The sequence below is a fragment of the Eucalyptus grandis genome, chromosome 4, assembly GCF_016545825.1.
Source record: "Eucalyptus grandis isolate ANBG69807.140 chromosome 4, ASM1654582v1, whole genome shotgun sequence".
NCBI classification, from domain to species: domain Eukaryota; kingdom Viridiplantae; phylum Streptophyta; class Magnoliopsida; order Myrtales; family Myrtaceae; genus Eucalyptus; species Eucalyptus grandis.
Genome location: NC_052615.1, coordinates 4,622,412 through 4,694,264, shown reverse-complemented (window position 1 = coordinate 4,694,264; position 71,853 = coordinate 4,622,412). Strand labels below are relative to the sequence as shown.

At 38.7% G+C, this 71,853-nt stretch overlaps 3 protein-coding genes across 6 annotated transcripts; 2 read left to right on the top strand and 1 right to left on the bottom strand.

Annotated features, from left to right (window-relative positions):
- Window positions 1-12,102: 12,102 nt before the first annotated feature.
- On the bottom strand, window positions 12,103-18,968 carry LOC104440733 (pentatricopeptide repeat-containing protein At5g62370). 4 transcript variants are annotated; one of them, XM_010053685.3, is made up of 5 exons: window positions 15,487-18,968; window positions 14,680-14,746; window positions 14,352-14,561; window positions 13,486-13,747; window positions 12,103-12,448 (listed from the first exon to the last, which is right to left on the bottom strand). In XM_010053685.3, the coding sequence occupies exon 1, from the start codon at window positions 18,908-18,910 to the stop codon at window positions 15,752-15,754; it is 3,159 nt and encodes a 1,052-aa protein (XP_010051987.2). In that variant the 5' UTR covers window positions 18,911-18,968; the 3' UTR covers window positions 12,103-12,448; window positions 13,486-13,747; window positions 14,352-14,561; window positions 14,680-14,746; window positions 15,487-15,751. The 4 variants fall into 4 exon arrangements, with proteins under 4 accessions (XP_010051987.2, XP_039167446.1, XP_010051988.2 ...); XM_039311512.1 differs by having other exon boundaries at window positions 14,416-14,561; XM_010053686.3 differs by having other exon boundaries at window positions 14,352-14,486.
- An 8,627-nt stretch (window positions 18,969-27,595) lies between these two features.
- Window positions 27,596-43,315, top strand: LOC104440734 (ABC transporter C family member 12). Its single transcript, XM_010053691.3, has 26 exons — window positions 27,596-28,047; window positions 28,653-28,837; window positions 29,374-29,413; window positions 29,611-29,767; window positions 30,175-30,289; window positions 30,384-30,464; window positions 30,610-30,634; window positions 30,992-31,048; window positions 31,674-31,739; window positions 32,025-32,099; window positions 32,214-32,321; window positions 32,500-32,634; window positions 33,270-33,376; window positions 33,468-33,561; window positions 34,298-34,465; window positions 35,151-35,291; window positions 35,863-36,063; window positions 36,150-36,248; window positions 36,332-36,484; window positions 36,976-37,367; window positions 37,935-38,115; window positions 39,227-39,550; window positions 40,069-40,825; window positions 41,433-41,554; window positions 42,380-42,625; window positions 42,848-43,315. The coding sequence occupies exons 1-26, from the start codon at window positions 27,715-27,717 to the stop codon at window positions 43,016-43,018; spliced, it is 4,533 nt and encodes a 1,510-aa protein (XP_010051993.2). The 5' UTR covers window positions 27,596-27,714; the 3' UTR covers window positions 43,019-43,315.
- Window positions 43,316-55,198: 11,883 nt separating this feature from the next.
- LOC104440736 (ABC transporter C family member 12) lies at window positions 55,199-70,200 on the top strand. Its single transcript, XM_039311126.1, has 26 exons — window positions 55,199-55,627; window positions 56,238-56,422; window positions 56,937-56,976; window positions 57,186-57,342; window positions 57,715-57,829; window positions 57,923-58,003; window positions 58,148-58,172; window positions 58,530-58,586; window positions 59,223-59,288; window positions 59,588-59,662; window positions 59,778-59,885; window positions 60,064-60,228; window positions 60,802-60,908; window positions 60,998-61,091; window positions 61,831-61,998; window positions 62,686-62,826; window positions 63,408-63,650; window positions 63,695-63,793; window positions 63,877-64,029; window positions 64,514-64,908; window positions 65,471-65,651; window positions 66,005-66,328; window positions 66,904-67,660; window positions 68,243-68,364; window positions 69,189-69,434; window positions 69,658-70,200. Exons 1-26 carry the CDS (start codon window positions 55,295-55,297, stop codon window positions 69,826-69,828), a joined length of 4,608 nt encoding a protein of 1,535 aa, XP_039167060.1. The 5' UTR covers window positions 55,199-55,294; the 3' UTR covers window positions 69,829-70,200.
- Window positions 70,201-71,853: the final 1,653 nt, after the last annotated feature.

Here is a 71,853-nt window from a genome sequence, read left to right as displayed (position 1 = left end):
TGTAGATTTCTATGTAACAGAAACCCTACACCCATTGAGTTTATATTAAATATAAATTTTATATGACCATAATACCCTTATGTAAGTAAAAAAAGAAATAAAACTCTGAAAATAAAAAAATAACTCAATTAAAGTAACTTAACAGTCGTGACAAAGAAGCTGCTCCAGTATATGCAGGACAAGGGTTTAATGACTGTAGGGACTATGATTAATTTAATAAGAATCTCACGGTTCTTTATTATGGCGCCTTGAGCTTGAATTCTCAATTGCCTTGCCTTCCATGAAGAAAAATTGTTGCACAGAGACTGGCATTTTGTTATTTTAATTCATTCAACTACATGGTGGATTATGTTGGATGCTTCAGGACTGGATATTTTTCTGATGCCTCTTTCTTTGCAACATGCAGTCAATGCAAAGAGGGGACCCTGCTTGGATTGGTTACATGTATGCCTTTTCGATTCTTGTCAGTGTGGTATGATCCTTTCTTTGGTTTTGATTTATGTTAGTAGACAGAAGTCTTTCCTTCTAAGTTTGCACACCCATTAAATTTTATAGTGCAGTATGAAAAGTAAATAAAATTATCACCTCTATAGACGGTAAATGTCTTGCTTCTTGCATTTATCTCCTAAGTAAATTTGTAACCATATGCCAATATCGTCTACTTTGCTTATATCTATCGGTGCCTCTATCTGTTGGTTCTGATTCCATGATCGTGTCCTTTCATCAATAAGCTATAAGCTATGTGAAAATTGCTATTCTTGAATATGTTATTGACTTGTGATTGGACTCTGTTCAGTCATTCTGTGTGCTTTGTGAAGCCCAGTATTTTCAGAATGCATTTCGGATGGGATTTCGGATGAGGTCAACTTGGTAAAACCTCTACCATAAGTGTACAAATCCCCAGTATTAGATGTCATGCTCCGATCCTCGGGCACGCACCCATCCCTCACTTTGATCGATTAATAGTAACGTCTCAGGATGCATCGCCGACCCTTTCATTTTAATACGCATGTGAAAGCACATAAAATAATCTCTAGACAATAAAATAATGGGATAGAAAAGTAGGGCTATATTTTTCACAACTGAAAAACCACAATCACATTTTAATACAAGCAAACCTCATAATATATATTACAATACTATTAACAAGAGTCTGATCTATCTCACATCAGATCACAACTTAGAGTTTGCAAAATAGGGTGAGGTCTCAGTCCTCATCTAGGTCGCACTCCGGATCATCCTCGGAATCCTCCTCGAACTCCTCCTCCGGTTCATCATCAAGGTCTTTCTCTTCGGGTTCTTCCTCCTCAGGTTCCTCCTCCTCGGGTTCCTCCTTCCAGTTCTCTTCTAGGTAGTTCAACCTCTCCTTCTGGCATGCTCCAGCTAGAGTCTACTGCTGATTGCTTGGAAGAGTCGGGGTCACTCTCGAGTTTAGGGTCTTTGGCATCGGTCACCGCTCCGTCCTTGGGATTCGCAGTCCCTTCTCCGAATGCTTCCTCTAAAACGAACGTAGGTACATCACCCTATGGCATGGGATGCTCCCTTCGCCCATCATTTTACTCATGATACTACAACTAATACTCGTGGGACCTCAAGATATCTTTACCCACATCAACTCAGACGATTAACTTAACTAAAACGTACTCTAGTTCTTCTGGGTGAGGATGAATTGAGAAGTGAGTTTCTATTTCGGTGACTTTTTCGGGTATACCAAAATACATAGCAGGACGAGAAGGTGGAGGTGCTGCCATCTAGGAACTTAAAATGTTGTCCCACAACCAAGATAAAACTATGTCTCAGCGAGTGCTACCCCCTAAAACCCGATTAGGAAGCCAATACACTCTGGAGGCTGCCTAAGCACAACATGAGTCAGGAGACTTACCTTAGCCTCAGTTCTTTCCAGCAAATTAGTATATATCAAATATACATGAACTACATCAACTCATAACATCATATCAAATCATTAATCAATCAACCTAATCGATTACATGTTATGCAGACCATTCTCTAGTCATTTTAATCCATACTATTCATTTTCTCAGGCAGTATATATCTAGTCATCGAGCCACGTGCATTCTCTAAGGCGACATACTTAGTCACCGAGTCACGTGCATTTTCTAAGGCGACATATCTAATCACTAAGCCTCATGCATTCTCTAAGGCAGCGTATTTAATCATCGAGCCATGTGCATTCTCAAAGGCGGTATATCAAATCACCGAGCCACGTGCATTCTTTAAGGTGACGTACTAATTATCGAGCCACGTGCTATTCACAGGTGATGTATAATTCACAAATCACGTGCATTCTCCAGGACGACACTGTAGGTCTCCGAGCCACGTATTATAACTTTATTTATCACTACTTTATATTTAATCAATAAGTCACATGCATTCTCCAAGACGACCTTCTTGGTCTTCGAGTCACGTAATACAATATTTATTTCTATCACTTTATATATAGTCCATCAAAACATTATTAGCGCTATAGACCCACGCTCATTCATTTACCAATCAATTTCTGAAATTGAATAATTTATGAATAAAATCCTAAAATCATAATTAATTCAATTCAGCACGAATTAACGCTCATATAAATAACAAACTGCACCACAATAATCAGCATAAAATTCCAGTCGTCGGCTATCCCAGCCTAATTTGCAAACAATAAATAAATAATTAATTACAAAAATTATTAAATAAATGCAATAAATCCAATTTAGTCCCGTAATGCCTAATTGGAAGCCGAGACGAGCCCGGAAAATTACCGAGACTCGTTCAATAAATACTATGACCTATTTCCTTACTAACTACATTAACAATTTGCCTAACATGCATCAATAAGTCTCTAATTAACTATTATAATCTAATCTATCCACCTAATTGCACTTAATTAAATCTAATCCCCCAAGCATCATTAGCATACTAATAAGGGATTAATGAGCAAAACTCACCGGATTAACAAACGGGTCAGATCAAACCGACGGGAACGGCGCGAGGAACGACTTTCCTCAAGGCAAGCCAAGCAACCGAGGCTCAGAACCACCTAAAAACGGCCCTCAAAGGTGCTGGAATACCCACAAAGTTTCTGCTCTGTTCTTGCTGAAACAGAATGGAAACAAGCTCGGTTAGCACAATGATTGATTAGAAAAGGGTGAAAAGGCCAAATCGGGCCTTAACGGACACTCACGAGGGTCAAACGAGATCGGGACAACTCCGGATGAGCTCCAACAGACCTAAAACAGCTGCTAGAATTGCATGAAGGGGCAAGAGGGGCGGGTGGTGTGGGCGGTGGCGTGCGCGTGGATGGTGAGCGGTTTGGCGGTCCGCATGGCGGCGTGAGGTAGCGACAGCAGCTCCGGCTTCTCCTGCTGTCCTTGGTGACGCTGCTGGCTTCTTGGTTGCTGGTGGTGGCCAAAAATGGAGGAAAGAGGAGGGAAATGTTGGCTGGTTGCTTGGTAGAGAAAAGAGGGGGAACAAAGGGGGCCTACCAAACTTAATTTCCACCAAATGGTCCCCTTGACCTCATCCTCAGCCAAGCCATCTTCCTTGGCCCTCAATGAGCCACCAATGCTCACATTTACAACCTTGAGATGGTCCAATGGCTAGGGGAAGGGGGCACATGAAATTCAAACATTTCCTCTTCAATTGGTCACTTACCGGTTCTCAATCTACTCAATTCGACCTCGATAAATTCCATTATCGAGTCCTTGGTTCATTCGATATTTTTCTTTGCCAATAGATCCATCTTGCATCCCAATTTCATGACCAAAAACGATCCCGACATTTTTCTAAACAAAAACGGTCCTATGCCGACTTTTTCCTAAAAAGTCTCGGATTCTAGAAAAATCTTCTGAGACTGAGGCGACGTTCCTAGAAATTATTGTGACATGACAAAATCTTCAATTTTTGAAGTCGAACTTAAATTCGCGGTTAATTTCACTCGGACGCATTTTTAGCATGACTTAGGCTATCGGATAGTTTTCGGAGATTTTTAGTGTAAATGACCCGTTGATTTTCTTCAAGCCACAATGAACCCACTCGACACATTGGCGACTCTCGGTTGTTGTGAAAATCTCGAAAATTCAAATACGAGCACAAGATACCAAAACGATAGAAGAATCAGTCTAGGACCGGCCGACGAGAATTTTTCAATTTAGTGGTGTCACCCACGATTAGCCACACATCTCAATCAAACAGACCTATCTCTAATCTCAAATCGATTGTTAACTATGACATAATGACCTCTAAAGATGAGCATGGTCAAGAAGCCAATTCCTGATCGAATTCTCAAGTCTATTACATTAAAATTCCTTAATAACTTTTCTGAATAGTCTAGTTATCTCGAGAGTGATCAGCTCTGAAAATAGCTCTATAGGCACATCGATGATATGCTCGATTTATTCAGTAGAAAACAAGACTGAAAATCTGGGATGTCACATCAAAAGTTTAGTCTAGATCATTCTTCGTCATTTACTACAAGAGAGCAATTAACATAGCTTATTCTACATAAATGGTAGGTGGCGGCCATTTTCTGCAAATCCTTAAGACTCACTTATGAGGGTCACAAGAAGTTCCAATCTGGAAAGATAACAAACATGATAACATTAGATGCTAATGCACTACTAGTGAGATTCTCACCTCAGACATGACCATGACATTACTATTCTCTTATTGCTGAAACTTGATTTAGTTAAGTCAATAGTGACATCTTCCTTAGTTCAGCAATCATATGCCTTACCCTTCTTATTTTGCAAAAGCGAATTTTCTAAAACACAATCTTATGTGATACCTGACATTGTTCAACAAATGTGCCAACAACTTCACAACTTATGGTCGGCTCTGTTTCATATTGTCATTGCCATAGTTCTTCTATGCCAGCAATTAGGCATCGCTTCCCTGCTTGGATCTCTCATGGTTGTCCTCATGATCCCATTGCAAGTAAGCTTGTGTTCTCTCATTCCCTAAAAAGTTTTTTTTTTCTTTTGGTAAGAAGTAAGAGATTATATTAAGCTTCAACCAACTATACAAGAGGAGGTCATGGCACCAAAAAACTTACACTCAAAACAAACAGAAATCATAGCAAGTGGAAGGATGCCGAGACAAGAAAAACAGCCAATAGCGGCAAACAAACAGGCCACAAGAGGCAGCAAGACAAGAAGGAAAGCCTAAACAGCGGCGAACCAACAAACCACAAAAAACAAAAGAAGGCGGGCCTCGGACAACAGTCAAAGCCCCTCGTGCCAGGCATCAATGGCTACACAGCTTCGGAAAACCAGAATCGAGGGCCACCGAGGGACATGGCAAGGAGACGAAGGAGGTACGGAGTCTCCGAGCATCCAGCCTATTCCAGGGAGGTCGAGGCACAACCATCACGAACTACCCACCAGCTGCCAAAGCAATGCAGCAAGCACAACATCACGGGACAAGTGGATTAGCTTCCGTAGAAGAAAAGATAATCGGGTCAATACCCCAAGCAAGCTGGAATCTCCTGTTCCTAGCATTGTCCTCAATATTCTTGAAAGTCATAACCTTGTCTCTTACAACCTTGAATAGGTGGTTCTTCAAGGCCAAGATCTCAAGAGTTTGCTCTCTAAACAGAATGTCATTCATGTTCTTCCAAAAGATGCGACAAAGAGCCCTAAGGGACAATTGGGCAATGCATTTATAGATCTCTTTACCCGAAAGTAGAGTCATAGCCCACCTAAGATTATTTGCCCAAAATCTATTGTGCCAAGGCAGATTGCACCTAGCAGCCCAAAGGAAAGCAATGCTAGCAGTGATACGACAACCAAAGAACAGGTGATCAATGGAGTCCGATGGGTCGTTGCAAAAGGCGTAAGAGCCGCTATCAATTTTGCCATACAATAGTAAAAGGCCTTGGGTAGGAAGTCTATGCTTAGTGATAAGCCAAAGAAAGAATTGGTATCTTGGAGAAATGGAAGAATTCCAAATGAACGCATGCCAAAGAAACTCAACGCTTATTCCGCCTAATGGCCTCTCAAGCCGATGCAGCCGTAAACCACCCAGAGGAGCCATCGTCCCAACGGAAGAGGTCTAGGTCCTGAGAAAGACTGGGAAGGGGGATCTGCCAAGAATCCAAAATATCCTTTAAAGCTTGGCCCCAAGGGGGAAAAGAGATCAGCAATGGTTGCTTGTTTGGCCAACTCAGATCTGTAGATGAAGGAAAGTAAAAAAAAAAAGAGTTTAAAGGCCCCCTTGGGTAACACTAGTCGAACTAGAGGGAAGTAGAGAAGCCATTCCCTATACTCCACCGAAAAGAGTTCCAGAAATCCCTCCTAAGATGGAGGATCTTCTTCCAAGCCCAAGAGTAGTAGGTTAGCTTACTAGCAACCCATAAGTTTTTTCTCTTTAAAAATGTCAAATGGATCCACCTACACCATAAGGCCTCCTTGTCAGAAAACAAGATCCATATGTACTTGAGCGTGGCCGCTTTATTACAATCTTGCAACCTCCGAATGTCAAGCGCTCCTTCTACTTTTGGAAGGCAAACCTCCTCCCAGGAAACTTTAGCGCCTCCTCTTCCTAATTGCGGGCCTTTCCAAAGAAACTGTCGCAATATTCATTCAACCTGATCCAAGACAGCAATGGGTATAATAAAGACACTGGCCCAAGAAGCTTGAATCACATGGAGGACCCATCTAATCAATTGCAAGCGACCGGCATAAGATAAGAAGCGATGAGCCCAGGATTGTACTCTTGCCATAATACGGTTGAGGAGGTTACGACAGTCAACCTTACTTAGCCTCTTGGTAATGATTGGAACCCCAAGTAGCAAACCGAGAGATTCCCTTCATTAAACCCAAGAGCTTGCAAGATCTCATTCATTGAAGACGTCGATACTCCAGCCAAGAAAACCTCACTTTTGCGAGGGTTAGGGAGGAGACCACTCCATGAGGAAAAAATATCAAGGCCTTCCTTAAGATGCAAATCGAGGGTAGGTCAACTTGACAGAATAGGAAAACATCATCTGCAAAAAATAAATGTGATAAACATGTTGCTTTGCACCTCCAATAGAAATTGAACTCCAGCCTTAAAGTGCGGTTATAAAGAATACCTAAGAAGACCTCCATGACCAAGGTTAGCAGGTAAGGGGAGATAGGGTCCCCTTGCCTAAGCCCTCGGCCACAAGGAAAGAAGCCATGTAATTCTCCATTTAAAGCAATTGAGAATTTAGGGGTGCGAACACATACTATGATAAGCCGGATCAAGTGCTCAGGAAATCCAAAGCCAAGGAGAACCTGCTCGAGAAAATCTCAATTTACTGTGTCATAAGCTTTTTGGAAGTCCACTTTGATTGCACACTTAGTAGAGTAAGGCTCAAGGTGAAACCCAATAAAAAGTTCCCGTGCCAAGAGGATGTGATCCCTGATCCACCGGCCCTTCACAAAGGCACTTTGAAACGGCAAATGATGGCGAATAATGGGATACTTTCTCGTGGTGGACGGTAACCCACTTTATTATTTGTATTACACAATTTTAGAAGTGATCATTATGGAGGATAGATTTGATGGTTATATAGAAGATAGAGTTGATGTTTCGCACTTGAACGTGATGTCGCATTGAATCAATGGAGATATTGAAATAAGTATATTGGTGCTTTGGTGATACATATGGCGATTCGATTGAGGCCTTTATGTTCGAAATTATTGTGTATTTGATTGAGTTATTGGAATTAAGTATTGGCAACTGTGAAGTTCATTTCTTGGGCTCAATCATTTTTTATTCACTAATGGCGACCAATGGATCAACTTCCGGATCGACTTGTGGATCTATTTTTGGTCATTTTCAATTAACATCTATCAAGTTAGATGGAACTAATTATCTATCCTGGTCTAAAGCGATCAAGGTCTATCTTACTACCACCAGAAATTTGGACCATCTCACATTTACAATACCATCTAACAAGAGTAAAGCTGCTAATTGGATTGCAGGAGATGCGATGATTCAAAACCCTATTGTGGAATAGCATGGACCCTAAGGTCAATCCTCACTTTATTGAATGTGACTCCACTAAAGCAATTTGGGATAAGTGCGCATTACTCTATTCGGGGCAAAATAATATGATTTGAGTACGTGACACATGGGAAAAGTTATTTGATATTCAGCATGGAGATCAATCTTTGTCTGATCATTATGCTCGATTCACCACTCTTTGCTAATGATTGGATACTTATCTTTCTGCCTCGAATGATCTAGATGTTTTGGCTAAACACCAAGAGGATTTGAGGGTAATATTATATCTCAAGTCATTGGGGCATGAGTATTAATCTCTTCGTCAGCATATTACATCTCAAAGTTCTCTTCCCATAGTAGATGAAGTCTTCTCCCAAGCTCTCCGTTCTACAATTCTTGAGAAGAGTTCTTCCACGCCAACAATGGAGATTAGTGCTATGCTTTCCCATGGTTCTAGTGGACGTGGAGGTCAAGGTCGTGGACACAGGGTTGTTCACAATGGAAATCATGGAGGCTATGAAGGGGGAGTTGGGACTTGTGGTACCATCAATTCTAGGAATAGTCGTGGTTCCCGCTATTGCCATCATTGTCAAAGAGCTGGACATATAGAAGCCTATTGCTATACACTTCACCCAGAGCTCAAACCACCTCTTGATATATATGCAAAGGTTGAGGATTCTCTTGGTCCTCCCTCAATGGCTCCACCAAGTTCAACTCAAGTTCTGAAGATAGGCGATTTGGTTACATTAACATGTGCTGAGTATGTTATATTGGTTCGCTCCCAACAAGTGACAGCTGCAACTCTGGCACAAACCTCTAAAGGTAGTTCATCGTGTTTGTTGTCTACATCGTCTGATTCTTGGGTTATAGACTCTAGAGCTACCAATCATATGACTAGTAACTCCAACCTACTGTCTTCTTTTCACTCTACATCTCCTTCATTATCAAATTCAATTACATTATCAAATGGTTCACAGTCGCAAGTTACTGGTATGGGAGCTGCTCATTTGAGTCCCTCTCTTTCTTTGTCATATGTCCTTCACCTACCAAAATCTCCTTATAATTTGATTTCTATTAGCTCCTTGACCAAAGAACTAAATTGTTCTATAACATTTTCCTCTTCTCGTTATGTTTTTTAGGATCTGAGAACTGGACAGATGATTGGTGGGAGACATGAATCAAATGGCCTATACTATCTTGATAAGAAGGTGAATGTCGCAATTGTGAAACGGACATCTATTGATGTATATCGGATGCATTGTCGTGCTGGTCATCCACCACCAAACCTACTTCGACATCTATTTCCTAAGTCTAAATCTGTGAGTTCCTTTCAATGTGAAGCTTGTCAATTTGGTAAACATCATAGAGTTCTTTTCCTTCCTGCATTCAGAGTCATGTGTCCAGTTTATTTGAGTTGGTTCACTCAGATGTATGGAGTCCATGTCGTGATGTCCCTAGATTCAGATATTTTGTTACATTCGTGGATGATTTTTTTCCCAAATGACTTGATTATTCTTAATAAAAGATTATACCAAAAAATTTTGTTGCTTTCAATTGTTCTATTTCAAAGTGTTGAATCAATATAACATCTCTATCAAACATTTACGATCAGATAATATTAGAGAATACCATGTTTCAACTTATGGTTTCCAGCCCTTTCTGGAATCTCATGGTATTATTCATTAAACGTCCTACTCGCGTACTCCACAACAAAATGACGTAGCTGAACATAAAAAACGTATCTTCTTGATTTCGCTCGTTGCCTCATATTTCATATGCATCTACCTAAACATTTTTGGGGCCATGTTGTTCTTACGGTGTGTTATTTAATTAATAGGCTTCCAACTTCTATTCTTCAAGGGAAGACACTATTCTCAATTTTACATCCAAATCGCCCTCTCTTTTCCTTACCTCTTTGAGTCTTTGGGTGTGTTCGTTTTGTTCATAGCCTTACTCTAGGTCTTGACAAACTGGATCCTCGTGCTAAAAAATGTGTCTTTGTGGGATACTCTCGAACTCAAAATGAATACAAATGTTACAGTCCTACTCATCGTCGTATATCCGTGTCTATAGATGTGACGTTCTTTAAAGATCAGTCATATTTTTCTTCTCAGAATGTTCCACAAACACATGGTAATAATGATGATTGTGTCCTACCAATACTTCCACTGCCTTCTATCTCTCTAGTTATCTCCAAAAAAATTCAGTTTGCTAACCGCACCTATCATTGATGAAGTACAGTTCCAACTATGACAGTACAGTCTTCATTAGCACCTAATTCATTTGTTCCCCCATTAGTTGCAGTGCCAGCCTCTGATCCTAATCCGCCCATTACTTCTCGGAAAGGTACACATTCTTGTGTTGGTCGTCCTATTGATCGTTATTCTCCATATTCTAGTCTTTTGGATTATGTTAGTACGCATCATCCTATTTCAAATTGTTTGTCTTATGATCGTTTTATCTCCTACCTTCTCTACCTTTGTCTCATCGTTGTCTTATGTTTCTGTGCCTAGCAATGTTGCTAAAGCTCTTGCTCATCCGGGTTGGCGTCGTGCCATGGAAGATGAAATGCATGCACTAATTCTGAACAAAACTTGGCAGCTTACTTCCTTACCTATTGATAAGTAACATGTTGATTGTCGTTGGGTTTTCATCATTAAAATTCACCCAAATGGTACTCTTGATCAATTGAAGGCACGGTTAGTTGTGAAGAGATATACTCAAACTTATGGTGTCGACTAAAAATGACACATTCTCTCCCGTGGCTAAAATTCCCTCTATCCGTATCTTTATTTCATTGACTGTACAATTTGGCTAGATCCTTCATTTATTGGATGTTGAAAATGCCTTTTTACATGGTGATCTGGCGAAGGAGGTCTACATGGAGCAACCACCTGGGTTTATTGCTCGAGGGGAGAATGTGGTACGTTGTTTACATAAAGTTTTGTATGGACTTAAACGATCTCCTCATGCTTGGTTTGATAGATTTAGTGATGCGGTTATCAAATTTGGATTAAAGCGGTGTCAAGTAAATCATTCAGTTTTCAGCTTTGTGTCTTCAACTCCGTGTCTTCAACCGGTTGTATCCTTCTAGTTGTATGTGTGGATAAAATCATCATTACTAGTAGTGATTCAGGTGGTATTAAAAAACTTAAGCAATTTCTGCATAAAGAATTCAATATTAAAGATTTGGGACATCTTCGATACTTTCTTGGTATTGAAGTATCATATTCACATGCCGGTATCAATTTATCGCAACAAAAGTATGTATAGGACATCTTTGGCAATGTTGGATTTCTTGGAGTAAAGCCAATCAATACCCCTATGAATCCCAACATGAAACTTGATGCAAAATATGGAGAATTACCACATGATCCAGCAAAGTATTGAAAATTAGTTGGTAAGTTAAACTATCTTACTATCACAAGATCTTATATATCCTTTGCGGTTAGTGTAGCAAGTCAGTTCATAAGTTCTCCTCATACCACTCATTGGGATGTTGTACTCCGAATTGTCAAATATTTGAAGAGAGCACCAAGTAAAGGACTACAGTTCAAGAATTATGGTCATCTAAACACTACAGGCTTCTCTTCTCTGATGCCGATTGGGTTGGATGTCTTGTGGATAGGAGATTTACTTTAGGCTATTGTACATTTCTTAGGGGTAATTTAATTGCATTGAAAAGCAAGAAACATGGAATTTCTCAATCAAGCACTGAAGGTGAATATCGTGCTATGGCACATGTGACAAGTGAAATACTATGGTTAAGAATGTTACTATTAGAGATTGGAATGTCACTGTCAAATCCATCAGTGATGTATTGTGATAATCAATCCGCTATTCATATTGCATCTAATATAGTTTTCCATGAGCGAACTAAGCATGTTCAGGTTGATGGTCATTTTGTGCAAGAAAAAGTTCAAAAAAAAAATAATTGAAATTTTGAATTAAAAAAAAAAAAAGTGACATAAGGGAGAGAGACCTATTTTAAAGGACTTTTCCTAGTGACGGAAAATGTTTTCCCTGATTAATTCATTTTTCACATTTTTCCGTGAAACGAACGCTAGAGATTTTGAAAAACATTTTCCTGAAAGATATTTTCCAAGGAACAAACAGGGCATTCACTCGGAACAAACCGGCAGTCACTTTAATTCTGGGCACTAAAGTCAGAAAACGATCTGGTCCAAATCAGTCACATACTCCTCTAGAAACATGAAATATCCATCTACCATGTTGAAAGATCTTAAACTCCACAGTTCGTCATTGTCTTGTCTTCTCTACTTCATCACAATGGAAGAAAGAAAAAAAATCTCACGCAAACAATAGCTAATAAAGAGGAAGACAAAATTCAGGAAAAAATGAACCTCTGCTCGGTTTACAAATGAAATGTGCCCACCAGGATCTTGTTCGACTTTGCATTCGGCCTTGCAAGTTCTTCAGGAGTCTTGACGCCGTAACAATACAATTGATTCACCTGAAATTTCAGCAAGTTGGGGAACAATTACAGAGCAGAAAACTTTAAGCTAATGCTAACTTGTACAGAAAGGACTACTAGCAAAGCCGCATACTTTGAAAATCATGTTCCATCCACAGCTAATCAGTCATTGGTCCTCCCACACTCATTTTATTAATGCACCACATTAGAGACCATGGCACTAGGAGGTAAACTAGAAATTGAAAAGCAAGCACATGCCCACCCATACCAGTGAAACATAAGATTATCCTCTTGAGTTATTTTCACATGAAAAATTACATGGCCACCAACAGCTTGATGGAGTCGAATAGATAATACTCGGATATATTTCATTGGACAGGGTCACAGAGGAGAATACTACTCAAAAGAATATCATTTTCGAGATCACCTCACTGATTAGAGGCACTAATAAGAGAAAAGGTCATGAGATCCATAGAACCACAAATTACCATTTATCAGTTCAACAAGATTGAACTGTGCTACATATGTTTGTGGGTCTCCATGGAATGAATAAGCAAAATCTTGAATGATGCATAGAGGAAGAATTTAGCTTGTCAGCTAAAAATCCTAATGAGAGTAACAAACCATTCTCATAACAATCATCAATGATAAAGCAGATCCATATGCCCTTTTGAAAATCATAAAGCAGACTTGCGTCAGAATTCTACTAAGCTAAGTATCAAAATTTACGGCGTTTCTGTGGTGCCCCGGTTTTCATAGGCTGTCATAAATTAGTTTGATTGTTGTAGTCCAATATAAAGTGCCTTAAAAAATTTTAAAATAATAATCACACTCTACATATATTTTCAATGAAAAGAGCACATTTCAATGGACTGGTGAAAACAAAAGAATTTAGCAGTACCAAGGACCAGGAGGCACAGTGCCACGGGGCAACATAGACATACCCAAACATTTATTAGGCGTTGAGAAACACTCTAACAATAACCCAGAAACACATAAAGCAAGATTAAAGCCAGTGCAATTAAATTTAGTAAATTTTCATGAAAACTTTGATTACCAGACCAAATCCAAACTACCTGATACTCTTGCAGATCCAGAAATGGAAAGTAACGGTAGCTGTGACCCAATCCTTCACTTGAAATCAATAGGTCCACCTCGATGTTAGGGATCAGACAAATTGCCCCACGAATACCATCTTGCCCCGAGTTATGCCACGTTCAATTCTGGCCAGTCCATCACTGACCCAAAGTGGTTCTTTTTCTCACCAAAGAAAGGGGTCCAAACTATAGGAACACAATTCCATGGAAACCCACCATGCCATGAGGAGGTCTCATCCAGCTGATTCAGTACATTTACAATGACATTTTAATTAGATGTACAATGGATTACTGGACCGGGAGGAAATTTCAAATTAACTGCTAGGACCTGCTATCAAGAGTGATAGATATCCATATGACTTGCTCAATTTTAGCTCTTAAAAGAAAAATAATGACATCAACACTGCAAGAAAATACAAATTGGCAAGTGGAGATATAAATATATCAATAAGATAGTCATTGGCAGATGAGAAGTTTTGTCCAACAAGAGAGAATATTTTAACGACCTTCATCAGGCAGCAGACCTCCATTTGACAGTGTGAGCATATGCAACAGTGCATGTGTGAGTGCATGCATGCGTACAATTAAAGTACATGTGTGTCTTAGGGAATGAGGCATGAGGTGAGCCAAAGCTCAAGTGTTCTCTTTTTGCTTATCTCTATTTGGACACAGCATGATCACCATGATCTTACGTACTAGCAAACTGCTCTAGAGTGTGGTAAACCAAGCAAAAAAAAATTCAACAGTAAAATTAAATTTTCAAACAGAACCTCAGTATATTGAAGGAATTAGTGACATTTGACATTTTCCCCCTCCAATAACAGATGATGAAAATGGAAGCTAACCTTTTCTTTAAATGACAATGCTGCAAAAAGCATTCTGGAATTGTATGATGGGCAGAAATCATACATGAGATGAATTACTGATTCTCAGATGCCACACTCGCATGCTTTTCTCTTCCGTTCACTTCCCATAATGCACTAAAAGGCAATGCATCAGTTAACTCAGCATGACTACCAACTCAAGCAGCCAAAGAAGCTCAAACAACTCCACAACTGCAGTAGCATTAAGTAAACAACGAGTGACTTGACATGAAAACTGAAGTAAATGTTCCATCCAATAATTCTTAAATCTCTGATTTTTTAAAAAGACTTGCAAATAGAATTTACTTACCATTTGCTGAGTTACTGTGTAAAGTGCTTATTGTCTAGAATCCAAATGCTTCCACAGCAACATCCACCTTAAAATACATTAAGCCAGATCACAAGGATCAGAAAAAGGGTAAAGAAATCAGTTTATCATTCTTTTGCCAACAAAATCATGTAGAAAAAGTACATGTGTGCCTAATGAAAAATTTCAATATGAGATGCAAATTGTCAACTGACATACAAGACCATCAATATGCAACATATGACTAAGTTAGCAGAAGGTCAAACTCTGTCCTTCAAGAACTAATCATTCTGGAGGCTGGGGTAGGACTTGATTTGAGATGCACTCTAGACCTTGCATTTCCACCAAGGATTATGAACACAGGGACACACGTATGATTTGCGTAAAAAAAATAATGCATGAACTTTTCTATTAGAGACAGTGATTAAATTAGGTAAATCCATCAATTATGCAAGTAAACCCCTCGGCTAAGTGAACCATCATGATTTATGTCCCCATATCATGAAATAGATACATGAAGGTACATTTGGGTGGTTGATGACGATGGTACAGTTGCTTCACACTGATAGTAGTCAGGTAAAAAATCAGATTCTTTGCAGTCTGCAACATGATGGTAGATCATGTACGTTTAACTTTTCCTTAGAGCCACATTGTGAAGCCTCAAGTGGCAACCATTGTTAATGATATCTATCAGTGGCATATCAGCAAAATTAGTTATAGCATGTCCCGGTTTGATGGTTAACTAAAAAAGCAACTCATGATACATATGGTAAAAATAACATGATAGAGGAAGTTCAAAGATCGACTTACCAAATAGTCAAAAGCAGCACAACCATGTCTTTCACATGTGCAGAGAAGTGCAAGAAGAGCTTCCTCCTCTCTGGTAAGAGGGTGAGATGGCCCTTAGCAATGAGTTTCTAACTTTTCCAATGATTAAGATTGCCAATTGAAATGACAACTGATAAAGAAGGACCAAGGATATAGTAATACCAACTTCCAGTAAAGTTCCCCCATAACAAAACCATTTGTTTTCTCATAGATAGCCAAATGGAGATCTCCTTATCTATAGCATGAGTCAACCAAAAACCTTCTCATTGAGTTGTCCAGAGACATTTTCCTCTTTATGCATCAAATGGTGGATTATTTGAGCTTCATGCCACCTCCCACTTACACATAAGTTGGAATGCAGCAAATTAGAGCAGCGAACGCTCGGAATGATGTTATGGGTAAGCATTTCTTCAAATATCTTGAAGGCATGAATATTCAATCCGCTTGAGCAAAGTTGGTTCAATAAACAATTATAAGACAACTTACTCGGAAATAAACCCCTCTTATGCATTGCATAAACAAGCGATAACCCATCCAACAGCCTTCCACAACTACAAAGGCCTCTCACTAACCTATTGTATGCAAGTCCATCCGGAAGACAACCATCAGCATTCATCTTGTTGAATAAGCCAACAGCACTATCAATTTCACCTCGATTTATGTGCTCCCCTATCAGAATTGTATAAGTCACCTGATTGGGTTGTAACCCCTCTCTTTGCATCAACTCAACATGGTGATAGGCATCCTCAATCATGTTCGCTCGGCAAAAACCAGATATTAAGCCATTATATAGGAATAGATTTGGCATAAATTCACTATCCTTAATTTTCTTGAACAGATTCAATGCAAAGTGCTTCATTGCTTCTGGCAAATTTACAGGAACTTTAAGGTTTCTATCAATTGTTGCCAAACTCCTACTCTGTAGCAAATCAAACAGCATTTTTCTTGCTTTATAAGATGCTCTACTTGTGATGCCCCATTTATGCTTTATGCCACTGATATGTCTGCATACACCCCGTAACACAACAATATAGGTGACGAGATCACATTTGATCTGGTTTTTGTACATCAAATCAACTAGCATAAAGGCAAATTTAAACTCTCCTCCTCTTAAATAATGGCCAATAAGGGAGGTATAGAGCACGTTATTTGGCTCATAACCATCTCCAATCATCTTATCAAGGTATATGCACCCCTTCTCAGTCATATCTCTCTTTACCAAGCCATTTATAAGTGCAGTATAGGAATATGAAGTTGGCTTGATAAAATTATCTATCATTTTATCAAACAATTCGCTAGCTTCAAGAAGTCTTCCACTTCTGGCATAAGCATTTATCATCGTCATGTATATAGTCTCATCAGGATCCACGCCATCCTCAAGCATTCTCTTGAAAAGGTCTTCTGCCTCAGAAATTCTCTTTATACTGCTTAGAGAACCTATAATGCAGTCATACATGGCGACATTGGGCTTCAGTCCTCTCTCACTAATTTGGTCCATGACGCGATAAGCTGACTGCAAATTCCCTTGCTTGCAATAACCATTTATCATTATTAGGTAAGTTTCCAAGTCTGGAACTATACCCCTGTCTTGTATTAGATCATGGAGGGATTCAGCTTCCTCAAATAGCCCTTTGTAGCATAGACACTTGATAAGTGAATTATATGTAAAAAGCATCAGTTGGCATCCAACACTATCTGCTTTATCCACAAGGAGAATAGCAGCATCAATATCTCCTCTCTCACATAAAGCACTAATGCAAATAGCAAAAGCAATACTGGCCAGATTCAAATCCTTTCTTGCGATTCCCTCAAGTAGATGCTCAATGTTTTGCCCAAAATCCATGCTGTCATCCCAAGTATTAGAAGCTAAGGACACAGAATTGCCAATAGCTTGCAACATCATATAAGCAAGCTGAAGTTCACACCCTCTCGGGTGCATCCTTATGACAACAAGGAAAAAAATAGGGTCAGGGAGAACCCCATTGTCCAACATCCTTTTGCACAATTCATCTGCTTCAGTCAACTTGTCTTTCTTGTAAAGTGAAGCAATCAAAGTTGTATAAGAGTGCACACTAGGAGTTATATCGCAGACAAGCATCTCATTTAACAGCTGCAATGCACAGTCCACTTCCCCTTCTCTGCAATAGTTGCTTATCATGATGTGGTAAGTGACCACAGTAGGCTGTATTCCAGAGTCCACCATTTGTTTGTACATTGCCCAGCCTTTATCAAATATACCCCACTTCATGAACCCATAAATTAATGTGTTAAAGGTATGATCATCTACCTCACAACCCAGTTTCAGCATCCTAAAGAAAATCCTCACTGCCATCTTCATTTTCCTATCCTTGCTATACCCAAAAATTAGACAGTTATACATAACTTTATCAACAAAAAAGCCCTGTGCTTCCATCTCTATCGATAGTTGCTCCGCCTCCACAATCCGCCCTCTCTTACAAAGACCATAAAACAGTGATTTATACTGATGGAGTGTCGGGGGAAGCTCCGTGATCTCCTGCTGCAAGCAGAATACTTTAACTGCTTCATCCATGTATCCCTTCAAACACAATGCGTCTATCAACTGATTATAACAACCAATCCTCATACTGACCCCTGCACCAATCAATCCCACAAAGAAATCAAACGCTTCCAAAGCCATTCCTCGCGCACAAAGTTCTCGAAAAATTGCATCACAAGCTTGCACATTTGGTAATGCACCCAACTCAACACACCTATCAAACTCCCTCTTTGCCTCACCGAGTTTCCCCAACTTACACAAGCAAACAATCATAGGATCCATCATACAAGAATCAGGAACGATGCCTCTATCGACAACGTTCTCATTATACCACGCCTCAGCCAACCGGTACTCACCACACTGCACGAGCTTCCGCAGGAGCGCGCCGCAGCTATTCAAGTCGAGGTCCAATCCTCGCGAAGCCAGATAATTGACTGCCGAGACCGCATCAGGAGCCGACGGAGCACGAATTATCATCCGCCGAACCACGCTCCGCGCGGACGAGAACTGCCCCCGCCGAATGAGCTGCTCCAGCAAAGACAGAGTCAAGGACCCATGATCGGCCGAATTGCCGGGAGCCACAGAAGCCGGAGGCTCCGCTCGGAGGGCACACGTCGAAACCGCTCTCCTCGAGCTGAAGAATCGATGGCGAGCGCTGACGCACTTCTTTAGCATGATGGGTTGTCGCAGATATGGGTGTTCCGAGGGAAAGGTCTCACCTTTCGGTGCATAGATGGCGAGACGATGGAGAATCCGCCGATGAATTGCGAAGGGTCGATTGAAATGAACGGACTTCAGGGACTGTACTGTGCAGAGCGGCAACCTGAGAGAGAGAGAGAGAGAAGGAGGAGAGAGGGATGATCCCTCCTCAGCAGCCAGCATAGGCATAAACCCCTCCTGGCTAGGGTTTTAGCAAATTCAATTTGGGGGCAAAAGGGTGACAGAAATTGAAAAGAAAGAAGACAACTTTGGCCCCCTTGTACATTTTTCTTCTAAAAAAAAAAGGATACCCTCCAATTATATCATATTTCACCGAAAGTAAGCCTTTTCAGGGACTTGCTGAGGTCCAACGATTAATACAGGCATCAGCCCCTTCTCGCTAGGATTTTAGCAATTCAACTGGGGCAAAAGGGTCAGAGAAATTGATAAAGAAAAGAAGAGAAGTTTGGATAAAATGTGACTATATTTCTCAACGATGTGTTTGTACATGTATATTCATGTGTTTATAGTACTAAAAAAATTCGAAAAGAATATATACGATATCATCTTCCTATTTTATTCTTGAATTAGAATATTTTCATGAATTGACTGAATCAATTAATCTGCAATCTATGTGATTAGAATTGGAGTCAAAGATCAAATCAAATGCTTTCTCCAACAAAGGGGACTCGATTTTCTAGTCGTTTAGTTGACTAAAAATCGAATTTTTAGGTTTTCAGCAAATTCAATCTGGGCAAGTCTTGAGGATGGAGGATGGACAGAATTCGGGACCTTTTTTGTCTGCGTCTACCTCGTACCAATAAGTTTTTTCCTTCTGAAATTTGAAAATGGGGAAAAAATATAGTTTAGCTTCCGAAAAGATATGAAACCCTATTTTGTACGATTCTATATCTTAGTACTTCCATATTTTAATTGGTTTTTAAGTGTTTATGAATTTAACAAATTTTACATAAAGTCGATGGAAAATTTCTACAACCAAAAAAAACTTTTCTTCCACAACTTCTCTAATTTTTCTGTTTTGAATTGATATCTTAAAAATCCAAATTATGCTCATTGTAATATAAATATCTCAGATTTCATTTTTATTACCTAAAATCGTATACTTGTTTACAGTGACACAAATACCCGAAACTTGTTCCATATAAAAAAAAATCTTGAATATATACTAATATGACAAATATACCATTAATGGAATTGAAATAGAGGGTATGTATATCGCACATATATAAGTTTGGAATTTTTTTGTGATACAAAAAAAATTAAGGTATTTGTGTCACAATAAGTAAGTTTATAGGTTGTTAAAGGTATTTGTGTCATAATAATTAATAGGCATAATTTGGAGTTTTTGCGGTGTTTGTCATTCTATATTTATTGGGCTAATTTGCCCTTGACAATTCATCCACATTCTCCATGAGGATATTCGAAAGTTATAATGCCTTCTAAAAAAATTTATCAAATAATAAAATAAATCGAAACTTACATTTCTGTTTCTTCGACAGCAAAACACCTTGCTTCACTTTTCTTTTTAATCCAAGTGTTTGTTTTTCTCTTGACGGACCGTTTCTTTTTTTCATGGTTTTTCGCACTCGTTTCAACCAAAAAAAAAAAAAAAAACAAAGCCACATTCAGCTTATTTGTCATCTCTACAGTTGTACATCTTATTGAGTCTAAAGTTATTAAAAAAAAAACATATATAAAGAAGATATCATCACAAAATTTCTATTTTATGTTCATTTAATGTGGAAATTTTTAAAAACCTATGCATTAGTAGGAGATCATCGGCCGTGATTGATAAGTAATTGCTTGTTAAAATGGTTGTGATCTATGAAGCATGGATACGTTGTCGGAGCATCCATGTCGTGTGTGACATGCTTGGACATGTTCGGACACGCAATCAACACGTGTCTGAGTTTCTAACACGTGGTCAACTTTTCTCGACACGTTCCAACGCACATGTCCGAGAGAGAGGATCATTGAAGAAGACGATGGAGAATGGAGGCGAGGACGCGATGGCAAGGGAGGGCCAAAGGAAGAGCATAGATTGAGGTGATCCAAAAGGCCACAATTGCAACGCTGCGATGGAGAGTCGGCGGCGAGGCTACAGCTGCGAAAGAGGAAGGGCCAGAGGCCCTTCAGCGAGCAACTGCGATGAGGTGACCGGGAGAGTGTCGTGATTAAGGTTTTAGCAAGAAGAGAGGGAGGGTGGTGGGGACAATGGAAAGAAACCGGGCCGGAGAGGTGGGTGTCGTAGGGTGGGGGCAAAGATAAACCGGGGTAGGGGAGCAGGGATGGGGGTGATTGATGGGGGTGGGGAGCAGGTGCTGCCGTGAGGGAAGAGGAAGAGAGAGAGCAGGTAAGAAACTGATGGGGGATTTTGGGGTGAGGGAAGAGGAAGAGAGAGAGCAGGTAAGAAACTGATGGGGGATTTTGGGGTGGCTTGGGGGATAGGGGGAGAAAGAAATGGGGGAGGGGAATGATTTTGGGGGATGAGAGTTTAGAGAGAAAAAGAGAGGAAAATAATTTTTGAGAAGTTTTTAAGGGGCATAACTTTTGAGCAGCAAAGTTATTTTTGTTATAAAAATAAATAAATGAGTTAAAAGTGATTTCAAAAAATAAAAATATTGAATGTTACATAATAATAATTTAAAATGATTATAGAATATCATAAATTTATTTATTAGTCATTAGTCTCATCCATAATTTTTGTTAAAGTTAAAAACCTATTCTCAAATATGGGTATGCATTAACTATGAATATGTCTTTTAAATTTTCTATGAATAGATTATAAATATTATTAATGTAAATTCATTATAAGCTCTTTTTATTTATTTATTTATTTATTTGTGAATTTGAATCAAATTAATTAAAAATAAAAATATTTATTTAATAATAATGTGTCTTAACATATCGAAATTTTCTATTTTTGAGAAATGACGTGTTGGTGTATCGTGTCATATGTCCATGCTACCTAGGTTGTGATTGATCACAGAGGTGGCCCTATCATATTGCGATAGAAAAAGAGATCTTTACCAGCAACCACAGGTTAGTCTTAATCTATCATCATTATCAAAGAGAAGAGAGCTTGATACCAAGATTTCAAGATTAGCTCTAGTTATTAGAATCTTGATCTGAAATTTTAATTTTAATAATATTTTCAAGATTAATTTTATTTAAATTAGGATTTTTTTTATAAATATTGTTACTTATGTGATTTTTTTTTTTTTTTGTCTAGGAATTTCGTATTTTAAGGAGGCTATCTTTTCTCTCAATCGCTGCTATAGCTAATACCTACAAAGGTGCCTCTTATGCTTCTGCTCTCACGGTGGCCAGCAGCCGTCAATTGCCGCCGCGGCTGGCTGCCGATCGAGCCTACGTGGCCGTGGGCGGCGACTTGCAGAAGGGTAAGTCGACTCCCTCACGGGCGTCGCGAAATTTCAGCGGCCGCTTTCGCATTCTCCATGCGCAAGAGCCTCCCGAGGACAATAAGGATCGCAACCCTCATGACCCATCTGGTAAGTTTTGGTTCAGGACCACCGCCGACGACTTCGTTCCTTTCATTGTAGACCTACGTATAATGCCAGACGTTGCAGTTCTTATTATCGCAAAATAATTATTTTTTTTCAAGACACTTTGTATCTGTCTAAGATGTTTATATCATTTTAAAAAAATTAGTCAACAGAAATGAGTAATTTGTAAAATATTTTTCGAAAAATTATTATTTATATCATTTAGAAAAATTAGTCAAAAGAAAATATGTTTATCATAGATAATAATCTATACGGAAAAAAGTATAAAAATCATAAACTTATGGCATTTGTGACAATTTAGTCATAAATCTTTTAATTAAATCAATTTAGTTCAAAATATAGTCATTGATACCAATTTAATCCTTCCGGATAATTTTAGCCGTTGGTATTGATGTGGACACTAGCCGGCTGGTGAACGTTGACATAATAATTTTTAAATAAATTGTTATTTTGTTATTAATTTTTCCCTTTTTTTTTTTTCCTTTTCCTTTTCCTTCTCCTTCTCCTCTTCTTCCTCTTGGCCTTCTTTTCCTATAGTGGCTGGCGAGGCCAGTGCCCATGTCAGCTCAATCATTGGAAGAACTGAGTTTGTATCAATGTAAAAATCTTTTAAGATAAAATTGATAAAATTGAAAAGTTTATGATTGAATCTGTATCAATGCCATAGGTTTAAGATTTTTTTCATACTTTTCCCCAATCTATATCTAACTATTTTTGTGGGTGATTAAATTTTTCCCATTTATTTATTTTTTTAAAATATTTTTAAAATTACTCATTTTTCACAAAAGAATGTACCCGCAACATTAAAATTTGCTACTTTAGCAAAGTCGAATGCTGAGCGAAGCCCAATGTACACGATGATTCTAAAAGGGCATGAGTATCTACCTATCAATGGTGATGCTTCTTGCTTTGGCGTTGTTAGCTGATAGCCGAATTCATCCACTTCAAATCGTTAGATATTGTAGAGATTCCTTTGTTAAGTTCCACCAAGGACGTGACTACATATGAGGTGACACTATTCCATTTTGTGGAACTAAGGATTTTTGGTAATTTGCAGTCGAATGCGACTCTCGATCATTCCTCGTGTCAATGCTCTAATCAGTAAAGTGATATCCCAAATTAACTTCCTACGAAAAGTATTTCCCCATCGCCCCACCTAAAGAAACATTTTTTTTTTTTTTGCTGGTATATACAAATTGTTCCCAGCAATAAAAATCTTACTCGAACATATCTGTAATTTGTGAAAGTAACTATAATCCGTGAGCGAGCGCGTGCTCGCATTTTTGGAAATTTCGGTATTAGTTCCAAATGTTAAACATTTTCGGTTGGATATTTCATGTTAATGGAAAAGCTGGTACTTAATTCGTTTGGATCATATTGTCCTGACTTCATTCCCAGAATTCAATACTCCCAGTTGTTCCGAATCAATTGGATAAAAAGGTGTGGTGGAAGTTAGAGATATTTGCATATTTCAAAGAAGAAAAAAAAATAGTTTTTTTTTTTATTATGGTTAATATCCTGAAAAACCCTAAACTGGTACACTCATGAAAAATTTACCTCAAATTATCTTTTGGGTCACCAAAAACCCCAAACTAATATGCATTTGACAAATTTAGCCTAAACTGGTACACTTGTAAAAAATTTACCCTTTGTTGATTTTCGTTAAATTTTATTATTAAATTATTAAGTTAAATGACACGTGATAGTTGACTTATATACCAATTTAGGATTTTACGCTCCGTTTGTCATGGTTTACAATTTTTGTGATTTTTTTGTGGTATTAATCCAATTTAATGGATGGTATATTTGCCACAAATTTACCAATTTGGGGTTTTTTGCAATCGAATAAATTAGTTTTGGGTAAATTTGTCATAAATGTACAAGTTTATGGTTTTTTATGGTCAGTCGGAGTAAATTTGTCACAAATGTACCAGTTTGGATTTTTCAAGATATTAACCATTTTTATTATTATTACTTATCATTATTACAAAGAACATAACATAGATATAGAGGCTAGGACAGCCAAGAAATAGCAAAAAATAGGAATGACTTTCCTACTTCCCAGTTCGAGTGGTTTATTTCCTAATTCCAAGGATTCAGAAATAAAAAGGAAATAAATTAAAAAAAAAATTATTTCACATCCCGAGATTATCTTTGAGATATTCAGGATTTTCTTCTAGACCCCTCAAGTTGGTGGGTAAATGTCTGTCATGCTCAATTTGCTTATGAGAGAGTCGAAGTTAGGTTTTAACAGGCTATTGTTGTGTCCTGGGCACAAATGGCAGATAAATGACCAATTCTTTTTAAAAAAAATATATCTGTTGAAAAAAATAACAGTAAATTGAACATATACACACTCATATATTTTCATCAATTGAACAGATAAAAAATAAATAAATAACTGTTCGACACTCATCTTTTCGTTGTGCGACAAATCTGCCAGCTCATGGGACCGCGGCAACTGTGCACAAGGATCTGCATGTTGAGGCTGGTAATGCGATGCGAACGTCGAGCAACTAAAGCAAACAGCCATACAAGAGGAGCAACCTACTAAACAAAAGGAAGTTCGAACTGAAGGAAAGAAAGACGAGGAAGACGACCGAGTCTATCTTGAATTCGAGCCTACGATTGGTTTCTCCCAGGTCATGTCATTCGACTGGTCTCTCTTGTTCTCTCCTGATCGTAAAAAGTACTTTCAACTCTCTCCTATCACGTCAGATGATTCCACAACCAATTTCGATTATCTCGACTTTCTCTGCATTCTCGGCACTTTGCAAGTGGGAGTCTATCCTCATGCAGTGGCTCTGTTTTACTCCAATGTATATTTTCCTAGCTACGACAAATTTGTCTTTACATTTGGAAAGGAAAACTTTTCCGTGCATGCTAAACAGTTAGCTGATATGATTCAGACTCGGTTTCCTGATTTTCTGAAATTTCCCGGGAGCTACGCCGTCTCTTACAAATTCGTGCCTGAAGATCCTGACTTTGCTCCTGGTTACAAATCATGTCCCTCTCAATCTTCTCTGAAACCCTGACCTTCTTTGTTTTGTGTGTGAGATTGAATTGGTAGCTTCATTCGGAGGAGAGTGGTGTGGAATATGATTTGTTGTATGGAAGAAACAAGCAATAATCATTTTGTTTCACAGGAAATGAATTGTTAATATTTTTTTTAAATGATCGCTTCTATCATTTATAAAAATTAGTAAATGAAAAATATTTTCATCATTCATAAAACTGTCAAGATGTAAATTGCTGTTGATGAAAACTTTTTTAGTTGACTAATTACTTTCCGCGATACAAGTGATTATGAAAATATATTCCAAGTAATTTATTTTCCATGAGATAGTCGGAGCCTTATATTTCATTAAAAAAGGAAGGTAATCGGAAGAGTTATCATGCTTTTGGATAAAAGAATTAGTAGTAATAGTTCACATGCCAAATTGTTTGATCTTTTGTAAAAAAAGATGATGGGTGAAAATTTTCTTATATTGTGCAGAGTTCTGGATCATGATTCTGAAAACGTGGTATCTTCATATCCTTTTTCCAATGTTTGGCATTTGTTTTGCTCTCTTTCCAATAATCACCATCGCAGAATTAATGGTTGATTAAACTTTATTTCTGTTAGTAAAATTTCTATGTCAATCTCTCCTTCTGTTCTTGGAAGCTGAAAAATTCAAACAATCTCATTCACTAACTGCTCATGGGGTCCTGTCCCGAGGTGTTGCAATAAGATGCCCGTTACAGCTTAAGTAATTTTTTCCTGTCCTCTAATAGCTTTGTTATTATTTGTTTATTGTTTGAGCAACTATAATTTGCTTCATTACTAGGAAAAAAGGATTAGAAAATAAAGAGAAAGCTCACATGTAAAACGTTTTCATAAAAAAAAAAAAAAATTTGTGTCAAATTGGGCAATAGACATATCTAGTGAAATTAGGTCTCAACCCACGAATCTTTGATTTTCTGAAATAAAACGGTCTCCTATGTCTAATTTGGCTTTTAATTGGCCCATAATTAATCAGTAGTGACTCATATAATTAAAGTAGAAACCACATCGTGATCAGTAGGTTTGGGAGAGTCCATGGTAAGTGTAAGTGTCACCTCACGAGAGGGATCATGCGTGCCTGCTTGGCAATACGTCAAACTTCCACCTATGGAAGGGTTGTGGCAATATCGTAGATGAGAAGTTGATCACGGCCTTAGAGTTGGACTTTGGTAGAGCTTATTGGAGTATATTAAGCAATTAGTCAATCTCAAGTCCAACAAAAGATAGGAAAAATAACCCTTATGTTAGGAGAACTGTCCACGTCATCTAGATTCAAAAAATTGCAATCAATTAATAAATTTAGGATCCTCAAACCTCTTACGATAACACAAGATACAACACGATAAGTTAATCACGAAGAGGTTACTTCCCAATGATCCGTAAAATCAAGAATTTTATAGAGAAGAATCTTAGAATGCAGGTAAAATAATTTGTCTATCTCTAAAGAAGAGGATACTGAATCAAGAGACGAAAATGTCAAAATGATTATAATGCAATCCGAGTCATTTGTTATTGTTAATTAGTATGATTGTATAGAAGTCCACGGAAGAAGCCAAAATACACGAAGAAGGAGAAAACTATAAACTAATCAATTATGCAAAGTTTTCTCCATCTCATTCTCCTCTCGTTTCAGCTCAGGTGAGACGTATGCCTACGTAAGCGGTGACGCATGCATCGCACCACGTGTTCTTGACCACTCGATCCTCTTCTCCTCATTTCGTCAGAAGCTGTCGCAAATCAAACATCCCATTTGACCATTCTTTCATTCCTTTTTCCTTCGTTTTTTTCTTCCCTTTTTCTTTTTCTTGGTGATGATTCATCTGCCTCAACGTTCTATATTTCACACCCTTACTCTTGCTGTCCCACTCTAAGGACTCCCTACATTTTTAACTCACGTGCCATTTCAAGGAGAAGCAACTCTAGAGTGTTGCAGTCTCTCTCTCTCTCTCTCTCTTCCTGTGTGTTTGTGAAGTCAAGTGTTCTTTCTTGTTTCTAATTTTGTCGGGGGTGATTGGTTGACACTGTGTAATGAATGGGAGTTCTAATTTCTCTTGGGTCATGCTCAAAGCACTGTTTTGGTGGACTTGGTTAAAGCTGAAGTCAAGTTGAGGAAATTTAACTGGCGTTTCAGTTTGGAACAAAGAGCAATGGACTGTGACTTTGCTTGCATTCCATTTTTTAAATATAAATAAACCGAGTGACCTCTTGTGATTTTGCCATAGTGGGTTTTCTTGCTTAACTTCTTTTAATGACAAATTTCCTGCAGTATTCATGGTGGATGTTTCTGAACATGTGCATTGATTCAGGGGAAATTTCTGCTTAATGAGACTTCTGAGTGAAAAAAGTTTCAAGAAGTTGTGATGGACCATTGATGAACTAGGAGCGGATACCTTGCTTAGAAGATGGGTTTCGAGTTGCTGGATTGGTATTGCAGGCCAGTGGCAAGTGGGATTTGGGCAAGGACCACGGACAGCGCTTTTGGTGCATACACACCTTGCGCCGTTGATTCCTTGGTCATTTCCGTATCCCATTTGCTTCTTCTGGGTCTCTGCTGTTACCGAATTTGGTTGATCAAGAGGACTTTGAAAGTCCAGAGATACCGTCTGAGGTCAAAATGCTACAATTATATGTTGGGATTGCTTTCTTTTTACTGCGCTGCAGAGCCTCTGCTGAGGTTGGTGATGGGCTTCTCGGTTTTCAATCTGGATGGTCAGACTATCCTCCCTCCATATGAGGTAGGAATTTTACGGTATCAAGGACCTATTCGACTCTCCGATGCTCACCTAATATTTCTCTGGTTGATGAACAATCTTGATTAGCTGGTTCTTTTGCACATCAACAGAGTCCCATATGTTGTCCAAAAAGCTTGCATATGGTAGCTAGTTGCTTAACCTTAACATGTGAGAAAGCATAAGACTGAAATTGTTCACTAGCGCATTGACTCTTGTTTTGTTTATTCTTTTTCAACTGATTTCTCTTGGATGAAGCTTGGTGCCAGTGGATCCTCGTGTAGTATTCCTCATTGCCACTACATTCTGTCTAATGTTAAACTTTGTCTTTTGATAAAAGCAATGAAACTAATGGAAAACATCCTTCTTTGCACATGTGAGTTTTTCAACTTCCGTGGGTTCCAAGTTTAGCCCTCTGAGTAACCAAATCAGCCACAGTTTATAGTTAACTTTTCACTTCCACGAGTCTGTTTCTACTGATGCCATGATAGTTTTCAATCTCTGTCATACGGTAAATCTTCAGAACACCAGTCTGTAATGCTATTTTACATTGGCTGGCAAACTGAGAGTCTAATTTGCTTTTTAATAATCCGCACTTTTTTGTTTGGCAGATGGTTTCGTTAACCATAGAGTCTCTTGCTTGGTGCTCCATGCTAGTTATGATTGGCCTAGAAATGCATGCTTACATCCGGGAGTTTAAGTGGTACGTGCGGTTTGGACTCATTTATGTTCTGGCGGGGCAAGTTGTGATGCTCAAGCTCATCCTCTCAACGAGAGACAATTATCAGCATCATAGGTTAGTTTTTTATTGTTCAGCAGACATTTAACATAACTGTTCATACTTCAGAACATGTACATCTAATATTCTCCTATTTCATACACTTGAGTGCAAGTAGAGAACATCTCATATTCTCCCATTTCATACACTTGAATGCAAGCAAAGAAATATAGTGATGTTATTAGATGCTCTCTCTCTCTCTCTCTCTCTCTCTCTCTCTCTCTCTCTCTCATTATGGTGATTGATGGAAAATAATTGACAGAATGAACTTTTCTATTGTCAAAATACTTTAGGGTGTGCATTTTTCCTCCTTCATGGCCACACTGCTTTACTGAAGATTACGTCATTGCTAAATCATCAGAGAGGAAATATTTGCAATATGACATGTTAAATAGCCACTTGTAGGTGTAGTTGCCTAAATCTCCCTTGGGGACAAAAAAATCTTTTCGAAGCAGGTTATTCTGATTTAATGCATTACATTGCTGAAGAGTTTAAGATCCATATTGAGTGTGTTCCAGGGAGGACCCAATATCCATCTTCTTTTACATCTGCAGGTCTGCACTGTATCTGTACATCAGCACGGTCTTTTGCCAGGTTACGTCTCTTTCAATAACCCGTTACTCCTGACCAGGCTGTTTATAGCTTTCCTAGCCTTTTGAACAAACAGCTCCTACTGGGATTCATCAATTATGGTCGTCAATTAGTGAGATTTCTTTATGTCATTGGTCACTCCAATCTGAAGAATCCTGACTAAATTTTCTTCTCTTTTGTGCCATTTTTTTTTGGTGTAGGTAATAGTTGGGATTCTTCTTTTTGTCTATTTTCCGAGTCTAGACCCTTATCCAGGGTATACTACAATCCACACCGAGCCTCTTGATAGTGTTGAATATGAGGCCCTTCCAGGAGAGGAGCAAGTTTGTCCTGAAAGGCATGTCAACATATTTTCCAGTGAGTAGTACTTGAACTTCATTTTTCTTATATGACAGCTCGGCTTGTTTCATCTGACCAGACCAGTTCAGCTAGTCTTTATGAATTGACATGTCAAGAACTGCTTGTCATTCTCCAATAAAGATTAATAATAAGCTTATAAATTGACATTTTTAGATTCTGTCTGCTTAATGAGTCCAATTTGCTTGTTTTTCACTTGGTTTCTGATGGTGGCATTTGTTGGTTCTGTGTTTGCGCAAATCTCTTCCTCCCTGAAGCAAGCCTGAAAATAAAAGTGAGATGGAACATGTCTTTGAGGGTCTAGTGAAATGGAATATTGGCATTTGATTAGCGTTCTATTGTTAGCTGGTTATTGCTGCGTTGTTTGATACTAACTCTCTCTCTCTCTCTCTCTCTCTCTCTTAAAGGGATGTACTTCGGGTGGGTGACTCCAGTTATGCAGCAAGGCTACAAAAGACCAATTTCGGAAAAGGATGTTTGGAAGTTAGACACTTGGGATCAGACTGAGACACTGATTAAAAGGTTAGCGTCAGTCACTTTACATAAGTAGTACTCCAAACTTTATTGTATATTTTAGATACATTCATAAAGCATTTCAATTGTTCTTATTTTCCAGATTCCAGAAATGCTGGGCCAAAGAGTCTCACAGGCCCAAACCCTGGCTTTTAAGAGCTTTGAATGGCAGCCTTGGGGGGAGGTATGTATCAGTTGAACTGCACCTCATGTCCTATTGCTCATTTCAATTTCGATTTGACAGTGCACTGACAGCTGCAGCGTTACTCATAAGCATCCTCATTGTTTGAATGTTCCCCATCTCATTTTACTTGTTTGCTTTGTTTCAGGTTTTGGTTGGGAGGCTTCTTTAAGGTATCATAATTACCCTTCATGATCTAATTGATCACCAGACTCATTCCAAAATGTTCAGATTCCTCAGCTGTGGGGAACGGATGCTCAATTGCATGCCGTAACTCCTTTCCTAGTACAATAATGATGTCCATATACCATGCATGCCCTGTTACATAATAACTTCAGTTGAGCAGAACCTTAGAAGCTCATGAATCTGAAAGAAGAAAAGTGGTATATAAAGGATAGTCTCTCAGGCTTCGTCTTGTGATTAAGCTTGAGCAATCACTATAATAATGATCCTTCAAGAGCATACTGTTCACTTTGATTTGCAATGCTCATTGGAAGCTTAGTAATTCTTTCTAACATGCAAAACTACAGATAGGGAGCGATCTTTCTGAGTTTGCAGGGCCCACATTGCTGAACTACCTCCTTCAAGTAAGTTGTTCCAACTCTCTCTCTCTCTCTTAGATGAATTTGTAGGCATCAATTTTAAAATCAATGCTGGACTCTGCTTTTAAGATTTTGATGAAATCCAGCAATTGTGAATTTTTATCTTCTTTCTAGAAACATGTGCTTCATTATGGAAAATTGTTTCCATGGAACCTTCCTCTTAAAATGATGAGAATATTGTTCAATAAAGCATTTTTGGATGGAAAACTTGAAGGGTTGTTCACAGGGAGGGCAGACCCTGGCAGAAACAGAGTTAACATGCTTATCTTACGGTAAAATGTCATTTTCTAGTAATTATTTCAGTGTGCTTGTTGCATTGTTGTGACAGGGAAGCTGCTCCAATATACACAGGGCAACAAATGAACAGCAATGGCTTAGTGACTATAGGAACTATGACTGGTTCAAAAAGAATCTCATCTGTTCTGTTCTAACATTGTCTAGAAGTCTCAATTGCCCTGCCTTTCCATGGCAAAGAATATTCTGCTCATAGACTGGACTTTTACTTTTGTATTTCAGTCAACATCACAGTGGATTATGTTAGATGCAGGTTAGCTTTCCAGGAACGGATTTTTTTTTTTCCTTCTAATGCATCATTCTTTGTAACATGCAGTCAATGCAAAGAGGGGACCCTGCATGGATTGGTTACATCTGTGCCTTTCTGATTCTTGTCAGTGTGGTATGATCGTTTCTTTGTTTTGTGTCGAGTTTGTGATTTATGTTAGGAGACAGAGTCCTTTCCTTCTAAGTTTGCATACTATTAAATTTTTATAGTGCAACGTGTGAAGTAAATATCATTATCAATTTTGTAAATGGTAAATCAAGTTTATTGTCTGCATTTCTTATAATTGTCGGTGCCTCTGGCTTGTAGTTCCTATTCCATGTTTATGTCCTTTCTTCAATAAGATATGTGAAATTTACTGTTTTTGGACACGTTATTGACTTCTGATTGAAATCTGTTCAGGCGTTCGGTGTGCTTTGCGAAGCCCAGTACTTTCAAAATTCATTTCGGACGGGATTTAGGCTGAGGTCAACTTTGGTAAAACCTCTGCCAGATGTGTACAAATCCTCAGTATCAGATGCTCAGTCTTGATCGTTCTTCATCATTTGTCACAGTAGAGCAATTAACATAGCTTGTTCAACCAATTGGTAGGTGGTGGCCATTTTCCGCAAATCGTTAAGACTTACTCACGAGGGTCGCAAGAATTTCCAATCTGGAAAGATAACAAACATGATGACTACAGATGCTAACGCACTCGAGGTGAGATTTCTTACCTCCTACTTGTTTTATGACATAGCTACCATAGTTCTCGTATTGCTGCAACATGATTTAGTTAAGTCAATTGTGACATCTTACTCAGTACAAATGCCCTCCTCTTCTGACTCTGCAAAAGCAAATTCTATGAATTACATCTAACGTGACAGCTGATATTGTTCAGCAAATATGCCGACAACTTCACAACTTATGGTCGGCTCCATTTCGTATTGTCATTGCCATGGTTCTTCTGTACCAGCAATTGGGCATTGCTTCGCTGCTTGGATCTCTCATGCTTGTCCTCATGATCCCCTTGCAAGTAACCTCGTGCTCTCTCTTTCCCTCAAAAGTTATCCTCACTATAATATCAGAAAGACCAATTTGTCCATGATTATTTTAATTATTTACCAATTTTAGTTAAACCATATATACGTTAATATTTGTGCTGACCTGGAGGTCCAAGTTCTCTTTCAACTTTAATTTTTATAAGGGGCATTCTGATCCAGGTACTAAGTAGAGGTCATTTATCCTTTGAAACTTCTACTTAGCAATGGTTGTATCAGTAATATTGTTGGTGTGGCGCTTTGTGCTACAAAGCATGCTCTAGAAAGCCTAATATGGTTGCTTAAGATTTGAAGGCAATTATTTCTTATTGCCATTGTGACGAAAGAAAAATGGTCTAATTTTTACCCAAAAAAGAAAAAAAAAGAAAAAAAATGGTCTAACAAGTAAAGAGTTCCATGAGTTAAATTTAGTGATCTCTGTCTACTCTGCTTATTGCTCATTAACAAATTGCCAGATTCACAATCTCTATATTATGCTATATGTGGTTAGCTATGAGGTTTTCCATGCCATTTCGTCACTAAACTCATGGATTATATAGTTTATATCATGATGATTGATTCACTATCTGTCAATCAATTGTCTTACATAATTCTTTTCACGGTTAATTAGACGATCATAATCAGCAAAATGCAAAAACTGACCAAGGAAGGGCTGCAGTGGACTGACAAGAGAGTCAGCCTTATGAACGAAATTTTGGCAGCAATGGACACTGTGAAGTATGTTGAATTAGCAAGATGCCCTGGCCTACATCTTCTATGGCTGTGTTTGTTTTATAATTACTCAAATTCATCACAAAAATTCTTGCAGATGTTACGCTTGGGAAAAGAGCTTTCAATGTAAAGTTCAAGAAGTACGAAGTGATGAGCTTTCATGGTTCCGTAGGGCGCAACTATTATCTGCAGTATGGATTACTTCAAAATTAAGATAATATTGTGCCTTTATTGATCGTGGAAGTATCATCTGTATTGACATTTGGAAAATTCTTGCTTTCCCCAGTATACATGTCTATATCGGTATAAAATATGTATGTACGCATGTGTACACGCACATCCACATACCCACATGCATGCATGTGCAGAGAGAGAGAGAGAGAGAGAGAGAGAGAGAGAGAGAGAGAGAGAGAGAGAGAGAGAGAGAGAGATACAAATTAGAGAACCTCAGTGGCAGGATATTGCTTGTGCTAAAAAAGAGAAGTGAAAACACTCTATCTATGGAACAAACTGTCTTGGCTTTCTGCCTGCGGTAAACTTACCAAGCAGTCTAACGGCAGTTGAAATACTTTCCAAGGTGCTCGTGTGCAAGCAATTCAAATTCTCTGATTCTTTTCATTATCATGAGAATAGGTTAGTGTAAAATAAAAAAGGTGATTGGTTTACAGTGTAAAATTATTTATCTAGTCTTGAACTCCATTCACCGTTGCGTGTAAGCTGAGTAGTCATAGACTTATAGTTGCTGTTTTCAATCAGCAGACTTATGACAGTGCAATGAAATAGTCTCCATTTGTTTCTCATGTAGAAGTAGATGAATGGGTTTAGACCCTTTTTGTCAGGTGTGTGAGAACTAATGAACATGACATTTTCTTCTTCCATAATGCTAGATGGTTTTCTGTTTGTCTGAGAGTTCAATGTTGGTGTCAGTTCAACAGCTTTGTACTGAACAGCATCCCTGTCATCGTAACCGTTGTCTCATTTGGGACATTCACTTTGCTTGGTGGGGATTTGACACCAGCGAGGGCGTTCACATCACTCTCTCTTTTCGCGGTGCTACGGTTTCCTTTGGACATGCTCCCGAGCTTGATGTCTCAGGTTCTTTCACTTCATCCTACCCTCATTTCTCTATCTCTGTCACTCAAATAGAATAGTGTACTGATCTTCCTTCATCAACATCAACATGTGTGGTTACTATGTGGACAGAGGATCTATCATTTTGTTTTTGCACCTAATTGTATACCTCAGATATGTTGGCGTGATACCCTTATTCAGTTTAAGTACTAACTTAGTGAAGAAGACAATGATCAACAATATCAAACTGCAAGAAAAATAACATAGAATATCAAAGGTGAACTGTAGTAAATCATCATACTGAAGGGTTGATTCTTTGACTTGGACAATACGGAGTAAGAAAAGTTTTACGAGCATTTCTCATATACTGCATTTTCGTTTAACCTGAACTAATTGTCTTGTTGTTGAAATAGAAAAAACAATAGAAATTTAATTAGTAGGACCTGTTACATCAATGTGATAATTGAACTGAAGGCTAAACCATGTTGTGATGACAAAATCTGTAACAGATTCTCTCTTCATTAAATGGCTTTTACGATATTTAGAAAGTGGGAGTCAGATTTTCTGTTTTGGGCTTATTTTGGTTTTTACCTTTACTTTCTCAAGAATGAGGCATATTGTCCATCTTAGATCCAGCAATTTTATTATAACAGTGGTTGCAAACATTTGTTTGTCATCTTTTAGATTCCCATCTAATTTTTGTGTCCAGGTTGTTACTGCGAATGTTTCCCTGCAACGTTTGGAGGAACTATTTTTAACAGAAGAGAGAGTATTAGTTCCAAATCCAGCGATTGAGCCAGGAGAGCCAGCTATTTCAATCAAGGATGGGCACTTTTCATGGGACTCAAAGGTCAAATAAACATGAGTCAGTTTGTCTGGCAAAATCACTTACCTAACTTTTCTCAATGTGTATAAACTGTTGACTTTAGTATGTCTGAATTGTCTAGGTTTTAAGGGTTGTAACACCATCAAAATGCATTTATAAACAGTAATTGTCACTGATGTGTTTGAAAGATAGGGGCATATAGAAAAAAAAAAAAAAAAACCCTGAAGTTGGTTGATGCCATAATCAAAATTTAAACCATGCCTTCATTGAACAACTTAAACATTTAGCGAAGTGAGCTGCGCTCTCACAACTTCTATAAAGGTGAGCATCTTCAAAGGAAACTTGTCCTAATTTTTATTTGTAATTTACTCTTGGTGAATTCTGAGGAAAACTGAACTCAGAATTCAGAGGACATAATTTCTCTGGGTGAATGCATCTCTTCTGCCAGCATTTTGAAGGTTCAAGTTAATGTAGCAGTGTCTTCCAACTGATATTTGATGATTAAGCATAACTAAATGGTTGTCGATGGTGGTTTCCTGTCTTTTTGTTGCAACATCTTATTTCAAGTGGAAGCTAAATTTTCACCTAACTTCAGGCAGAAAAACCCACCCTGTCGAGCATCAATCTGGAAATACCAGTGGGTAGCTTAGTGGCTATTGTTGGTGGTACTGGACAAGGAAAGACATCTCTCATATCAGCAATGCTTGGGGAACTATCTCCTGTCTCTGATGCATGCGTTACTATACGGGGAACCATTGCTTATGTTCCTCAAGTGTCGTGGATTTTCAATGCCACTGTAAGTTGCACACTGCTGATTTTATTTATTTGTCGATGTTGGGTGCCTTATCATCAATTTATCTTGTGTCCTATGTGTGATATCAGGTGCGAGACAACATATTATTTGGGTCTGAATTTGAAGCACAAAGATATTGGAAGGCAGTCAGCGTTACTCAATTGGAGCATGATCTTGATTTGCTTCCAGTTAAGTGGAATCCAGTGCTTTGCAAGTATCTCTTTTAACATGGCATGTGATCTGTTAATTGTCCATTTCATTTATTCCTCAGGGTCACGATCTTACAGAGATTGGGGAAAGAGGGGTGAATATAAGTGGAGGCCAAAAGCAGAGGGTTTCCATGGCCAGGGCTGTTTACTCAAATTCAGATGTTTACATATTTGATGATCCTTTAAGTGCTCTAGATGCTCATGTTGGTCGACAGGTATGAAATTCATAAGACAGAATTCGTCACTTCAGATTACCACAGGTGTAGCAATTGATGTTATAAGCTTAAACAATTACCTGTATACTCGGAAAGCTTTTTGTGCAAGGCATGCTCAAATGCTTCGGTTAATCAAGGATAATGATTTTGATGCTAGTCCTGCCCTTAAGATAACTTGCTGCAATCAATATTTGGATAATCAAAGCAACATCTGCTACTTTCAATACTTTAAAGCATTTTCCAATTTGGGACTTCTTAACTTATATTTGTGTATTTCTATTATTGTCTTTGTTTGACCAGCTTCTTTTATTTATTTTTTTGTTTAATTTTTTTAGTAAATTGGGGTTTCTGAGCCTTTGGCTTGACTGCCCCCTGTCCGAAGTGAGCTTTAGCTTCATATTTATAGATCTTCCACTCAGTAGGATCTCTTTTCTGAATTTTCAGAAATGAGGGCACTGTATTAGCTTATACTAATCCGCAGTCAACTACAGGTGTTCAATAGCTGTATCAAGGAAGAGCTGCGAGGGAAGACCCGGATTCTTGTCACGAATCAGCTACATTTTCTTCCTCAAGTGGATCGAATCATTTTGGTTCATGAAGGAATGGTCAAAGAGGAGGGGACTTTTGAGGAGCTGTCTAGAAGCAAGGTACTGTTCCAGACACTTATGGAGAATGCAGGAAAAATGGAGGAACAAATAGAAGATGATGAGGAGGGGGAGAAGAAAAATGTGGAGGAGAAAACATCCAAACCAGCAGCTGACACCATTGTTAATGAATTGCCTAAAAATCAAGACCATGGGAAGAAAGGTGAAGGAGGGAAGTTGGTACTTATTAAGCAAGAGGAACGGGAAACAGGCATTGTGAGTTGGAAAGTCCTGATGAGGTATTAAAATGCATGATATGAAGCTTCATCTTCTAATACTTGTTGTGTAGACAGATAATTTATGAAGAAGGCTTTTATGTGGATAAGAAATTCATGACCTAAAGACTTTATTGAACTCTAGAATGGAACAAGGGTTCAAATAAGCCAATTAAATGACATAAAACATATATGTGATATATTGAACAGAAAGTTCAAGAAAGTCCATGTAATACCTAAGACGATATGGAGGTAACATTGAGTGTAAGTTTGCGCGACATTTCTTTTTCGGCTTCACGTGACATCACTCGAAAGGTCCCTAAGTAGCTTTTTCTGCAATGCTTAGGTTTCCTCCACATGATAACGATGTTTCATGCATATCACTAAATGCTTATAAACACCTAAAGTCCACGAATTTGACAGTTCCTTTTTATTGAAAACCTGAACACTGTTTTTGTTTTGTAAAATGCTATTTTCCCTCTATTTCTGTCAGGACTGATAAATCTGGAACATAGAATTACATAGCAATAATGCTACTTGTCTGTGACATGCGTATGATCTGATTTCCTTTTTCACTTAATCTATTTTTAGGTACAAAGGGGCCCTGGGAGGCCTGTGGGTGGTGGCAGTACTCTTTATTTGCTATACTTTAACTGAAGTTCTTCGAATTTCAAGTAGCACATGGTTGAGTTTCTGGACACAGCAAAGCACATCGGAGAACTACAGACCAGGATTCTACACATTGATCTACGCACTCCTGTCCTTTGGTCAGGTATGTCAAGTCAGTAGATAGATCTCCGATTCAGTTTCTCCAATGTTGCTATCTTTTCTGCAGTAGCTTGTGCTTCTATAATTTCATTTTGATTCTTGATGAAGTGGGGAAGCCACATTATCACATTATCTCTTGGCTAAGTAGCATCGACACTGACACGCGATATGACACGCCACGACACGCCGACATGTCATTTCTAAAAAAATAGAGAATTCCGATAAGTTGGGACACTTTGTATATTAAACATATATTTTTATATATACATAATTAATGATCATTTTTATGATTATTTCAATCAAATTAGTTTCAATCAAATTCATAAATAAATAAATAATTAAACAAGTCTAGAATGAATATGCACTAAAAACATTAATCCACCATTTATTAATATCATTCAATGTTTCGATTTAACAAATTCAACTTTATTTTAATAATTCATAAAACTTGCAGAAAAAACAAGCGATTCATATTCTGGACTTGCATGTTAGACATGTTAGAAGAGGAGAAAAAAAACTTAAGAGGTGAATTATGTATCACAGGAAATTGGAGTTAGAAAAGAAGAGAAAACTAGGTTTTTCTTCTTTCTCCATTGATTATTTTTATTATTGTGTTTTATTTTTTCACACACACACATATACATATTTTGGCCTCTCATTTATTGAATTTTTAAAATTGACCTTATCGAAATTACGTGTTAGAAACTTGTATATCAGAATTCTGACTTAAGCGTCAAAGAGTGTCGAGAAAGTTGACTAGGTGTTGAATTTTCCGACACATATTAACCGAGTGTCGAAGAGTGTCCGAGAGTGTCGGAGAGTGTCGGACACGTGTCAAAGTGTCTAACACGACACGAAGGCTCTTGGAAAGTGTTGGTGCTTCATAGCCTCTTGGTGCTTGAGTTTGGCTTACAACTTCTTTTTTTTTAGTGCAGAAAGTATTGTATCTTCAGAGAGAAACTGATTTATCATAACATGAAGCAGACTATTTGTTAGCTTTGCTATTTTTCTAGTTTTCTGTATTATAGAGTCTTTGGTGGATGTGGGCATATGTCAACTGAAGGGTAGGTCTTTCTAGCAATGTCTCTGACAACTCCCGTGTTTCTGTGAATCAGGTGACTGTGACGCTGACTAACGCTTATTGGTTGATTATTTCGAGTCTTTCTGCAGCAAAAACATTGCATGATTCTATGCTTCGGTCTATATTAAGGGCTCCAATGCTTTTCTTTCACACCAACCCAGTGGGAAGAATAATCAACAGGTTTGCCAAGGATCTAGGTGACATAGATCGCAATGTTCCCAGATTTGTAAATGTGTTTATGGGCCAACTCTGCCAGCTACTTTCGACTTTTGTGCTCATAGGAATTATAAGCACAATCTCTCTTTGGGCCATATCACCGCTCTTGATCTTGTTTTATGCAGCCTATCTATATTACCAGGTCAGTGCAGTTTTGTTAGGGCCATAATTCTCTTTCATGCAAAGTGATATTTTTCTCTGCTACTAACAGCAACAATTGCCAAAACTTGTCCACTTGGTGGGGTTGGCAATGTTCTTCTGCTACATTAACTGACAATTTCATGTCGAATTTACATTTTTTGTTATGCCTGTGACACTATGCACCGCCATTTAATTGTTTTATAGTGGAAATTCGGAAACGCAATTTCCATAATCCTTTCGTAGTAGAAAGCAACGATGTTATTTTCCTTCGTATGAAACAGTGAATAAGTACTAAGCACCAACGGTTCAATAATGAAAGTTTCATTTATCCATCTTTTTTGTCAATTTTTTGTGGTAGGGGGGGCATTAATGATCAAGGCTAACAATAGATCCTTTTAATTGCTCAATAGAACTATTCCTCTTTTTCTAACACACGTTTCGCCCTCTACCCATAGCCGAGCCCTTTGGAAGTCTGGATATAATTGTCTTTCTAATTGTTTGCCTTGCTGCTGTTAACAGACTATATCTCGTGAAGTGAAACGCTTGGATTCAATCACCAGATCCCCAGTTTATGCACAATTCGGAGAAGCATTGAATGGCTTATCAACGATTCGTGCATATAAAGCACATGATAGGTTGGCCACCAGTAATGCCAAGGCCATGGACAATAACATCAGATTCACCCTTGTCAATATCAGTTCCAACATTTGGCTCAATATAAGGTTGGGGACACTAGGAGGCATAATGATCTGGTTGACAGCAACATTTGCAGTCATGCAGACTAGAAATGCAGAAAACAGAGCAGCCTTTGCTTCAACAATGGGTCTCCTGCTCAGCTACACTTTGAATATAACAAACCTTTTGAGTGGTGTACTGAGACAAGCAAGCAATGCTGAGAATAGTCTAAATGCTGTGGAGCGTGTGAGTGTGTACATAGAATTGCCTTCCGAAGCTCCGGTTATAATAGAGAGCAACCGGCCCCCTCCTGGCTGGCCTTCATCAGGATTAATTAAATTTGAAGATGTGGTCCTTCGTTACAGACCTGAACTTCCTCCCGTCTTGCATGGATTGTCCTTTTCAACAGCACCCTGTGAGAAACTGGGAATAGTCGGAAGAACCGGTGCTGGAAAATCTAGCATGATAAATGCTTTGTTCCGAATTGTCGAGCTGGAAAAAGGAAGAATCTTGATTGATCGGTGCAACACCTCTAAAATAGGACTGGAAGATTTGCGGAAAGTCCTTAGCATCATACCACAATCACCAGTTCTTTTCTCAGGTAGGCACCATGAAATGCTCTGTATCTTGTTTTCTTCCCCCTTTTCCTTCAACTTCTCTGATATTCTGTAGGAGATTCTGCTTACAAGTTCATGCTTTTCAGTCTGCCCAGTGGTTGATATTGCTATGTCCTCTGACAGATTCATAGCTGAGAGTTTTCTCTTGCAGAGAGTTTTCTCTTGCACTAATTATGTCTGATACTGGAGGTCCAGAACTCTGTACTCTCGGACCAAGTATCATTCACAAGAGCCACTTACTATTCTTGCAATCCAATTCTGTGCCCAACTACCCCTGGACTGCCACTTTCTCTTGACGTGAACTGTCTGCTGACCAGTACTAATCTGTTAAAATGTCTTAATCCACTGTCCTTTTACTTTGGTTTGATTCCATGGAACATTCTGCATAAAAAATTGACCAACTTTGTTTTCATGAGTTGTCTGATATTTCATGTGAAAAAGGCTACAGTACGAACCATAACTGCATCCATTGAACTCCGTTACTGTGGACTGAGAAGCTTCAATGATATACCAGAAAGAAACTTTAAATTCCTTCATTTGTGGAGAATAAGTACCGTCTCCAATAGTTTCTTTGTTTTCAATTTTGTGTAGGAGCTGTGAGATTCAATCTCGACCCTTTCAATGAACACGATGATGCTGACCTCTGGGAGGCTTTGGAGAGAGCTCATTTGAAGGATGTTATCAGGAGGAACTTTTATGGCCTGGATGCTGAGGTAAGCTTGCGAAAATTTACTAGATGTAAAATCTTAATCCAAGGGATCAGTGCAATTTCGATCAAATTCAGGTTAATGTTGATGAAATCATCGGTAGTTATCTGCAATGTTAAAGAGAAAATATCTAAGTTATGCAAATTGTACTGTGAAGGACAAGGATTGTTAGAGGCTGTCTAAAGCATGCAAGTGTTGAGATGGTGACAATAACCATTGACTAGGTTAATGCCCTTTGGCAGAGAGGAGAGAAATTGAGTTGAATTAATACAAGGCAAGCGACGTGAATGATTATTCAGGACAGAAGTCTGACATGGTTTTTAAAACTTTTTGAAGTTAAAGATGTTGACAAGATCAGTGAGAAATAATTAGCAATAATCTTCTAGGTATGATTACAAATATTTTTGCTCAAATGCTCTGCTTACACCACTGTTACCTCCGGAATTTCCATTTAATATATAATTTCCTCCCCCTGAACTAAATAACAAGACTGCAAGACAGAGAAAAAGAGCTGTCAATGTGGGCTGGACTTGATGGTAAACTGGACAGAGTGCTACAAATGTTGGAATTGTTTTACCTGCAAGAAATGCTGAAGGATCCGTTCCATAACTTGTCCAAATATGTTAGACGTTATAGTATCTGTAGTGTTAAACTGAAGTTGATAGGTCGATTTTTATAGATGTTTGGTCTTTCTATATGCAATAGGCTGATATAATGCTCTGCATTATTCTATTGGCTTCAGAATACATCAGTCGTTTTTTCTTGCTAGTTAAAAAAGGTGAAGTTAAAAATATCCATTGATTTAATTGATGTTTGTTGTGCTCTGTCAAGGTTTCTGAGGGTGGAGAGAACTTCAGCGTCGGACAGAGGCAACTGCTGTGTCTTGCTCGAGCATTACTAAGAAGATCAAAGATTCTTGTTCTCGATGAAGCAACTGCAGCCGTTGATGTTAGAACTGATGCTCTCGTCCAGAAAACCATCCGGGAAGAATTTACCTGCTGCACCATGCTCATCATTGCCCACAGACTTAACACCATCATTGACTCTGACCGAGTTCTTGTGCTCGATGCCGGCCAAGTATGTTCTACCATCACAGTTCATCATGCATACATCAATACTAGCATGAAATGTATAGTCATGGTTTGTCATCATGAATATGTATGACTCTTTGGGCACTTGAAACTTCTCGTCAACTTAGAAGGACCGTGATCCCAATTGACCATTCATGCATTTCAATATTGTTGCGTTTCTATTTTCTTATGCAAGTTTCGATTAGGATGCCTTCAACATTCACTTCAGGTAGCAGAACACGACACTCCAGAGAATCTGCTGTCAAATGAAGCAAGCGCCTTCTCTAAGATGGTTCAAAGCACCGGTTCTGCCAATGCGCAGTATCTGAGCGGCTTGGTCCTCCAAAGGAAAGGGAACAGGTTACGGATGGAAATGAATCATTCAGACAGCAAGAGATGACGGTCGGCCTCTGCCTACTTGGCTGCCACTGCCAATTTTGCTGCAGCGGTCAGCCTCAATTCCACAATGGCCCTCAGATTTCGAATATCGATGACGATGACGACAACGGTGACAATTGTTAGGAATAAAAATGGTCGAAGTGAAAAAAAATAAAGAAGACATGAATGTTTACATAGAAAGCCTTCTAAAATTAGGAAGGGAAAAAACATTGCACTACGCAGTTTCTTCATCATTAGTATTTATTATCAATTTTCAACGTTACAAGTTTCGGTGTTACGACTACAGAATTATTGCCCTATGCATACAAGTTATATTTTACGTATATACCATCAACATAATATTTTTTCTCTGCTTTAACATGAAAGTTACATGCATATCATTAGCTCTCTACTTTCATATCATTGTGCTTTATCAATCACCCACTTGGATGCTAATCTTAAAAATAGCAATAGTTTTCTATAGTCTTCACTTGACTTTGTAACCATAATTATCCTATTGCTATGACCTCCTCATCACTAACCGTGAGGCCAACAAAGGCAATGCACAGCCTCGGTCCTTTTAGTGATGACAACCTTGGTTGACTTATGTTGTAGATTTTCCAGCTGATGAATATGAAGATACTTCTACTCAATATGCTTTGTCCTTAAATAAAATACTAGATTCTTTGCAAGACAAGTGTCATTGAACACTATTATCCTGCTTCTTTCCTATATCGTTCAAAGAATTCTTCAACCAAATCATCTCATTGTCAGCTCCATATATAATGACGTACTTAGCTTTTGTGGCTAAAAGGGACATTTAGCTTTAGTGACATAGAGAGACACAATTATGAAGTCTAGATATTCAACTGATTGCAGAATCACTTAAGTCAAAAGCATAATGTGAGGTGTCCTTCCTATTGTCCAAGTCAAGATTTGCATTGACAAAGACTTGTAAAGTCAATACCGTTTTTCATAAGACATAGAGACATATCAGAAGTGTCTCTTAGGTATCTTAATAGCCATTTGTAGTTTACCAATGCTTTTTTCTTAGATTAGCCATATATTTGCTCACGACTACCACTGTGTGAACTATAGCTAGTTTGGTATAAACCATCGCATGTATCGATTTGCCAACAACTTACCATAAACCCAAAATGCCTCTCAATTATCTTAATAGCCACTTTACAATTTCCCAATTTTTATTCCTAAATTAGCTATATATTTGCCCATGATTACCACTATGTGAGCTATAGCTAGTTTGGTAAACACCATAGCATATATCAATTTGCCAACAACTTACCATAAACCTGAAGTGACTTTAAGTTATTTTAATAGCCACCTTGCCATAAACCACTGTGTGAGCTATAGCTAGTTTGGTATACAGCATATATCAACTTGCCAACAACTGACCATAAGGCACCTAAGCCATATAATCCTTGTCCTCAACTGTCTTTGATGACTACTTTTTCAAGAGCTTGAAGAGACTCTCTAAAAAATTACTTCTAGGCTTTGCATTCAGAACTCCGAATTAGCTCGACATTCTCAATTCTTTTATAGAGACAACTTTAGAAATTCTGCATATCTTTCTTGCGTGATCCTAACCAAGAATTTGATTTGTTGCTCCTAAGTCCTTGATTTCAAACTCCTTTGAAAATTAACGCTTTAATATCTTGATTTGTCTTACGTTGGATCTTGCAATGAGCATATCATTCACATACAATAGCAAAATAATATAGTAGTCATTGATTCTTTTAAAGTAACAGTAGTGATCCAATTTACATCTAGTAAACTTATTATTGCCCACATGTTTTAAAAAATATATATACCAATATCTAGGAGTCTGTTTCAAATCATGTAGATTTTTCTTTAATTTGCAGACATAATTTTCTTCATTGGGAACTTGAAAACCTTTTGGTTATATCATGTTTATGTCCTCCTCCTAGTCATCCTGGAAAAATGTTGTCTTTGCATTTTACTGCTCTAGATGTAAGTTTTTAGGAGCAACAATACTTAACACTAGCTTGATAATAGTCAATTTCACAACTTGAGAGAAAGTTTGCCTCTTGCTATCATTAGGTTCTTCTTAGACCTAGTACTTCCATTTATTCTACAATGTCTTCTTCCTATCTAGTAAGTGAGTTAACACCTAAATTCTATTCTTATCTAGTGTATCCAACTCATTTCAAATTGCCAATTCCACTTAATAGAATGTATAACTGGCATTGCTTTTGCAAAATATGTTGGTTCACCACCAGCACTAAGCAAATAATAAAATGCTAGAGAATACCTCTATATAGATTTATATGCTCTACTTGACCTTCTTAAAGTCTTAAAGTGGATTCAGGTGTATGTGATTTTTTTATTTATTTATCTATTATAATCTACATTAGTAGTTTTGGGATTCCTAACCAAAACAATCTTAAAAACAATCTTAAAAGCCCCTTCCAATTCAATATATAGTCTCCTCCATTTGTTTCCTCACACTAAATTTTGTAATAGACTTATCCTTGTATAACATACTTTCATCAAATGTAGCATCATTTGTTCTTATTATTTTTCTATTTTGATCATCCAAAGTCGATAGCCAAAATAATCAGAATCAAATCCAAAGAGAAAACTTTTCTTAGCATTTGCATCAAGCTTGTCCCTAGTTTTAGAATCTATGTGGATGTACAAAATACAACAAAAAAACTTTCAGTGCAGGATATTTACCTTCTTTCCAATCCATTCTTGTTATGGTAACATAAAATCAAGGGAAATTGAAGGTCATTTATTGATTAGATATGTTGCTCTGTTAACTGTATCCGCCCAAAACTTCTTAGGTAATCCTGTATGCATCTTCTTGCATGGTCATTTAAAGTATGATTTATCCTCTCAACAATTTCGTTTTGATGGAGCTGAGAACTTTTCTTTTCATCCTAATTCAATTCTCTAGACAAAACTGCTTGAACTCCTACCTATTATAACAATCACCATTGTTTAACCTAGATATTTAATCTTTAAGCTAGACTCATTCTCCCACTTTTACTTTACATTATTTAAAAGTACTACATACATCAAAATTATTCAAAAAATAAACTCGTACTTTTCTAATGGAGTCATCGGTGAATACGATGCAGTAACACAAACCTTTAGGAAATGCATAGGGGCGCCCCTACACATTTATGTGTACCAACTCAATTCTTTTTTTCCTTGTTCTTTTCCAATCTGTGGAAAACTGACACATTTTTGCTTCCCTAGAATGCAAATCTCATATAGACCAATTTTTATGGACTTTAGATTAAGATGTTTTCCCTTTCATTCTAACAGCTTCATTCCCTTTTTGTTCATGTATCCAAGCTTGTGGAGTCACAATTTGGAATCAGTTTCCAACTCATTAAATGTTCTTCTACTGCTTTCAATCATGTACAATGTTCCTAACTTTGTTCCCCGTGCTACCATGGCACATTTTTTTCCATTTTTTGATAGTAGTCTCCAAAATAAGTTACGTATTAGGTGGTCTACTTGATTTGTAGGGATTAGATTCTCTTAAGGACGGGAAGAAATCTAACATTTTGCAACTTTCATTGATATCCACTGGCAATTTTTTTTGTGAACATCATCCTTCCCCACAATATCTAAAGCTTTATTTGTAAGTTAAACCTTTCCAAACTATCCAACAACAAAATTGTGCATACAAAGCATCGAGTTTAAAATTCAAGCAAAAATATGCTCAAAATTAAGGCATCAATGTCAAGTATCTTTTCAAGGGTTGCATCAAAGATTTAACCTCATCATGATTTAGATTCCGATCTAAATTTTCTAATTTAGGGTTCTACAATCTTGTCTCACATGACCTTTCTCTACACAATTCCAGCAAATTATTTCACTACAAAGTCTTGATTTGCTTCTCTCTTTGGACTTCGATCAACCATAGTACTAGTTCCAACCTTGTCGATTGCTTCTCCCTTAGCCTTCAATAGTCAAGGCAATGCCCAAAGATTTATCCAACTCTCTTTTATGAGTACTCACTAAGAATCAAATCTTAGATTTTTTGAAACTTCACTTCTTTCATCAAATGAACTGCTCACTGTAGTCACAATTGCACTCTAACTTTTAAGTAGAGAATATAAAATTAAATTTTTTACCTCGTTAGCAAATTTGATATCCATTGTACTCAATTGAGACATGATCACATTGAATTCGTCGATGTGAATTGTCTTAGAAGTACCTTTGTCCGTCTTCAAATTGAAAAGACGATGTATCCAATATACCTTAATTGATGCAAATGGCTTCTTGTACATGTTTGACAAAGCCATCATCAATTCCGTTGTTGTCTTCTCATTAGTGATGTTGAAGGCAATGTTCTGCACCAACATGAGATGAATCACGTCCAGAGCTCACCCAACTAACAATTCCCAATCTTCTTGCCTGATCAAACTTGTTTTGCCTTCCTATAGATGCTAATGCAAGTTTTTCTGCTACAACGGATCCTTGATCTGCATCTTCTAGAAACTAAAGCTAGTTCTGAGGCCAATCTTGGACCACAGCTAGGTCTGAGGCTTTCAGAATAGGCGATTGTCGACAGTTGGGGGTGCGAAAGAGCTCCAGCGGCCGCTGGCTTGGACTGGAACAGAAATGGACCCGCCTGGGTCGGTTTTTGGGGATTCCCAAAGGGATCGGACCACCGGAGGTATTCCGGTGGTTGATCTACCGGTTTTCTACCACAACAAGGTCGGGACAGACTCGAGGATAGATCGGCGAGTCTGGTTCGTTGATGTCAGCCACCAGACCGGCGATTGAGCCGGTAGACTTGAAAACCGACTTGATCATCGGTTCTTTGAAACGAGTAAAATCAAATCGGTTTTTACAGATCAATCAGCCGCCGGAGATGACGGTTGACACTAGGGAACAAAGGAGGAGAGTGAGGGAAACTGCAGAGGGCTAGGCGCATCTGGTGGGCCGCCAGTGTAGAGCCGACGAGGTAGAACCGGCGTGCAACCGTTTTAGAATCGTCGGTGGGTCCCCGTTGCTTTCTTTCATGGTTTTTTGCCTTCATTACAACCAAAAAAAAAAAAAAAAAAAAACCACATTTAGCTAGTGGGAGATCATCGGCCGTGATTGATATTAGTGATGGTAGTAATTGCTTGTTAAAATGGTTGTGATTGATCCCAGTGGCGGCCCTTTCATATTGTGATATAGAAAGAGATAATCAGCGGCAACCACAGGCTAGCCATAAGCTATCATCATTATCAAAGAGAAGAGAGCTTGATACCAAGATTTCAAGATTAGCTCTTGTTGTTAGAATCTTGATCTGAAATTTTAATTCTAATAATATTTTCAAGATTACTTTTATTTAGATTAAGATTCTTTTTTATAAATATTGTTACTTCTGTGATTTTTTTTTTTTTTTTTGTCTAGGAATTTCGTATTTTAAGGAGGCTATCTTTTCTCTCACTCGCTGCTATAGCTAAAACCTACAAAAGTGCCTCTTATGATTCTGCTCTCATGTTGGCCAGCGGTCGTCAATCGCCGCAGTGGCTGGTTGCCGATCGACCCTACGTGACCGTGGGCGGCGACTTGCAGAAGGGTAAGTCGACTCTCTCGCAGCCGCTGAAATTTTGCATTCTCCATGCGCAAAAACCTCCCGAGGACAATATTGATCGCAGCCCTCATGACCCATCTGGTAAGTTTCGGTTCAGGACCACCGCCGACGACTTCGTTCCTTTCATTGTAGATACACGTATAATGCCAGGCGTTGCAGTTCTTATTATTGCAATATATATATGTATGTATGTATGTATGTATGTATGTATTTCAAGACACTTTGTATCCGTCTAAGGTGTTGGGAGCATGGTGCGATGGGACATTACGGAAGCAAAAAATGAGTGATTTGTAGAATATTTTTCGAAAAATTATTGTTTATAATATTTATAAAAATTAGTCAACGGAAAATACTTTTATCATAGATAATAATCTATGTGGAAAAAGTGCCAAAAAAGTCCTAAATTTATGGCATTTGTGCCAATTCAGTCTTAAAATTTTCAATTGAACTAATTAATCCTAAATATTTTTACATTAATACCGATTTAGTTCTTCTAGATAATTTTGGCCATCGGTGCTGATGCGAACACCAATCGGCTGGCGAATGCTAACATAGCAATTTTTAAATAAACTTTTATTTTTTCAAATTTTTTATTAATTTTTCCTTTGTTTTCCTTTTCCTTTTCCTCTTCTTCCTCTTGGCCTTCTTCTCTTGTAGTGGCCAGCGAGCCTCCATGTCAACGTTCATCAACTAGCTAGTGTCCACGTCAATGCCGACCGTCGGAAGGACTAAGTTTGTATCAATGTGAAAAGTTTTTAGGACAAAATTGATCCAATTGAAAGGTTTATAATTGAATTAATATCAATTCCATAAGTTTAAGATTTTTTTTTAATACTTTTCCCCCTATCTATACCTAACTAAAGTTGTAGGCGATTAAAACTTTTTCCATTTATTTATTTAAAAAATATATATTTCAAATTACTCATTTTCCGTCAAAGACGCACCGGCAATATCATGCATATTAAAGTTTGCTACTTTAGCGTAATAGAATGCTGAGCGAGGCCCAATATACATGATGATTCCAAAAGGGCTCGAGTATCTGCCGTATCAATGATGATGCTTCTTGCTCTGGCGTTGTTAGCTGATAGCCGAATTCATCCGCTTTAAATCGTTTGATACTGTAGAGATTGCTTTATTAAGTTCCACCAGGGACGTGACTACATATGAGGTGACACTATTCCATTTTGTTGAAATAACCGTTCGACACTCATATCTTTTCGTTGTGCGACAAATCTACCAGCTAGTGAGACCGCGGCAACTGTGCACAAGGATCTGCATGTTGGGGCTGGTAATGCGATGCGAACGTCAAGCAACTAAAGCAAACAGCCATACAAAAGGAGCAACCTACTAAACAAAAGGAAGTTCGAACTGAAGGTAAGAAAGACGAGGAAGACGAACGAGTCTATCTTGAATTCGAGCCTACGATTGGTTTCTCCCAGGTCATGTCATTCGACTGGTCTCTCTTGTTCTCTCCTAATTGATAAAAATACTTTCACCTCTCTCCCATCACGTCAGATCATTCCACACCAATATCGATTATCTCGACTTTCTCTGCATTTTCGGCACTATGCGAGGGGGAGTCTATCCTCATGCGGGTGGCTCTGTTTTACTCGAATCTTCATTTCCCTAGCCACGACAAATTTGTCTTTACGTTTGGAAAGGAAAACTTTTCCGTGCATGCTAATCAGTTAGCCGAGATGATTCAAACTCCGTTTCCTGATGCTCTGAAAATTACCTGGGGGCTACGCCGTCGCTTTACAAATTCGTGCTTGAAGATCCTGACTTTGCTCGTGGTTACAAATCATGTCCCTCTCAATCTTCTTTGAAACCCCTGCTCATGGTTGTTTTGTGTGTAAGGATACGTTTGCTTGAATTGATAGCTTGATTCGGAGGAGAGTGGTGTAGAATACGATTTGTTGTATGGAACAAACAAGCAACAGTCCGTTTGTTTCACGAAATATAAATTGTTAACATTTTGCTAAAGACAGTCGCTTCTATCATTTATAAAAATTAGTAAATGAAAAGTATTTTCATCATCCATTAAACTATCAAGATGTAAAATATTTTAGAAAATTATATTCCAAGTAATTTATTTTCCATGAGACAAACACAACCTTATATTTCATAATAGAAGAAAGGTAATCGGAAGAGTTATTAAGCTTTTGGGAAAAAGAAATAGTTGGAAAAGTTCACATGCAAAATTGTCTGATCTTTTGGAAAAAGTGATTATAGGTAAAAGTTTTCTTACATAGTGAAGTTTTTTTGGATCATGATTCTGAAATCATGGTACCTTCACATCCTTTTTTGAATGTTTGGCATTTGTTTTGTCCTTTTTCCAATAATCACCATTGCGGATTTAATGGTCGATTAAACTTTATTTTTGTCAATAAAATTTCTATGTCAATCTCTATTTTTGTTCTTGGAAGCTGAAAGATTCAAACAATCTCATTCACTAACTGCTCACGGGATCCTATCCCGAGGTATAGCAATAAGTTGCCTGGTATAGCTTAAGTAAATTTTTCATGTCCTCTAATGGCTTTGTTATTATTTGCTTATTGTTTGAGCAACTATTATTTGCTTCATTATTAGAAAAAAAAGGATTAGAAAATAAAGAGAAAGCTCACATGTAAAACTTTTTTATAAAAAGATATTGTATCGAATTAGGTGATAGATATATCTAGCAAAATTAGGTCCCAACCCACGAATCTTTGATTTTTTGAAATAAAACGAGCTCCTATGTCTAATTTTACTTAGAATTGGCTCATAATCAATTAGTAGCGACTCATATAATTAAAGTAGAAACCATGTTGCAATCGGTAGGTTTGGAAGAGTCCACGGTAAGTATAAGTACCATCTCACGAGAGGGATCGTGCATGCTTGCTTGGCAATCTGTCAAACTTCCACCTTGGAAAGGTTGCGGCAATACCATAGATGAGAAGTTGATCACAGCCTTAGAGTTGGACTTTGGTAGAGCCTATTCGAGTATATCAAGCAATTAGTAAATCTCTAGTCCAACAAAAGATAGGAAAAATAACCCTTATGTTAGGAGAACCGCCCACAACATCTAGATTAAAAAATTGCAATCAATTAATGAATTTAGAATCATCAAACCTCTTATGATAACACAAGATACCACACAATAAGTTAATCATGAAGAGGTTACTTCTCAATAATCCTAAGATCAAGCATTTCATAGAAAAAAGTCTTAGAATGCAGGCAAATTAATTGTCTTTCTCTAGAGAATAGGACAGCGAATCAAGACACAAAATTGTCCGAATGATGATAATGCGTTCTCAATCATCAGTCTTTGTTAATTAGTATGATTGTACGGAAGTCAACGGAAGAAGCCAAAAAACACGAGGAAGAAGAAAACTATAAACTAATCAATCGTGCAAAGCCCTTCCTCTCGTTACAGCTCAGGTGAGAGAGCAGCCTAGGTAAGCAGCGACGCATGCATGGCGCCAAATGTTCTTGACCATCTCGGTCCTCTTCTCCTCATTTCCTAGAAGCTGTCACAAACTTCAAATGGCCCTTTTGACCATTCTCGCATTCATTTTTCCTTTGTTTTCTCCTTCCCTTTTTCTTCTTCTTGGTGACGATTCATCTGCCTCAACGTTCTATATTCTACTCCCTGACTCTTGCTGTCCCACTATAAGGACTCCCTACATTTTAAACTCACAAGCCATTTCAATGAGAAGCAGCAGCTCTAGAGCGTTGCAGGTTCTCTCTCTCTCTCTTCCTTCCTGTGGGTTTGTGAAGTCTTGTGTTCTTTCTTGTTTCTAATTTTGTCTAGGGCGATTGCTTGCCACTGTGTAATGAGTGGGAGTTCTAATTTCTCTTGGGTCATGCTCAAAGCACTGTTTTGGTGGACTTGATCAAAGCTGAAGTCAAGTTGAGGAAATTTCGGTGCCTAAGGGTGCGTTTGTTTGCGTTTCTGTTTAAAAATTGTTCCAGGGAACAGAAATAGAAAAAAGTGTTTCTGTTCCGGGGAACAATTTTTGAACAAAACAACGCGTTTGGTAAACTTGTTCCGGGAATAAAAAATAAACAGAAACATGTTTGGTAAATTTGGATAATTTTTTTATTTCTTTTACTTTTTCTATTTTTTTTCTTATTTTTCCTTTTTTTCTTTTTTTCTTTTTCATTTTTTTTTTCTTCTTTTGGCCGAGCTTGCCCAGCGGCGGGCGAGGCGCAGCCTCATCGGGCCACCGCCAGGCGACGCCGACTCGCCCCGATCCGGCGAGGCCGAGGCTCGCCCGGCCGGGCGAGCTCGGCCTCGCCGGATCTGGGCGAGATCGAGCTCGCCCGGGCCGGCGCGAGGTCGGCCTCGCCTTGATCCGGCGAGGCCGAGCTCGCCCGGCGGCGGGCGGCGCGGCCTCGCCGGGCCACCGCCCGGCGAGGCCGAGGCTCGCCGGCCGGGGCGAGGTCGGCCTCGCCGGATCTGGCGAGATCGAGGTCGCCCGGGCCGGCGCGAGGTCGAGCTCGCCCGGGCGTTGCAGTGGTGGCTCGGCGGGCCGAGGCTCGCCGGCCGGCCGGGCGAGGTCGGCCTCGCCGGATCTGGGCGAGCTCGAGCTCGCCCGACCATGGCGAGGCCGACCCTCGCCCCGGCTACGGCGAGCCTCGCCGTGGTTGGGCAAGGCCGCCCGGCCCTCGTCGGCCGGTCGCCGGCCATGGCCGAGGCCGGCGACCGGCCAAAAGAAAAAAGAACAAGAAAATAAGAGAAAAAACAAAAAACAAAATAAGTGTTTCTCAAAAGTGTTTCAGAAACAAGAAACACAAAATTTGTGTTTCTTGTTTCTGTTTCTTTTTTGTTCCCAGGAACAAAAAAACAGAAAAAGTGTTTAAAAACACAAAAAAGAAACACAAACAAACGGGGCCTAAGGGCGCGTTTGGTTGTGTTTCTGTTTAAAATTGTTCCGGGGAACGAAATAGAAAAAGTGTTTTTCCGGGAACAACAATTTTTTGAACAAAACAACGCGTTTGGTAAACTTGTTCCGGAAATAAAAAATAAACGAAACATGTTTGGTAAATTTGGATAATTTTTTTATTTCTTTTATTTTTTCTATTTTTTTCTTATTTTTCCTTTTTTTCTTTTTCATTTTTTTCTTCTTTTGGCCGGTCGCCGGCCAAGGCCTTGGCCGGCGACCGCCGGCGAGGCCGAGCTCGCCCGGCGGCGGGCGAGGCGCGGCCTCGCCAGCCACCGCCCGGGCGACGCCGACTCGCCCCGGATCCGGTGAGGCCGAGGCTCGCCGGCCGCCCGGGCGAGCTCGGCCTCGCCGGATCTGGCGAGATCGAGCTCGCCCGGGCCGGCGCGAGGTCGGCCTCGCCGGATCTCGGGCGAGATCGAGGTCGCCCGGGCCGGCGCGAGGCCGACCCTCGCCCGGCTATGGCGAGCCTCGGCCTCGCCGGGGACGGCGAGCCTCGGCCTCGCCGGGGCGGCGAGCCTCGCCGTGGCCGGGCGAGGCCGCCGTCCTCGTCGTCCGGTCGCCGGCCATGGCCGAGGCCGGCGACCGGCCAAAAGAAAAAGAACAAGAAAATAAGAGAAAAAGAAAAAGAAAAATAAGTGTTTCTCAAAAGTGTTTGAAAAACAAGAAACACAAAATTTGTGTTTCTTGTTTTGTTTCTTTGTTCCCGGGAACAAAAAAAACAAAAAAAAAAAGAACAGGCGTTTACGTTCCTTTTTTGTTCCCAGGAACAAAAAAACAGAAAAAGTGTTTAAAAACAAAAAAAAAGAACACAACCAAACGCAGCCTAATGTTCCGGACAACATTGTTTCTGTTTTTCTTTTCTCCAAAATAACTCAAGAAACGTGCTTTTTTTCCTTCCTTTTCTTTTTCTCTTCCTGTCTTCTTCCCTAGCTGGTCAACAGCCCCGCGATGGCCGTCGACCGACCAGACGAGGCCCGGCGAGGTCGGCCCGATCTCGCCGGCCACCGGTGAAGTTTGCTTCGAGCTCGCCGGCCACCGGCGAGGCTCGAGGGAGCCTCACCGTGGCTGGGTGAGGCCCCCTGAGCCTCGCCGTGGCCACCACGAGGCCGGGCGACGCCCGGTGGCCGGGCGAGGTCGAGCCTCGCCCGGCCACGGCGAGGCTTGGGGGCTCGCCCAACCACGGCGAGGCTCGTGGCCGAGGCTCCCCGAGGCCGGCGACCTCGCCGGCCCTCGTCTGGCCGCTCCCGGTCGGCCATGGCCAAAGCGGCGACCCGCTAAGAAAAAGGAGAAGAAAAGAAAAAAATTAAAAGAAAAAGGAAAAATATAATAACATTATTAAAAAATTTTAAGTCATGCCAAATGTATTCCGGAATATAATTTTTTTATAGTTATCAAAATTTTAAAATACTCAAAAACTGTTCTTGAAAATAGAAATAAAAAAAGTTTTTTTGTAAAAAGAAATTGTTTTCGAAAACAAAAACATTTTCATCCGCACCCTTAACTGGTTTTTCAGTTTGGAACAAATAACAATGACTGTAACTTTGCTCGCATTTCAATTTTTAATTATAAATAAACCAAGTGACCTCTTGTGATTTTGCCATAGTGGGTTTTCTTGCTATACTTCTTTCAATTACAAATTTCCTGCAGTATTCATGGTGGATGTTTCTGAACATGTGCATTGATTCAGGGGAAATTTCTGCTTAATGAGACTTCTGAGTGAAAAAAGTTTCAAGAAGTTGTGATGGACCCTTGATGAACTAGGAGCGGATACCTTGCTTAGAAGATGGGTTTCGAGTTGCTGGATTGGTATTGCAGGCCGGTGGCAAGTGGGAATTGGGCAGGGACTATGGACAGTGCTTTCGGTGCATACACACCTTGCGCCGTTGATTCCTTGGTCATTTCCATATCCCATTTGCTTCTTCTTGGTCTCTGCTATTACCGAATTTGGTTGATCAAGAGGACTTTGAAAGTCCAGAGATACCGTCTGAGGTCAAAATGCTACAACTATATGTTGGGATTGCTTTCTTTTTACTGCGCTGCAGAGCCCCTGCTGAGGTTGGTAATGGGCTCCTCGGTTTTCAATCTGGATGGTCAGACTATCCTCCCTCCATATGAGGTAGGAATTTTATGGTATCGAGGACCTATTCGACTCTCCGACGCTCACCTAATATTTCTCTGGTTGACGAACAATCTTGATTAGCTGGTTCTTTTGCACATCAACAGAGTCCCATATGTTGTCCAAAAAACTTGCATTTGGTAGCTAGTTGCTTAACCTTAACATGTGAGAAAGCATGAGACTGAAATTGTTCACTAGCGCATTGACTCTCCTTTTGTTTATTCTTTTTCAACTGCTTTCTCTTGGATGAAGCTTGGCGCCAGTGGATCCTTGTGGTACGACAGTATTCCTCATTGCCACTACATTCTGTCTAATGTTAAACTTCGTTTTTTGATAAAGGCAATGAAACTAATGGAAAACATCCTTTCTTTGCACGTGAGTTTTTCAACTTCCGTGGGTTCCAAGTCTAGCCCTCTGAGTAACCAAATCAGCCACGGTTTATAGTTAACATTTCACTTCCATGAGTCTGTTTCTACTGATGTCATGATAGTTTTCAATCTCTGTCATTCTGTAAATCTTCAGAACACCAGTCTGTAATGCTATTTTACATTGGCTGGCAAACTGAGAGTCTAATTTGCTTTTTAATAACACCTACTTTTTTGTTTGGCAGATGGTTTCGTTAACCATAGAGTCTCTTGCTTGGTGCTCCATGCTAGTTATGATTGGCCTAGAAATGCACGCTTACATCCGGGAGTTTAAGTGGTACGTGCGGTTTGGACTCATTTATGTTCTGGTGGGGCAAGTTGTGATGTTCAAGCTCATCCTCTCAATGAGAGACCACTATCAGCATCATAGGTTAGTTTTTTATTGTTCAGCAGACATTTCATAACTGTTCATACTTCAGAACATGTACATCTAATATTCTCCTATTTCATACACTTGAGTGCAAGTGGAGAACATCTCATATTCTCCCATTTCATACACTTGAATGCAAGCAAAGAAATATAGTGATGTTATTAGATGCTCTCTCTCTCTCTCTCTCTCTCATTATGGAGATTGATGGAAAATAATTGACAGAAGTAACTTTTCTATTGTTAAAATACTTTAGAGTGTGCATTTTTCCTCCTCCGTGGCGACACTGCTTTACTGAAAATTATGTCATTGGCAAATCATCAGAGAGGAAATATTTGCAATATGACATGTTAAATAGCCACTTGTAGGTGTAGTTGCCTAAATCTCCCTTGGGAACTTAAAAATAATTTCGAAGCAGGTTATTCTGATTCAATGCATCACATTGTTGAAGAGTTTAAGATCCATATTGAGTGTGTTCCAGGGAGGATCCAATATCCATCTTCTTTTACTTCCGCAGGTCTGCACTGTATCTGTACATCAGCACGGTCTTTTGCCAGGTTACGTCTCTTTCAATAAACCGTTACTCCTGACCTGTCTGTCTTTAGCTTACCTAGCCTTTTGAAGAAACAGCTCCTACTGGGATTCATCAATTATGGTTGTCAATTAGTGAGATTTCTTTATGTCATTGGTCACTCCAATCTGAAGAATCCTGACTAAATCTTCTTCTCTTTTGTGGTTTTATTTATTCATTTATTTATTTATGTAGGTTATATTTGGGATTCTTCTTTTTGTCTATGAACCAAGTCTGGACCCTTATCCAGGGTATACTACAATCCCCACCGAGCCTGTTCATAGTGTTGAATATGAGGCCCTTCCAGGAGAGGAGCAAGTTTGTCCTGAAAGGCATGTCAACATATTTTCCAATTCGGCTTGTTTTTCATCTGACCAGACCAGTTCAGCTAGTCTTTATGAATTGACATGTCAAGAACTGCTTGTCATTCTCCAATAAAGACTAATAATAAGCTTATAAATCGACATTTTTAGATTCTGTCTGCTTAATGAGTCCAATTTGCTTGTTTTTTCACTTGGCTTCTGATGGTGGCATTTGTTGGTTCCCTGTTTGTGCAAATCTCTTCCTCCCTGAAGCAAGCCTGAAAATAAAAGTGAGATGAGACATTTCAAGGGTCTAGTGAAATGGAATGTTCGCATTTGATTAGCATTCTATTGTTAGCTAGTTATTGCTGCGTTGTTTGATACTACCTCTCTCTCTCTCTCTCTCTCTCTCTGTCTCAAAGGGACATACTTTGGGTGGGTGACTCCACTTATGCAGCAAGGCTACAAAAGACCAATTTCCGAAAAGGATGTTTGGAAGTTAGACACTTGGGATCAGACTGAGACACTGATTAAAAGGTTAGTGTCAGTCACTTTACTGTAGTAGTACTCCAAATTTTATTGTGTATTTAGATACATTCCTAAAGCATTTCAATTGCTCTTATTTTCCAGATTCCAGAAATGCTGGGCCAAAGAGTCTCACAGGCCCAAACCCTGGCTTTTAAGAGCTTTGAACAGCAGCCTTGGGGGAAGGTATGTATCAGTTGAATTGCACCTAATGTCCCATTGCTCATTTCAATTTCGATTTGACAGCGCACTGACATCTGCAGCGTTATTCATAAGCATCCTGATTGTTTGAATGTTCCCCATCTCATTTACTTGTTTGCTTTGCTTCAGGTTTTGGTTGGGAGGCTTCTTTAAGGTGTCATAATTACCGTTCGTGGTCTAATTGATCACCAGATTCATTCCAAAATGTTCAGATTCCTCAGCTGTAGGGAATGGATGCTCAATCGCATGTCGTAACTCCTTTCCTAGTAGGATAATGATGTCCATATACTATGCATGCCCGTTACATAATAACTTTGGTTGAGCAGAACCTTAGAAACTCATGAGTCTGAAAGAAGAAAAGCAGTATCTAAAGGATAGTCTCTTAGGCTTCGTCTTGTGAATAAGCTTGAGCGATCACTATAATAATGATCCTTCAAGAGCATACTGTTCACTTTGATTTGCAATACTCATTGGAAGCTTAATAATTCTTTCTAACATGGAAAAACTACAGATAGGGAGCGATCTTTCTAGGTTCGCGGGGCCCACATTGCTGAACTACCTCCTTCAAGTAAGTTGTTCCAACTCTCTCACTATCTCTTAGATGAATTTGTAGGCATCAATTTTAAAATCAATGCTGGACTCTGCTTTTAAGATTTTGATGAAATCCAAGAATTGTGAATTTTTATCTTCTTTCTAGAAACACGTGCTTCATTATGGAAAATTGTTTGCATGGAACCTTCCTCTTAAAATGATTAGAATATTGTTTGATAAACCATTTTTGGATGGAAAACTAGAAGGGTTCACAGGGAGGGCAGACCCTGGCAGAAACAGAGTTAACATGCTTATCTTAGGGCAAAATGTCATTTTCTAGTAATTATTCAAGCGTGCTTGTATTGTTGTGACAGGGAAGATGCTCCAATATACACAAGGCAACAAATGAACAGCAATGGCTTAGTGACTATAGGAACTATGATTGGTTCAATAAGAATATCATCTGTTCTGTTCTAACATTGTCTAGAAGTCTTAATTATAGAAGTCTCAATTGCCCCGCCTTTCCATGGCAAAGAATATTCTGCTCATAGACTGAACTTTTACTTTTGTATTTCAATCAACATCATGGTGGATTATGTTAGATGCAGGTTAGCTTTCCAGGAACGGATTTTCTTTTTTCCCCTTCTAATGCGTCATTCTTTGCAACATGCAGTCAATGCAAAGAGGGGACCCTGCATGGATTGGTTACATCTGTGCCTTTCTGATTCTTGTCAGTGTGGTATGATCCTTTCTTTGTTTTGTGTCGAGTTTGTGATTTATGTTAGGAGACAGAGTCCATTCCTGCTAAGTTTGCACACTATTAAATTTTTATAGTGCAATGTGTGAAGTAAATATCATTATCACTTTTGTAAATGATAAATCAAGTTTATTGCATATGCTAGTATTGTCTGCATTCTTATAATTGTCGGTGCCTCTGGCTTGTGGTTCCTATTCCATGTTTACATCCTTTCTTCAATAAGATATGTGAAATTTACTGTTTTTGGATATGTTATTGACTTCTGATTGAAATCTGTTCAGTCGTTCGGTGTGCTTTGCCAAGCTCAGTTCTATCAAAATTCATCTCGGGTGGGATTTAGGCTGAGGTCAACTTTGGTAAAACCTCTGCCAGATGTGTACAAATCCTCAGTATCAGATGCTCAATCTTGGTCGTTCTCCATCATTTGTCATAGCAGAGCAATTAACATAGCTTATTCAACCAAATTGGTAGGTGGCGGCCATTTTCCGCAAATCGTTAAGACTTACTCACGAGGGTCGCAAGAAGTTCCAATCTGGAAAGATAACAAACATGATGACCACAGACGCTAACGCACTTGAGGTGAGATTTCTCACTTCATACATGTTTTCTGACATTGCTACCATAGTTCTCTTATTGCTGCAACATGATTTAGTTAAGTCAATTGTGACATCTTCCTCAGTACAAATGCCCTGCTCTTCTCACTCTGCAAAAGCAAATTCTATGAATTACATCTGACGTGACAGCTGATATTGTTCAGCAAACATGCAAACAACTTCACAACTTATGGTCGGCTCCATGTTCTATTGTCATTGCCATGGTTCTTCTGTACCAGCAATTAGGCATTGCTTCGCTGCTTGGCTCTCTCATGCTTGTCCTCATATTCCCCTTGCAAGTAATCTCGTGCTCTCTCTTTCCCTCAAAAGTTATCCTCACTATAACATCAGAAATATCAATTTGTCCATGTTTATTTTAATTATTTACCAATTTTAGTTAAATCATATATCGTGCTGACTTGGAGGTCCAAGTTCTCTTTTAACTTTAATTTTTAGAAGGGGCATTCTGATCTAAGTACTAAGTAGATGTTGTTTATCCTTTGAAAGTTCTATGTAGCAATGGTCGTATCAGTAATATTGCTAATATGGCAATATCATGTTGGTGTGGGGCTTTGTACTACAAAGCATGCTCTAGAAAGCCTAATATGGTTGCTTAAGATTTGAAGGCAATTATTTCTTATTGCCATTGTGACCAAAGAAAAATGGTCTAACAAGTAAAGAGTTCCATGAGTTAAATTTAGTGATCTCTGTCTACTCTGCTTATTGCTCATTAACAAATTACCAGGTTCACAATCTCTATATTACGCAACATGTGGTTAGCTATGAGGTTTTCCATACCACGTCGTCACTCTCAACTCATAGATTGTATAGTTTATATCATGATGATTGATTCTCTATCTGTCAATCAATTGTCTTACATAATCTTTTTCATGGTTAATTAGACGATCATAATCAGCAAAATGCAAAAACTGACAAAGAAAGGGCTGCAGTCAACTGACAAGAGAGTCAGCGTTATGAACGAAATTTTGGCAGCAATGGACACTGTGAAGTATGTTGAATTAGCAAGATGCTCTGGCGTACATTTTCTATGGCTGTTTGTTTTATAATTACTGAAATTCATCAGAAAAATTCTTGCAGATGTTATGCTTGGGAAAAGAGCTTTCAATGTAAGGTTCAAGAAGTACGAAGTGATGAGCTTTCATGGTTCCGTAGGGCACAACTAGTATCTGCAGTATGGATTACTTCAAAATTAAGATAAAGTTGTGCCTTTATTGATCGCGGAAGTATCATCTATATTGCATTTGGAAAATTCTTGCTTTCCCCAGTGTACATGTTTATATCGGTATAAAATATGTATGTGCGCATGCGTACACGCACGTCCACATGCCCACATGCATGCGTGTGCACAAAGAGAGAGAGAGAGAGAGAGGGAGAGAGAGGAGGGGGGGGAGGGGGTGGGAGGGAGGGAGGGAGGGAGAGGGAGAGAACCTCAGTGGCAAGATATTGCTTGTGCTAAAAATGAAATGTGAAAACACTCTATCTATGGAACAAACTGTCTTGGCTTTCTGCCTGTGGTAAACTTACCAAGCAGTCTAACAGCAGTTGAAATACTTTCAAAGGTGATCGTGTGCAAGCAATTCAAATTCTCTGATTCTTTTCATACGTCATGAGAATAGGTTAGTGTAAAGTCAAAAAGGTGATTGGTTTACTGTGTAAAATTATTTATCTAGTCTTGAACTCCATTCACCGTTGCGTGTAAGCTGAGTAGTCATAGACTTATAGTTGCTGTTTTTCAATCAGCTGACTTATACAGTGCAATGAAATAGTCTCCATTTGTTTCTTATGTAGAAGTAGATGAATGAATTTAGACCCTTTCTGTCAGGCGTGTGAGAACTAATGAACATTACATTTTCTTCTTCCATAATGCTTGATGGTTTTCTGTTTGTCTGAGAGATAAATTTTGGTGGCAGTTCAACGGCTTTGTACTGAACAGCATCCCTGTCATTGTAACCGTTGTCTCATTTGGGACGTTCACTTTGCTTGGTGGGAATTTGACACCAGCGAGGGTGTTTACATCACTCTCTCTTTTCGCGGTGCTACGGTTTCCTTTGGACATGCTCCCTAGCTTGATGTCTCAGGTTCTTTCACTTCATCCTACCCTCATTTCTCTATCTCTGTCACTCAAATAGAATAGTGTACTGATCTTCCTTTGTCGACATCATAATGTGTGGTTATTATGTGGATAGAGGATCTATCATTTTGTTTTTGCTCCTAATTGTGTACCTCGGATGTGTTGGCGTGATACCCTCGTTCAGTCTAAGTATTAACTTAGCAAAGAAGAAAATGATCGACGATATCAAACTGCAAGAGAAATAACATAGAATATGAATGGTGAGCTGTAGTAAATCACCATACTGATGGGGTTGATTCTTTGACTTGGACAATACGGAGTAAGAAAAGTTTTACGAGCATTTCTCATATACTACATTTTCGTTTAACCTGAACTAATTGTCTTGTTGTTGAACTAGAATAAACAATAGAAATTTAATCAGCAGGACCTGTTACATCAATGTGATAATTGAACTGAAGGCTAAACCATGCTGTGATAACTAAATCTGTAACAGATTATCTCTTCATTAAATGGCTTTGACAATATTTAGAAAGTGCAAGTCAGATTTTCTGTTTTGGGCTTATTTCGGTTTTTTACCTTTACTTTCTCAAGGATGAGGCATATTGTCCATCTTAGATCCAGCAATTTTATTATAACAGTGGTTGCAAACATTTGTTTGTCATCTTTTAGTTTCCAATCTTACTTTTGTGTCCAGGTTGTTACTGCGAATGTTTCCCTGCAACGTTTGGAGGAACTACTTTTAACGGAAGAGAGAGTATTAATTCCAAATCCAGCGATTGAGCCAGGAGAGCCAGCTATTTCAATCAAGGATGGGCACTTTTCATGGGACTCAAAGGTCAAATAAACATACGAGTCATTTTGTCTGGCAAAATCACTTACCTAACTTTTCTCAATGGGTAGAAACTGTTGACTTTAGTATGTCTGAATTGTCTAGGTTTTAAGGGTTGTAACACCATCAAAATGCATTTATAAACAGTAATTGTCACTGATGTGTTAGAAGGATAGGGGCACATAAAAAAGAAAAATAAAATTATGAACCCCGAAGTTGGTTGATGCCATAATCAAATTTTAAACCACACCTTCATCGAACGACTTAAAACATTTAGTTAAGTGAGCTGCGCTCTCACAACTTCTATAAAGGTGACATCTTCAAAGGAAGCTTGCCCTAATTTCTATTTGTAAATTACTCTTGGTGAATTCTGAGGAAAATAACCGAACTCAAAACTCAGATGACATAATTTCTCTGGGTGGATGCATCTCTTCTGCCAGCATTTTGAAGGTTCAAGTTAACGTAGCTGTGTCTTCTGACTGATATTTGATGATTCAGCATAACTAAATGGTCGTTTATGGTGGTTTCCAGTCTTTTTGTTGCAACATCTTATTTCAAGTGGAGGCTAAATTTTCAGCTAACTTCAGGCAGAAAAACCAACCCTGTCGAACATCAATCTGGAAATACCAGTGGGTAGCTTAGTGGCTATTGTTGGTGGTACTGGACAAGGAAAGACATCTCTCATATCAGCAATGCTTGGGGAACTATCTCCTGTCTCTGATGCATGCGTTACTATACGGGGAACCGTTGCTTATGTTCCTCAAGTGTCATGGATTTTCAATGACACTGTAAGTTGCACACTGCTGGTTTTATTTATCTGTCGATGTTGGGCGCCTTATCATCAATTTATCTTGTGTCCTATGTGTGATATCAGGTGCGAGACAACATATTATTTGGGTCTAAATTTGAAGCAGAAAGATATTGGAAGGCAGTCAGCGTTACTCAATTGGAGCGTGACCTTGATTTGCTTCCAGTTAGGTGGAATCCAGTGCTTTGCAAGTATCTCTTTTAACATGGGATGTGATCTGTTAATTATCTATTTCATTTATTCCTCAGGGTCATGATCTTACAGAGATTGGGGAAAGAGGGGTGAATATAAGTGGAGGCCAAAAGCAGAGGGTTTCCATGGCCAGGGCTGTTTACTCAAATTCAGACGTTTACATATTTGATGATCCTTTAAGTGCTCTAGATGCTCATGTTGGTCGACAGGTATGAAATTCATAAGACAGAATTTGTCACTTAAGATTACCACAGGTGTCGCAATTGATGTTATACGGCTTAAACAATTACCTGTATACTTGGAAAGCTTTTTGTGCAAGGCATGCTCAAATGCTTTGGTTAATCAAGAATAACAATTTTGATGCTACAGTCCCCCCCTTAAGATAACTTGCTGCAATCAATATTTGGATAATCAAAGCAACATCTGCTGCTTTCAATACTCTGAAGCATTTTCCGATTTGGGACTTCTTAACTTATATTTGTGTATTTCTATTATTGTCTTTGTTTGACTAGCTTCTTTTTTTTTTTTTTTTTTTAGTAACATGGGGTATCCAAGCCTTTGGCTTGACTGCCCCCTGTCCGAAGTGAGCTTTAGCTTCATATTTATAGATCTTCCACTCAGTAGGATCTCTTTTCTGAATTTTCAGAAATGAGGGCACTGTATTAGCTTATACTAATCCACAGTCAACTACAGGTGTTCAATAGCTGTATCATGGAAGAGCTGCGAGGGAAGACCCGGATTCTTGTCACGAATCAGCTACATTTTCTTCCTCAAGTGGATCGAATCATTTTGGTTCATGAAGGAATGGTCAAAGAGGAGGGGACTTTTGAGGAGCTGTCTAGAAGCAAGGTACTGTTCCAGACACTTAAGGAGAATGCAGGAAAAATGGAGGAACAAATGGAAGATGATGAGGAGGAGGAGGAGGAGAAAAATGTAGAGGAGAAAACATCCAAACCAGCAGCTGACACCATTGTTAATGAATTGCCTGAAAATCAAGACCGTGGGAAGAAAGGTAAAGGCGGGAAGTTGGTACTTATTAAGCAAGAGGAACGGGAAACAGGCATTGTGAGTTGGAAAGTCCTGATGAGGTACTAAATGCATTCTAGTACTTGGTTGTGTAGACAGATGATTTATGAAAAAGGCTTATTTGGGGATATCAAATTCATGACCTAAAGACTTTATTGAACTCTAGGATGGAAAAAGGGTTCAAATAAGCCAATTAAATGACATAAAACATACATGTGATATATTTGAACAGAAAGTTCAAGAAAGTCCATGTAACACCTAAGATGGTATGGAGGTAATATTGAGTGTAAGTTTGCACAACATTTCTTTCTCAGCTTCACGTGACATCACTCGAAAGGTCTCTTATGTAGCTTTTTCTGCGATGCTTAGGTTTCCTCCACGTAATAACTATGTTTCACGCGTATCACTAAATGCTTTTAAACACCTAAAGTCCATGAATTTGACAGTTCCTTTTTATTGAAAACCCAAACAATATTTTATTTTTTTTATTTTTTGTAAAATGCTATTTTCCCTCTATTTCTGTTAGGTCTGCTAAATCTGAAACATAGAATTACATAGCAATAATGCTACTTGTCTGTGACATGTGTATGATCTGATTTCCTTTTTCACTTAATCTATTTTTAGGTACAAAGGGGCACTAGGAGGCCTGTGGGTAGTGGCAGTACTCTTTATTTGCTATACTTTAACTGAAGTTCTTCGAATTTCAAGTAGCACGTGGTTGAGTTTCTGGACACATCAAAGCACTTCGGAGAACTACAGACCAGGATTCTACATATTGATCTATGCACTCCTGTCCTTTGGTCAGGTATGTCAATTCCATAGATAGATCTCCGATTCAGTTTCTCCAATGTTGCTATCTTTTCTGCAGTAGCTTGTGCTTCTATAATTTCGTTTTGATTCTTGATGAAGTGGGAAAGCCACATTATCACATTACCTCTTGGTGCTTAAGTTTGGCTTACAACTTCTTTTATATAGTGCAGAAAGTATTGTATTTTCAGAGAGAAACTGATTTATCATAACATGAGGCAGACTATTTGTTAGCTTTGCTATATTTGTAGTTTTCTGTATTGTAGTCTTTGGTGGATGTGGGCATATGTCAACTGAAGGGTACGTCTTTCTAGCAATGTCTGTGACAACTCCTGTCTTTCTGTGAATCAGGTGACTGTGATGCTGACTAACGCTTATTGGTTGGTTATTTCAAGTCTTTATGCGGCAAAAACATTGCATGATTCTATGCTTCGGTCTATATTGAGGGCTCCGATGCTTTTCTTTCACACCAACCCAGTGGGAAGAATAATCAACAGGTTTGCCAAGGATCTAGGCGACATAGATCGCAATGTTCCCCGATGTGTAAATTTGTTTATGGGCCGACTCTGCCAGCTACTTTCGACTTTTGTGCTTATAGGAATTGTAAGCACAATCTCTCTCTGGGCCATATTACCGCTCTTGATCTTGTTTTATGCAGCCTATCTATATTTCCAGGTCAGTGCAGTTTTGATTGGGCCATAATGTTCTTTCATGCAAAGTGATATTTTTTTTTTTTTGGGTGAAAGTAAGAGATATATTGGGAAAAGGTCAAACTGATATATTCTTTTCTACTAACAGCAACAATTGTCAAAACTTGTCCCATTTGGTGGGGTCGGCAATGTTCTTCTGCTACATTAACTGACAATTTCATGTCAAATTTACATTTTTTGTCATGCCTGTGACACTATGCAGCGCCATTTAATTGTTTTATAGTGGAAATTCGGAAATGCAATTTCGATAATCCTTTCATAGTAGAAAGCGACACTATTTTTTTCCTTCGTATGAAACAGTGAATAAGTACTAAGCACCAACAGTTCAATGATGAAAGTTCCATTTATCCATCTTTTTTGTCAATTTTTTTTGTAGTAGAGGGGGCATTAATGATCAAGGCTAACAGTAGATCCTTTTAATTGCTCAATAGAACTATACCTCTTTTTCTAACACATGTTTCGCCCTCTACCCATAGCCGAGCCCTTTGGAAGTCTGGATATAATTGTCTTTCTAATTGTTTGCCTTGTTGCTGTTAACAGAGTGTATCTCGTGAAGTGAAACGCTTGGATTCAATCGCCAGATCTCCAGTTTATGCACAATTCGGAGAAGCATTGAACGGCTTGTCGACGATTCGTGCATATAAAGCACATGATAGGTTGGCCACCAGTAATGCCGAGGCCATGGACAATAGCATCAGATTCACCCTTGTCAAAGTTAGTTCCAACAATTGGCTTGACATAAGGTTGGACACACTAGGATGCATAATGATCTGGTTGACCACCACTTTTGCAGTCATGCAGACTAGAAATGCAGAAAACAGAGCAGCCTTTGCTTCAACGATGGGTCTCCTGCTCAGCTACGCTTTGAATATAACAAACCTTCTGAGCGATGTACTGAGACAAGCAAGCCATGCTGAGAATAGTCTAAATGCTGTAGAGCGTGTGGGTGTGTACATAGAATTGCCTTCTGAAGCTCCACTTATATTAGAGAGCAGCCGCCCCCCTCCTGGCTGGCCTTCATCAGGATTAATTAAATTTGAAGATGTGGTCCTTCGTTACAGACCTGAACTTCCTCCCGTCTTGCATGGATTGTCCTTTTCAACAGCACCCTGTGAGAAACTGGGAATAGTCGGAAGAACCGGTGCTGGAAAATCTAGCATGATAAATGCTTTGTTCCGAATTGTCGAGCTGGAAAAAGGAAGAATTGTGATCGATCAGTGCAACACCTCTAAAATAGGACTGGAAGATTTGCGGAAAGTCCTTAGCATCATACCACAATCACCAGTTCTTTTCTCAGGTAGGCACCATGAAATACTCTGTATCTTGTTTTTTAAAATCTCTTTTTCTTCCTTCCCCCTTTTCCTTCAACTTTCTCTGATATTCTGTAGGAGATTCTGCTTACAAGTTCATGCTTTTCAGTCTGCCCACTGGTTGATATTGATATGTCATAGCTGAGAGTTTTCTCTTGCACTTATTATGTCTGATACTGGAGGTCCAGAACTCTGTACTCCTCGGACCAAGTATCATTCACAAGAGCCACTTACTATTCTTGCAATCCAATTCTTTGCCCAACTACCCCTGGACTGTCACTTTCTCTCGACGTGAACTGTCTGCTGACCAGTACTAATCTGTTAAAATGTCTTAATCCACTGTCCTTTTACTTTGGTTTGATTCCAAGGAACATTCTGCATAAAAAAATTGAAAAACTTTCTTTTCATGAGTTCTGTTATTTCATGTGAAAAAGGCTACAGTACGAATCATAACTGCATACACTGAACTCCATTACTGTGGACTGAGAATCTTCAACCATATACCAGAAAGAAACTTTAGGAGAATAAGTACCGTCTCTAATAGTTTCTTTGTTTTCAATTTTGTGTAGGAGCTGTGAGATTCAATCTTGACCCTTTCAATGAACATGAAGATGCTGACCTCTGGGAGGCTTTGGAGAGAGCACATTTGAAGGATGTTATCAGGAGGAACTTTTATGGCCTGGATGCTGAGGTAAGCTTGCGAAAATTTACTAGATGTAAAATCTTAATCTTAATCCAAGGGATCATTGCGATTTCTATTGAATTCAGGTTTATGTTGATGAAATCATCGGTAGTTATCTGCAATGTTAAAGAGAAAATATCTAAGTTATGCAAATTGTACTTTGAAGGAATTGTTAGAGGCTGTCTAAAGCATGCAATTGAGATTGTGACAATAACCATTGACGAGGTTAATGCCCTTTGGCAGAGAGGAGAGAGATTGAATGGAACCAATACAAGGCAAGCGACATGAATTAATATTAAGGAAATAAGTCTGACATGGTTTTTAAAACTTTTTGAAGTTAAAGATGTTGACAAGATTAGTGAGAAATAATTAGCAATAATCTTATAGGTATGATTACAAATATTTTTGCTCAAATGCTCTGCTTGCGCCACTGTTACCTCCAGAATTCCCATTTGATATATAATTTCCTCCACCTGAACTAAATGATAAGACTGCAAGGCAGAGAAAAAGAGCCGTCAATGTGGGCTGGACTTGGTGGTATACTGGACAGAGTGGTACAGATGTTGGAATTGATTTACCTCCAAGAAATGCTGAAGGATCCGTTCCATAATATTGTCCAGATATGTTAGATGTTATAGTATCTGTAGTGTTAAACTGAAGTTGATAGGTTGATTTTTATAGATATTTGGTCTTTCCATACGCAAGAGGCCGATGTAATGCTGTGCATTATTTTATTGGCTTCAGAATGCATCAGTCGTTTTTCCTTGCTAGTTAAGACAGGTGAAGTTAAAAATATCCATTGGTTTAATTGATGTTGGTTGTGCTTTGTCAAGGTTTCCGAGGGTGGAGAGAACTTCAGCGTCGGACAGAGGCAACTGCTGTGTCTTGCTCGAGCATTACTAAGAAGGTCAAAGATTCTTGTTCTCGATGAAGCAACTGCGGCCGTCGATCTCAGAACTGATGCTCTCGTCCAGAAAACCATCCGGGAAGAATTTACCTACTGCACCATGCTCATCATCGCCCACAGACTTAACACCATCATCGACTCTGACCGAGTTCTTGTGCTCGATGCCGGCCAAGTATGTTCTACCATCACAGTTCATCATGCATACATCAGTACTAGCATGAAATGCATAGTCATGGTTTGTCATCATGAATATGTATGATTCTTAGGGCACTTGAAACTTCTCGTCAACTTAGAAGGACCGTGACCCCAATTAACTATTCATGCATTTCAATATTGTTGCATTTCTATTTTCTTATGCAAGTATCAATTAGGATGCCTTCAATCATTCACTTCAGGTAGCAGAACACGACACTCCAGAGAATCTGCTGTCAAATGAAGCAAGCGCCTTCTCTAAGATGGTTCAAAGCACCGGTTCTGCCAATGCGCAGTATCTGAGCGGCTTGGTTCTCCAAAGGAAAGAGAACAGGTTACGGATGGAAATGAATCATTCAGACAGCAAGAGATGACGGTCGGCCTCTGCCTACTTGGTTGCCACTGCCAATTTTGCTGCAGCGGTCAGCCTCAATTCCATAATGCCCCTCAGATTTCGAATATCGATGACAAAGACAACAATGGTGACAATTGGTACGAATAAAAATGGTCGAAGTGAAAAAAATAAAGAAGACATGAATTTTTACATAGAAAACCTTCCAAAATTAGGAAGGGAAAAAACATCGCACTACACAATTTCTTCATCATCAGTATTATTATCAATTTTCAACATTACAAGTTTTAGGGTTACGACCACAAAATTATTGCCCTATGCATACAAGTTATATAGGAATTACGTATATACCATTAACATGATATTTTTTCTCTGCTTTAACATGAAAATTACGTGCATATCATTAGCCGTGAAAAGCCTCTCTGCTTTTGTATTATTGGTCTTTATCAATCACCCACTTGGATGCTAATCTTAAAAATAGCAATAGTTTTCTATAGTCTTCACTTGACTTTGTAACCATAATTGTCCTAGTGCTATGACCTCCTCATCACTAACTGTGAGGCCAACAAAGGGAATGGCACAGCCTCGGTCCTTTTAGTGATGACAACCTTGGTTAACTTATGTGGTAGATTTTCCGGCTGACGAATATGATGATACTTCTATTCAATATGCTTTGTTCTTAAATAAAATACTAGATTCTTTGCAAGACAAGTGTCATTGAACACTATTATCTTGCTTCTTGTCTATATTGTTCAAAGAATTCTTCAACCAAATCATCTCATTGTCAGCTTCGTATATAACGTCATACTTAGCTTCAGTGGCTGAGAGGGACACTTAGCTTTAGTGACATAGAGAGACACAATTATGAAGTCTATATATTCAACTGACTGCAGTATCCCCTAGGTCAAAAGCATAATGTGAGGTGTCCTTCCTATTGTCCAAGTCAAGATTTTTATTGAGAAAGACTTGTAAAGTCATATTATTTTCCATAAGACATAGTGACATATTTGAAGTGTCTCTCGGGTATCTTAATAGCCATTTGTAGTTTACAAATGCTTTATTCCTAGATTAGCCATATATTTGCTCACGACTATCACTGTGTGAACTATAGCTAGTTTGGTATACACCATCAAATGTATCGATTTGCCAATAAATTACCATAAACCCAAAATGAGTCTCAATTATCTTAATAGCCACTTTACCGTTTCCCAATTTTGCTTCCTAAATTAGCCGTATATTTGCTCATGACTACCACTACTATGTGAGCTATAGCTAGTTTGGTACACACCATAGCATATATCAATTTGCCAACAACTTACCATAATCTTGAAGTGCCTCTCAGTTATCTTAATAGCCACTTCACCATAAACCATTGTGTGAGCTATAGCTGGTTTGGAATACATCATATATTAACTTGCCAACAGCTGACCATAAGGCACCTTAGCCATATAATCCTTCTCCTCAACTATCTTTGATGACTGCTTTTTCAAGAGCTTGAAGAGACTCTCGAAATGATTAATTCTAGGCTTTGCATTTAGAACTCCGAATTTGCCCGATGTTCTCAATACTTTTCTTGAGACAACTTTTGAAATTATGCATATCTTTCTTGTGTGATCCTTAACCAAGAATTTGATTTGTTGCTCCTAAGTCCTTGATTTCAAACTCCTTTGAAAATTAACGCTTTAATATCTTGATTTGCCTAACGTTGGATCTTGCAATGAGCATATCATTCACATACAATAACAAAATAATATAGTAGTCATCGATTCTTTTAAAGTAACAATAAAGAAATAATTTACATCTAGTAAACTTGTTATTACACATGTTTTAAAAAAATTTATACCAATATCTAGGAGTTTGTTTCAAATCATCTAGACTTTTCTTTAATTTGTGAACATAATTTTCTTCATTGGGAATTTGAAATCCTTTTGGTTATATGATGTATATGTCCTCCTCCAAGTCATCATGGAAGAATGTCGTCTTTCCATTTAACTGCTCTAGATGTAAGTTCTCAAGAGCAACAATACTTAACACTAGCCCGATAATA

What these genes read in the sequence shown, in the direction of transcription:
- LOC104440736 (XM_039311126.1), top strand. Translation starts at nt 55,295, where the DNA reads ATGGGTTTCGAGTTGCTGGATTGGTATTGCAGGCCGGTGGCAAGTGGG. An exon ending in GCATGTCAACATATTTTCCA is followed by an intron (nt 57,343 to 57,714) that starts ATTCGGCTTGTT and finishes TCTGTCTCAAAG; the next exon opens with GGACATACTTTGGGTGGGTG. An exon ending in CAGACGCTAACGCACTTGAG is followed by an intron (nt 59,886 to 60,063) that starts GTGAGATTTCTC and finishes GATATTGTTCAG; the next exon opens with CAAACATGCAAACAACTTCA.
- LOC104440734 (XM_010053691.3), top strand. Translation starts at nt 27,715, where the DNA reads ATGGGTTTCGAGTTGCTGGATTGGTATTGCAGGCCAGTGGCAAGTGGG. An exon ending in ACTTTTCATGGGACTCAAAG is followed by an intron (nt 35,292 to 35,862) that starts GTCAAATAAACA and finishes ACCTAACTTCAG; the next exon opens with GCAGAAAAACCCACCCTGTC. An exon ending in ATCACCAGTTCTTTTCTCAG is followed by an intron (nt 40,826 to 41,432) that starts GTAGGCACCATG and finishes AATTTTGTGTAG; the next exon opens with GAGCTGTGAGATTCAATCTC.
- LOC104440733 (XM_010053685.3), bottom strand. Translation starts at nt 18,910, where the DNA reads ATGCCTATGCTGGCTGCTGAGGAGGGATCATCCCTCTCTCCTCCTTCT.